Below are 72089 nucleotides of genomic sequence, written 5' to 3'. Positions count from 1 at the left end.
TTAACTCTCAACTGAGGCTGATAATTCTAAACATTTAGAACCTGGGACCTGATAGGTGGGCATCCTGCGAGGACGTGCAGAGTCCCTGGCTGTCTGGCAGCGAGGCCGGCATTGCCCAGCCCTGCCTGGCGGTCACTCATGCCACCACCATAGACACGTGCTGTCCCCGTCCGCAGCAAGGCCCCGAGTCCACACCGAGATCCTTCAGATACTTGGGCTGCAGCATCCGCTTCCACGTTCGATGGCCCCGTGTTAAATCCACCGCGTCGCCCTATCTGTGTCTCGGGGCTTTTCTACCCCACTTGTCGACAGCTGTCCCCGTCCGACCCGCGTCACAGTCGGTGTGCGGGACCCTGGGAGCTGCCGTTCCCGCTCACCGCCGCGTGGGCTGCGGGCCGGGAAGCCAGAGTCCTGCTTATCAGAACTGGGCCCAGAATAGGAGTCGGCGTATCTGGACGTGCACCTGAGGGCTCCCCTGGGAGAGCACCAGCGCCAGCGTGCAGGCCCTGCGGCATCTGTTTCTGCTCAGTCTCTTGGTGTTCGTTTCCTCTTTCTGGGGTGGTTGATATTATTAGAGAGGGGCCTCCAGGTGAGGGAGGCCGAGAAGGCTTCAGATGTTTAGTAAGAGAGGACACAATGCCAGGTCACAGCCAGCGCCACCAACACTGTCACAGGGAGCCGCAATATTTCTAAATCGCACAAATGCATTAACCCACAACACAGCGAAACCGATGGCCACCGTTTGTCACTTTCACTTGGAAGATGAGGCCATCACAAGCACTAGTTCCGATGCCACCGCATGAAGCACTTCCCTGAACCAGCCGCTAAGTACGTCCAGGGACGCGGGTCCCCAGAGCACCTGTCCCCTCCACGGCACAGCTCCAGGCTGCCCAGCGACCCCGGCTCCGTCGCCCCCGTCAGTCGGACCCTGGCTGTCCCCCAGCCCGGCCGCCCCTCCTCACCTGCCACCTCCCCAGGCAGGCAGCCCCCGCCCAGCCTCGCCGCACTGCCCCCGGGACCCCTTGCCCTGCGGCAGCCGCGGCCCCCAGTGCACAGACGCTAGTGAAGGGGACCTGTTACGCCTGGGTTTGCAGGATCCGCGCCGCTTCTTCTCTGCAAATGTTCCTACAGCTCTTTCCCAAGCGCTGGGCCAAGGTGACCTGCGGATCGGATTTAATGTCTGGGAAAGCCCACAGACTCTGGAGTCAGTAAAACTGGCCTCGGTTCCCCCTCTGGCCCAGCCCGGCGCTGTGACCTGGTCTCTAGCACTTCCCAGCGGGACCACCCCGCCTGAGACAGCGCGTGGGTCTCCGGGACGGCGAGGGGCAAGCGGCTGCCTCAACAGAAGCCAGCGTTTCCCCCCGGTCCTTGGCATGACCGCAGTCACCTCAGTAAACACGTGTCCAGCCCATGCCTGACTCAGTGATATGAACTTTCACAATATTCTTTCACCGTCAAAGCATAAAACAGTTATTAAGACAAGAGAAATACAGTATTTTCTAAATTCCAAGGCAAAACAAAAACTTACCACCGTAAGGACCTTTCAGTTCCACAGACGGGCAGCCCCAGAGTTTTCCTCTTAAATTTCAGGCTTCTCGAGTCTCAGATTTTCTCCTTACCGGGGTCCAGGGCTGTGGTGCTGGCTGAGGCACGGTCGGTGCTGCCACGACGTCCCCCACCGCGCCCGGCGCCCGTCCCCGGCAGCACTCGGTTCTTCCCCGCGCGGGCGGTGTGGGGGCCGCCTCACCACAGGGCTGCCCCCCCCCGACATGCTGTGATCACACAAAGGTAGCAAATAAGGTGGAGGAAGGAAGGTGGCTTATGTAACTAGGTCACTTGATAATTTCAATTTTAGATGCAAATGTTTTTTGTTTCAGAATTATTGGTCTGTGGAATATTTCTTGATTCTTCTTGGAAATTACAAGCGAATTAGAATGATTGCAAAGTTCTCTGAAAAGCTCCCCAGGTTTTTTTTAAAGAAGAGAAAACCTGAAAAGACGGTAGGACTTTTGCTGCAGGGCGTAGGCAACATGCAGGAGAGTCGGGGGCTCAGGCCCCGTCGCAGGGGACACGGAGGCAGCCGCGGGGGGGGGGCACAGCCCACGTGTGAGGGAGAAACACCACCCTCCACGCACTCACGCTGCTTTGTCAGCGGCTCTCCACAGCGGCGGCCATGTGTCACACTGGGCCTACTTGGGGACAGTGGGAACCTGCGCTCCCGTCTTCCCAGGGAACTGCCAGGGTCCAGTTTGGGAGGAGCCCTGTAGTTTAAGGGGAAACCGGCGTCACCTCCACCAGGGTCCACGACAAGCACTAGTCCCACTACAAGCCCCCAAGGAACATCCTGAACTGCCCCCCAGAGGGAATGTCGGTGACTCCGGCTAGGCACAAGGTGACACACCTCTGGACGGCCCAACCCGCTCCTTCCTGTCTCATATGACTATAAATAGTGCCATTGACACTAATTACTGCTTCCGTAACACTGTGTAGAAAGTTTATTTCATTTAATCCTGACAATCGATTTTGGTAAAATGGATATTATTACCCTTATGGACAAAAACAAACCAGCACATAAGGAGGTCCAGTGCTTTGCCCACGAGTGCGCCCACCAGGGCAGCAGATTCAGAACCCAGGGCCCGGCCGTCTGGGTCCTCACACTGCGACTCGGTTGCTCCCCCTCAAACTCCCCGAGCGCCGGCCCGTGCGGGGGCCGCTCCAGGCACGAGGGAGACGGCAGAGGACGAAGCCGGCGGAATCCCGGCTCATGGGTTTACCGTCCAGTCACGGGAGACGGACAACACACACAACGAGCAGGGAGTGTCCAGCGTGGCTGTGATGGCAAGTGCCACGGAGGAAAGCCGGGCGGGGACGAGTGTCGGATTGGTTGGGGCAGGTGGGGCTTTAGTTGGGGTGGACGGGACGGTTCCACTGAGAATGGAGCATGTGATAGAGCCTGGGACGAGGGACCAGCAGTGCCCGGGACGCGGCACCTGCTCAGGACGGGGCCAGGGAGGCGCGTGAGCGGGGAGGGTGGGAGACGACGTCAGGGTTCCGGGCCCGGTCCTGGCGCCTCGTGGCCCCCGGAAGGCATCGACTCTACCTTCTGCTCCCGGGGAGGGAGAGCGATGGGGAGGGTCGAGTGGCTTCACCTGACAGACATTTCAAGGAGACCGCCTGGTGGCAGTGTTGCAAGTGGACTCGCGGGAACCCAGGTGAGACACAGCGCGTGTATTTGGGAAATGAAGCCAGCAGGACTGACTGGCAGACTGGATAAGGTTTGAGAAAGAGCAGGGAGGCCGAGGCCGAGGCAGAAGAAACGCGCAGGCTTGTGGCGACTCGACACCTGGAAGTACCACGGGGTGCGTTTCCAGGGAACGCTTTTGTGGGCGTCTGGGGGACAGCGCGGTGGCCCCGTCTGCGTTCCGACCGCTGGGTGCCCTGGCGCTGCAGGGGACCCACCCACCGCAGACCACAGACCTCCCCGTCCACAAACGCCCCCGACGTCACAAAGCATGTGGAGCAGACGCTTCTGGTCCCACTGGATGAAACGCGGACGCAGCTGACGGCTCCTCTCTTTAGCTGAATGCTTTGCTGGTGGAATCGCAAAATCAGGATTGGTAAATTGTATTTTTGGTGTGAAAGGAATTGATCGATGAAAAGCCATGGGATCATGCTACTGATCTTGTGCGGGTCAGAACTATTTTAGATCAATGACTTGGAAGAAAAAGGAAAGATGCTTGTGAAACTTGGCTGCACAGTTAGATCTGCGATGGATAACTGATACTGCAGGTAATGCTCAGGATTCCACATGATTTTATGTGGCTGGGATTCTGAGCTGAAAGCAACAAGATGCAGAGATAAGAAAATTTCCCCCAGGTGCGGTGGCTCATGCCTGTAATCCCAGCACTCTGGGAGGCTAAAGCAGGAGGATCGCTAGAGCCCAGGAGTTGGAGACCACCCTGGAAAACATAGCAAGACTCCATCTCTATTAAAAAATATATCTAAAAGGAAGCTTGGGACGGTGCACACACCTGTAGTCCCAGCAGCTCAGGAGGCTGAGGTGGGAGGATCACTTGAGGCCAGGAGTTCGAGGCTGCTGTGAGCTGTGATCATACCACTGCACTTCACGTTGGACAACAGAGATCCTGTTTCTGATTAAATAAATAAATGAATAAATAAGGAAATTCCAAACATGTAGACTGGAAGGACCCTGCCTGGAATGGTGTTGTCCAGTAGAAATAGAACATGAGCCATGGATGTAATTTTAAATTTTCTAGTAGCCCCATTAAAAAGGTAAAAAGAAACTGAGGAAATTAATTTTCCAAATATTTTTATTTTAACTAAATATATCCAAAATATAATACTTTCAACACATGATCAGTATGGAAATTAGCCACTAGATATTTTACCTTTCTTTGTACTAAGCCTTCAAGACTGGGTGTGTGTTTTACGCTTAGAGCACATCTCCACTGAGGCTCAGCTCACTTTGCTCCATCACCACACGTGGCTGGAAACTGCCATATCCATGGCACAGGTCGAGGAACTGGGATAGTGACAATTACCAGATGAGTATCGTGGATGACAAATTTGACACAAGCCACTAAATAGATAATCCAGCCTTGGGCAGTGCTGGGAGTGTGGTGTGTCGATGACCTATTGCCCAAACAACACCGCGTGAGCCACAGCCCTAACACCTCCGTGGTGTGCAATACTGCCCTCCCTCCCCAGGTGAACGGGGGGGGGGGGTCCTACCAGCACCCGTGTTCTGGGGGCAGGTTGGCTAGTGCGGGCTGGTGCAGAACGCACGCAACTGTCCCAGGGGCTCTGTCTTCCTCACGCCGGCGGGCCCAACCCTGCATCACGATGGAGCCCGATGTCCAACAGAGACCTCCCGGCTAGGCTGGGGCCAGCACACCCTCACCTGTGCCACGTTCCACTGACCACAGCAAGTCCCAGGCCAAGGCGGCGCTTGGGGTGGGGAAGCAGCTCCGCCTCCCGATGGGAAGAGCTGGGAAATCCCCCCGAAGGGTGGGGACGCCAGGAGCCCAGTCACTGCAGCCTTTGGTGCCACCGGGGTCCGGGTCCGGGTATGGAAGGAAAGGTCCACAGATTCCCACGCTGATCAGAAAGATGATAAGTGGATTGTTTCTTCCAGGCCTGGGCACCTTGCACCTCTTGGACACAATGTAAACGACACTCAGGAATGCAGCCCCAACAGTCGTGCATTTGGGGCCATGTCCCTTTGCAAAGAATCGTGGGCACTGAGGGTGCTTAGTCCCCAAATGAGAAAATTAGGGAACAACATAAAAGCTGTCTTCAGACCGTGAAGAGCTACCATGTGGAAGAAAACAGCCCTCTCAGTTCCCCTAGTATTTCCTGCCAGGAACTATGCTGGGTGCAGAGACAAAAGTAGGAGGGAAGTTTCAGCAGATTTCAGCTCATCTGAAGGAGAACTTTCTAGCAAATGGAACAGTCGTCACCATGCAATGCTGCCTCGGGCACGGTCTGACGTGGAGAGTCCTGGGCGGGGCTGTGCTCTCAGACCCGCCAGCTCTCCGCGCTGTAAGCTGGCCCGGCAGTGCGAGGGTTTGATTTGTGGGGAGCCTGTCAGGCCTCACATTACAGATGCGTTAGACAAAGTATCTAATCAGATACAACCCTATCTTGCCATCAGCCCGGGTTGCTGGGTATTTCATAACCGTTTTGCTGCACTAAAGGGTAAGAAAGTACAGCATGGTTAAGTGACTTAACGGTCACGTGAGCTGGCGGCTGAACTGGGAGGAAGCAGAGCCTGCGGCTGCCCCGCTCTCAAAGTCCCCGAGTCTAACCACAGCCGGAGAGAAGGCTGCGTGCGCCCCCCGGCCCCGGGAGGGCTGGGCTGATTAAGTGTCCCCTTTACACAGACAAGTGACCTGCCCGTACCTGGGCTGCGAGGACATGAGCAAACCACTGACGGAGCCACAGTCAGAACTCGGGGCTTCTGGTGTCAGGCTTCTGTGCAAAGTGCAGCAGCATTGCACTGCACTGTCTGTTTCCCGCCAGGGTTAGGGTTAGGGTTGGGGTTGGGGTTAGATGTCCGTGAAACCTGAAGGCACTCGTGGCGGAGATGCTGGGGAGAGATGGGTGCACAGCGGGAGTGACAGGCAGCAAGAGGCCGCATCCCTGCCACAGGGAACGCTGTCTGGCTCAGGAGGAGCAGGAGAAGCCCCGGGACAGACCTGGGTTCTCGGAAGGCAGGCGAGTGTGGAACAAGTAGGCCACGGCAGAAAGTCGCCGCGGCTCAGCCAGGGCTGTGGTGTGCTGGACGCTGAGTTCGCAAGGCTCTGGGAAGAAGGTGGGTGAGCTCGCGTCAGAGCCTGGGGCACCTCTAGGAGGGAAGTACCTTTGCTTTGGAGGTTCAACTTTACTAAAACTTACCTGGCGATTGGGAGGGTCTCAACCGAAGTCCACTGGCCAAAGACCCTCGGGAGCCGCCAGGGGAGATGAGCCCCGAAGGCAGGACGACTCGGCAGGGACCAGGACTCCGGATCTCGGGTGAGCGAGGCTGGTCTCAGCACGGAGACGGGTCAGGAAGCCCCTCGCCCTTGCCAGGGCACGGGCCATCTGGGGAGGACGCTGTGCGGGGGCAGAGGGTGCCCTTGGCTCGCGGTGGTGTCAGTTTCCTTTGAAAAGCCCTTTGGTCTGCACAAGGTTCCAGACTGAGGCCCCACCACAGCACCTGCTCGCGCTGTGGCAGGGACAGTGACAGCACAGGGCATGCCACAGGCAGCCCAGCCAGGGATGCACCACGGCTTCGTCTCTGCACCCCTCGACGCCTCCGGAAACAGGACGAGCCCCTCTGGGCCAAGCTCCCAGGATTCCTGAGAAGTGTGGGAGAGTCGGGTGTGGGCAGGTAGGGACAGGGGCAGCGGCAGGTACTGGATAGATACAAGACATTGCGCTAATCCAGGCTGAAGGGTGATCGGAAAATTACTGCGAATGTTAAAAGATGCGACATGTTTATCCGCCGGCTCATGGGGACAGAAGCTCCCCGCTGGTGGTGCTGGCCAGTTTCCCTGGCGCAAATGCCCCACCCCGGCCAGCTTCAACAGCCGCCCTTGGGCCACTGAGCCAGGACTGCAACGAGAGGCCCGGCTGCACCTGGCGCAAGGCCGCGTGCAGCACGGGGGACTCTGGAGACAGCAGAGTGGAAGAAGCCAGGCACAAAGGAGAACCTTCCAGAGAGTTCCATTTACATTAAATCCCAGGGGAAACGGCATGAGTGACAGAAAAGAGACCAGTGGTGCCTGCAGTGGGGCGGGGAGGGCCGGGGCGGGGCTGGCAGAAGAGGAGCCCAGGGAACTTGGGGGGTGGAATGTGCTCGTATGAATTTGCCAAAACTCATTGAAATTACCCTGAAAATGGATGCACTTTGCTGTATGTAAATTATCTCAGTAAAGCTGATATTAAAAAATCTGTGACTCTTCTCCCAGCCAGGAAAGCCGTTACTAGGTTGATTTCAGTGCTGGGAACCCGGCAGCAGCGAGGTGTCATGCCGTGAGCTTCCGCAGGGAGGCTGTGGCAGGCGTAGGTCGCAGCACTTGGGAAACCAGCCGCTTGCCGGTTCCCGCTGCTGAGAATGTCCTCGGTGTGGCGCAGGGAACAACCGGTCAGGCCCCTCTGCTCAGCCCCCCTCGCCTCCCTCCCGAACCTCAGCCCGGCCCAGGCCTCGGCCAACCCCACCCCAAGGGCTGAGCCCTCTGCCAGTGTCCTTAACCAGGTACCACAGACCAGGTGGTTCCAAACAACAGAAATTCATTTTCTCAGCACGCAGGAGGCTGGGAGTCTGGAATCAAGGTGCCGGCTCCCTCTGGAGCCCCAAGGGGGACCCGCCTGTGCCTGTCCCAGCTCCGGCGGTGTCTGCAGCCCTCACATGCCTGGCCGTGTGGACGAGTCACTCCAGCCTCTGCCTCCACCTCCACCTAAGCTTCCTCCTGCCTCGGTGTCCCTCCCTGTGTTTACACGGCCCACCCTGCATCCAAGACGATGTCACCTTGAGACCTGTAACTCATCCCATCTGCGAAGATTGTTTCCCAGTGAGGCCACATGCTGAGGTTCCAGGTGACAGGAATGTAGGGGAGACACCATCCAACCTACTATACCCCCCAAATTGTATCTACCGTCTAGATCCTTCGCTGGAACTCCAGACACCAGTGTCCCTGCTCAGCACCCATTAGAATCTGAAATATCCGAAACCAAACTCGATTGTTCCCTCCCCAGACCTGCTCCTGCCCAAGTCATGTCGTCCCGGCAACGGACACCCCCAGCTCCTGCTCGAGGTCCTCCTGAACTCCTTTCTCCACACCAAGTGCTCCCAAAGTCCGCTTCGCTACCTCTCGCTTCAGGGTCTGGCGTCTCTGCTGGACCCCACGTGCAGTCACTTCGCGCCCTGGCCCTGCTCCCCACCGGGGTCCTGGCCGTCACCGGCCAAGTGCAGCCCTTTCCCGCCTGTCTGTTCTCCACGCAACAGAGACAGTGAGACTTCAATACTACTGTCTGCACCTGTCCCAAAGTCCCCAGAAGGACACCTGCATCCACACCACGACACACAGGCAACTGGACGCTGCGCCTCGCCTGCTCTCCCGCCTCCCGATGCTCTCCCGTCCTGCGGCCTGCACCAGTCGCCCTGGCAACGCGCCTTTGCTGGGACTTGCTCAGTCTCCTCCTGGTTCAGGGCCCCGGTCTCTGTTTCTCGGCCAAGAATGTCCTCCCCCGACAGCACACGACTGGCCCCTTCCCTGACCGCCCTACTTAGCGTTCCCAGCCGCGTCTCTACTGCTGGCTCTTGTCTTGCTCTATTTCCCTGGGCACTGTCCCTGCCTGGCACGTCTGTCCCTGTGCCGTTGCCAGGACGCACTGCCCGCCCTGCCCCCGCACCACCCCCTGCTGGCATCAGGGCCTCGCACATAGCAGGTGCTCGAGGGATAGTTTTTGAGTGAATGTGTGAATGAAGTAGTGATTGACATGAACACTCGAGAGTGTGGGCTTTTTACAAAGCTCTTCTCATCTCTCCCCTCAATCTTCAGACCCGACTTTGTGCCCGTGTTAGCTAATGCACGGCCGGGACGAGGCTGCAGCAATCTGGGGCAAGCCAATTGTGATTTGTCATCTCAAAAGGGGAAGAGGTTTTGACTTGAAAGAGAAGAAGCAGTAGATGGCCTTTATGTGGGACACTTACGTGAAGCTTGGCCCGTGGCCAGGCAACTTCCCCTCCAGCACCTCCCTGCCCTGGGCCGCGGCACGCCCTGGCTGCCCTGCCAGGACCCCGGGGACATCACAGGCAGCGAGTCACACACGGCTTTCGGTCTGGCGAGGTGCACGAAGATGCCTGCTGGCCGCTGGACAGCTGCACTTGAGGGAGATGAAGGGAAGCCCGCGCTAGACGACACGCCTTTCAAATTCCCTTCTGACGTTGAAATTTCCCGTCGCGGTTACATTGTTGACAGGTGCAAGCCTGCAAAGTGGAACTATATGCAAAATGGGACACAGAGGACATGAGGGTGTCGTGGATGGGTGTCCTGGGAGGGAGACATGAAACACAGGCTCCTTCCTGAAACTGGGGGTGCCATGGCTAGTTTAGAGCACAGACTTTGGAGTCCCATCACCATTTGGGAGCAGTCTTGACTGCTATGAACTGGATGATTTGTGTAAATTAATCTCTCGGGGCTCAGCATCCTCAGGTATGACATGAAGGGATGTGGCACCTCGAAGGTGGCCCGTCACACAGCGCGGGTGCTAAAGTGCGAGGCGCCGAGCCGAGGAGCCTGCAGGTCACACCTCCGCCGCGGCAGCCCGTCGGCACAGAGGTTTGGGACATGGATTTCGGACTGACCCCGCTAAGATGATGGCCGGGAGTCCACTGAGCAACGAAACCTCAGTTCCAGACTGTCCCTGCTGACTTGAGTGGGGGAGGGTGACACCTTTCGGGAACCGTCTCCTGGGGAACTCAGGGCTGAGGTCTGCAGGCACAGTTGCTGGCCGGTGAGCGCTTTGCGTGGAGGAAGTGGGCGGCTGAGGAGCGAGAAAAGGGGGAAAACGAAACAGCCACGAGAGGGTGGCGCCTCCTCTTCCTGCCACCTGGGGAGCCAGGGCTGGCGCAGGGGACGTCAGTTTCCATTAACGTTACGCTGGTCACTGGGCAGATCCTGAAAACCTCTTCTCTCGAGTGCGGGGAGGAGCAGTCTGTCTGCTGTTCCCCAGAGGGAGGGGGACGAAGCTGACCCCTGCTTCTCTCTGGGGGCACAGAGGAGGGCGCGGCCCACTCTGGTCCCCTGAGTGGAGCCGCCCTGCTCGTGCACAAGACCCCAGAGCCCCAGCCGGATCCCCGGCTTCCTGCTTTATCATTCCCTCCTTCCCTCCGTCTGCCCCAGCTTGTTCCTGTGGGTGGGATTTGGCCGAACACTGGTGACTTCTGCCGTAACAATCATCTTGGGACCCAGGCCGTGGCTGACTCAGGGGCACTCGGCAACCTTGTCTGCCCAACCCTGGTGCTGCGGAGCTGCCGCGCTCACGGCCCAGAGCCAGCTGGGACCCCATAAACGGTGCCTCTGATCCTCTGCAGGAAAGGGGGCAGGGGGCCCTGCGGGGACCCAAGAGGCCCCACTCTGAGCCGCAGAGAGGACTGTGCCAAGAGGCGGGCGTGGTCCGCCCCCTTGGCCCACGGTTCTCGTGGTCCCCGAGTTCCTGGAGCGGAAGGTCCTTAGCTCTACCAAGGACACGGGTGGAGAGCCCTCTACCAAGGGACTCCCGTTTCTTCACGCTGCCCAGCCCAGTAACACAGCTTCTCACTAACAGGAAGGGGATGGTCTCTCTCTGGCCAAGGCTGCAGCCGCCCCCCAGCTCTGGCTCGCCCCGACGGGCTCGGACGCTGACCAGTGGAACTGGCTTCTCCGGCTCAGGAGGGAGGACCCGCGTGAGACGCCACCTCTGTTTCACCCCTCAGGAAAGAAAGCACCGCAGCTGGGGGCAGCCTCCCCCCACCAGGAGCTCCCGGAGACCCGCGGAACCTGGGTCCTCAGGGTGGCTCCCGGAAAGGCCAGAGAGTTTAGCTTTGCAACAAGCTCTCCCAGGTGACCCTGACGTCAGCTATGCCGGGGAACCACTGAATTCAGTTTTTCCCTCAAAATTCGTTCCCTATTGACCCTTGAACTACTTATATTATTTAACGAATAAAAGAGCTTCAAATATTGATAATCTGTTGATGCTGGCAACTGATCTGAAATTACTACTTTAAGCCCCCAAATTTTAAAATTTCAAAACATTGTACCTTAGTAGTTTGCAATTATAACATTACACTTCCAACTCTCCCTCCAATCCTCTGTGCAACTGTGTTCATGTATTCTACTTCCACATATGTTATAAACCCCATTCACTATTTTTAATTTAATCAACAATCTTTTAAGGAATTAATTTAAGAAAAAATATTTTTAATATCTACTTTTAAAATTTCTGGTGCTCTTAATTTCTTTGTGCAACTCCAAATTTCTATCTGGCCCAATTCTGCTACAGCCTAGAGAACTACCTTCAACACTCTTGCAGTACGTGACTGTCAGCAATGAGTTATCTCAGTTTTCCTGGGTCTGAAAACATTTTATTTTCGCCTTTAATTTTGAAAAATATTTTTACTGGGTATAGAACTCTGGATTAATAGGGTTCTTTTTTGTTTGGTTGGTTGGTTTTTTTTTCCCAGTGCTTTAAAGATGTCAATCTATTGTCTTCCAGTTTGCATAATATCTGACAAGAAATCTATTGCAACTGTCTTTCTTCTTGAGTATATGTTGTTCCCCACTCTAGATGCAGTCTGTAATTTTTCATTATCTGGTTTTTAACAGTGATTGACTGTGTCTAGGTGGGATTTTGGGGTGAATATGGAGGGTTTTTTGTTTTTTGTTTGTTGTTTTTGTATTTATACTGTTGGGATTCTCTGAGCTGCTTGGATCTGGAGTTTCTTGTTTTGCATTATATTTGGAAATTGTCTCTTTAAATATTTTGTTGTTGTTGTTCTCTTCCTTGTCTCTTGTCCTGTGTCTCCAGTTGCACGTGTGTTAGATCACTTGGTATTGTCCCACAGCCCTGATATGCGGGGTTTTCCTGCTTTCATTTTCTTTCTGTATCACTTCAGATGATTGCTATCAACCTATCTTCAACTTTATCTGTATTTTTTTTTTTTTTGAGACAGAGTCTCACTCTGTTGCCATGGCATCAGCCTAGCTCACAGCAACCTCAAACTCCTGGGCTCAAGCAATCCTCCTGCCTCAGCCTCCCTAGTAGCTGGGACTACAGGCATGCGCCACCATGCCCAGCTAATCTTTTCTATATATTTTTAGTTGCCCAGCTAATTTCTTTCTATTTTTTTAGTAGAGACGGGGTCTTGCTCTTGCTCAGGTTGGTCTCGAACTCCTGACCTCGAGCGATCCTCCCGCCTCAGCCTCCCAGAGTGCTAGGATTACAGGCGTGAGCCACCGAGCCCGGCCCTTTGTCAGTTTTTTTCATCCAAGACTAGTCTACTGATAAACTTGCCAATGGAATTCTTTGTCTTATATCTGATTTTAGTTGTAGCATTTCCATTTCTCTCTTATAGTTTCTATCTCTCTGCTGTAACTTCCCACCTGCTCAGGCGTGCCGCACCTTTTTCTCCAGGTCTTCTAACTCACGCATCAGAGTTATGTTAACACCCCTGTCTCAGAGTTCCAGCCTCTGGGTCACCGCTCACTCCGGTTCTGTGGATTGCTTTATCTGCTGGCAATGATTTGTTTTTGGTTTTGTTTTGCTTTTTTAAGTGTCATTTTTTGATTGACTGCTGGAAATCATGTGTAAAATAATAGTAGATACTGAAGTACATATTTTTGATGTCCGTAAGAAACAGTTTTACTTGTGGCACAGGAAACAGTGTGGTTGTCATTCTAGCTAGGAGTGGAGCTGCGTCCAGTTTTCCCTTTTCTAGCCATGGCTTTCAGTGCACCATGGGCTTCACCGTCCGTGACGGGCTGCTGTAGCTCACAGTGGGGCGGCAGCATGGGAGGGTTTCCTCGGTATTCCCACTCCCTCCTCCATGTCCCCCCATTCCGAGTGCCCGTGCCAGGCAGAGGCTCTGTCCTCGATCTTGCTGCTGCACCAGAAGTGACCGCTATCGCTGTGTGTCACTCTGCGTCGAGCTCGTGGTGGTGGAAGGAGGGCTTTCCCGTTGTCGTGAGCACTGGGCAAACCCACGACCCTGAGCTTCGAGGTGGGTTTTAGGAGCACTTCCGGCCCTCCTTCCGTGGAACTCGGCCTTGTCTCTGTGGTGGGTCTTGGGTGGGAGAAATTTCCTGTCCCTCTTCTAACAGCAACGCATCTTGCGTTTGTCTGGGGCAGGAGAGGTTTGATGACCGTTCTTGCAGGAGCTTAAGGCTTTTGCTTACGGGCAGAAAACAACAATGAGAAAAGGACAAAGTCTGTGTCTGTTTCCCAGGGCCACTGATCACCACCTGCAACCCTGTGCCAGGGAGGGGGCTCCAATCTCTGGCTCCTGCCCTGCACCCAACTCTCGTGATCCTGGGAGGCCAGTGGGTGGGAGGCCGGTGGGGAGGCCGGTGTGGGAGGCCCCAGCATCTGCAGCTGATGTTTGGTTTGTAGGGATTCTTTAAAAATGTTAGCTGCTTTGCTCTTACCCCGGCATGGCAGCCACTTCTTTCTCCCTCGTTCTGCCAGCGTTGCCAGGATTCATCCTCTTTGGGATCCAGCTGGCTTAGCCGTCTTGCACCCTGAGCTCTCTGAAGGGCTCAGGAAAGTTGTGCGTTTTGTCACTTACCTGGCTTTTCTTGTTCTTAGGTGGGAGCCATGCTCTCTGTGGCTTCCTACATAGTAAGAGGAAGTGGAAACCTGAGTTTGTATTTAGTACCAAACATTTGTGTGACAAATATAAACTCATCTCCTTTACATAAGATGCTTCCGTTTTAAGCTGTGTCCCATCTCCCTCCTGGGATTTAGCTGACATCCGGAGGGGCCTGACCAGGCAGGCTGAGGTGACCCCGCAGGGCCCAAGCTCTGGGGCTGGGATGGCCTGGGGTTGCCTGGCAACGGTGACAGAGTCTGTGTCCCAGGAAGGGCAGGCAGGGGCTGGCCAGCAGATGCAGGGCCAAAACGTGAGAAAAAGCAATAAAAGTTGTAATTCAAGAAATATACAGGGTGAGTTGGCACACATCTATAGTGCCAGCTACTCGGGAGGCTGAGGCAGGAGGATCACTTGAGCCCAGGAGTTGGAGGTTGCTGTGAGCTATGATGACACCACTGTACTCTAGCCAGGGCGACAGAGGGAGAGACTCTGTCTACAAAAAAAGAAAGAAGAAAGAAAAGAAAGGGAAGAAATGGAAGAAGAAAGAAACACCCAGAGTGGACCTTTCAAATCAAAAGAAAGGCAGACCCTCGAGGTCGAGGAGCCGCCCCAGGGCAGCCTGGCACCGGACGCTCGCGCACGGGCTGGGTCAGTAGGGCACAGCCGTTCTCCTCGGCCGACTCTATCAGGCTGTGCCGGCGCGGCCGGAGCAGGAGAGGCCCACAGACCCGTCTAAGCACCTGGGACGGGCGGTGGGTCCTCAGGTCGCCTGCTAGGGCCGAGTGGTATGCCACTCTGCTCCAGAAGAAGTGCCAGTTGTGGCGGTGAGGAACCACGTGTGGAGGGAAAAGGAAGCCATTCCTCCTCCTCCCAGAGTTTAAAATCCAGGCATTGCAAAGCAACCTTCATCAATTAACTATGCAACTGCCCACTTTTTAACGAGAACCCCAGCAAAGTATCATTTCTAATTCCGAAAGGAACACCAAGGCGTCCTCTAGACTAGCGTTTCTTCCACTTTAATGTGTAGATGGACCACCTGAATGCAATCTTGTGAACTAGCGGGGTCTGAAACAACAGCCCTGGGCTGGGCCCACGAGGCTGTGATTCTAATGGGCTCCAGGTGATGGGACTGAAGCTGCTCTGGGCCCACAACTTGAGGGGCTGAGACCCAGACTCTTACAACGACCGCAGGGGGACAGCTGGGACTCCCAGGTTCCCAGGACAGACCTACAGCACAAGAGCAGGAGCACAGACGGCAGCTGCGCCTGGCACTGAGCCACGCGTGTTCAGGCGTGTCATCCTTCCAACGTGCATCGTTAACCTGCCTTTCAAACGAATGCACCACATACAAATGAACGCACGACCACAAGCCTGGAGGATATTGCAAGTTTGTCTTCGGTGCATATTTCTCATCCTCCCCTCAACCCTGGAACCTGCCGTGCCGGCAACAGGACCCTCCCTGGCATTGCTGTTATTCACAGCCCCGCCGACCCCCGTGGCTCTGCTGTGGGCGTTCCTCGTACTGAGTGACACTCCCACCAGTGGTCTGTCTGTGCCAGAGCACAAGGGACACCTGCTGTCGGGGGCCAGCGCTCCTGAAGTTACCAGTCCTTTGAGAATGTGCACGCTGAGCGTCCAGGCTACACTTAAAGGGAGATGGTAAGAGAGACCAGTTCCCCAAACCCAACACGGAACTCGTGCCAGCTTACCAGCAGGCCCGTCGGCAAGAAAGCGGTTCCTGCGGTTGCTTTCCTGGGAACGTGGTCCGTAGGAATCTGCCATCTTTTCCCTCCAAGGTTTCGTATCAGCACCTGGGCAGCAAGACTCACGTTTGAAATGCTTACTCGCTATCAGAAGCAATTACACGCAGGTTTCATTGCAGATAAGACATTGCCTCAGGCTCCAGCCTCCAGGTCCCAAGCCTGATCATTAGTTCCTAGAAAAACCTACTCCGCGCTCAGGACTCTTCCAGATCTTGCGCCTTGTACCTCTTTACCTGGGTGTTCATTTGCATACCTTATAATATAGTAGGTCAACTGTTTTCCCTGAGTTCTGTGAGCTGCTCTAACAAATCATTGAACTTGAGCAGAGGGTCATAAAGTACAGGAATCTGAAGTGGGTGATCTGCAGACTGAGCCCTTAGCGTGTGGGTTTGACGCCAGCCCTGGGGAGTTAATGTCAGAATCAAACTGAGTTGCTGGGCACGCGGTCAGCGCCCAGAGTTGGAGAACCGGCTGCTGGTACAGGATGAAGCAAACCAAGCACACCTGCAGTGTCGGAAGTGTTAGCAGTGAAAACAATCCGTAGTATCACGTCTACGCATGACGCACACACTGGAAACCCCAACAGATAATGTTGCAATTGCTGTTTTTAACCTTCAAATCATAATATTTTTTAAAACCTAAGAGAAACCTAGTCTATTACTTACATAATTAGCATTTCTGATGTTTAATATTTCCCTCTGGTATCACATCTCTTTTGTGTAAAAAACTTCCTTTAGCAATTCTTTTAGAGCAGGTCTCCTGGATTTGTTTGTTTGTTTGTTTGCTTTCCTATTGGGAATGTCTTTATTTCACCTTCATTCCTAAAGGACATTGTCATTGGATATGGAATTCTCGCTACAGTCCTTTCATTCCAGCACGTCCTCTGGCCTTCACGGTTTCTGAGGAGAAACCTGCATTCACCTGAATCTTTGCTCCCCTTGTAAGTGATACATTACTGCGGCCGTTCCCAAGACTTGTTGTCTAGTTTTCAGTGGTTTGATTATGATGTGTCTAGACACGGATTTCTTTGGACTTATCCTGTTTGGGGGTTGCTAAGTTTCTTGAATCTGTAGGTTTATGCATTTTTGCTAGATTTGGAAAGTTTTTAGTCATTATATCTTTAAACATATTTTTTTGTGCATACTCTTTTCTCATTTCCTTCTAGTATTTCAGTAACACAGATGTTAGGCCCTTTGGCAGTAGCCTGGAGTTCCCAGCTCTGTTCCTTTTCTTCATTCTCTTTTCTCTCTATGCTTCGAATCAGATCATTCTGTTGGTCTGTCTTGGCTGACTCATTCACCTGTCACCCTTGCTCCGGCATCCAGCCATCCAGCGGGTATTCTATTTCACTTGAACTTTTCAGTTCCAGTTTTCATTTAGTTCTTGACATCTTCACTTTCGGTGCTGAAAATCTCACTTTCGGCTCCTTCCTAGGAGTGTGCTACGGTAGGTCCTACATTCTTGTCTGCTGATTCTGAGTCACCCCAGCACATGCCCCCGTGGACTGTCTTTCCCTGAGCAGCTGAGAGGCTGTGGCGCTCTGTGTGCAGTGCATCGTGGATTGTACCCGGGACACTGGAATACTGTGAGCTCCTGGATCTTGCTCAACTTCCACGGAGCACGTTGGTGTCCTCTGTTTTAGCGGGAGGTCAGCCAGTGTCTTGGAACTCGCAGGTTGTGTTTGCAACGCCAGGTCGGTTTTCACAGCATTTGCAGAGCTACTCAGATCTGTCCTATGTATGTGCCACCCAGTGGCAGCCTTGGGACTGGGCAGTCCCGAGACCCACAGTTCAGTACGTTTCAGATTTTCTGGTTTTTCTTTCAAAAATATTTATTGAATGCCTATGACAGCCAAGCACTGGAGAATGCTGCAGACAAAAAATCAGCAAGATCCCTTGTCTCCTGCCACGGAGGAGATTATTACCTAGTGGGAAAAGGATAGAGAAACTCTAAGTTTTAAATGGTGGTGAGTGTTATAAAGAAAACAGGCAAGGTGGTAAAACAGGAAAAATCGGGTGGTTGAGTGGAAGAGATAATTTGTCAACATATTTTCTACCATATGAATTCAGTGTTTGTCAAGTTCCATTTCTTTTTTTTTTTTTTTTTTGAGACAGAGTCTCACTTTGCTGCCCAGGCTAGAGTGAGTGCCGTGGCGTCAGCCTAGCTCACAGCAACCTCAAACTCCTGGGCTTAAGCGATCCTACTGCCTTAGCCTCCAGAGTAGCTGGGACTATAGGCATGCGCCACCATGCCTGACTAATTTTTTCTATAGATATATTTTTAGTTGTCCAGATAATTTATTTCTATTTTTAGTAGAGACGGGATCTCACTCAGGCTGGTCTCGAACTCCTGACCTCAAGCGATCCACCCGCCTCAGCCTCCCAGAGGGCTAGGATTACAGGCGTGAGCCACTGCACCCAGCCCATTTCTTAAACTCTATGAGAATTGAAAGAGATTATGCTTAACTTATAGACTTGGAGAGAGTCGATGCATTTACATTGTTGAATCTTCTTATCCGAGTACATAGCACTTCTATTTATTGAGGTATTCCTGTGTTCCGCCCAGCACAGACGTGTACTTCTGTTTATGTTCTGTATAGAAGAGTGTTGCGAATCTATTAAGTCTAATCCTACACATTTTGCTTCTCTGTTGCAAATAGGATTCTATTGGTATTAATGGAAAGTTTCTACTGTTCTCACTGAGTAATATTTGCTGATGGGTCTCTTTGTCATGGATTTTGGAATTAAGGGCATATATTTTTTTAATGACAAAAGAAAAAGTTATGCTCAGATTCTTAGATGGCTGTCATTTTTTGGTGAGTAAAACCTATTCTCAATAACCCAGGAAGAGGAGGAGGAAAATACAATCTTCATGAGGGTTATTCCCCTGCCTTAGTGCACTCAGCCTTATTTGTATTATTTTCCTCGAGTGTTACTTTTACCTCTTTGAGTAATTCAGCAAAACTCATATTTTACTGAATACCACTAATGAGAAACATTCTAAAGGAATTTCTTCCTATTCATCTTCATTAGGAGTAAAGCAAATAACAAGAAAACAACATCACAGAAGGGATTTATCTTTTGTAAAATACCCGACACAGAGTAGACCCTTTGTAGTACCAAAAGCAGGAAGGATGGATGACAAAAGGGATTTTAAAAGAATGCCCCGTTACACATTCGGCCTGAGATTCTATGATTCTTATAAAATGAAAATTTTATGTTAGTTGGGGTATAAGTCAAAAATCTCAGTGGCTGAACACGCTAGAACTTTCTCACTCACATAAAAATCCGATCATCTCACCAGCTCCTGGGGGAGGGAATGTGCATCGCACAGTGACTTGGACCCAGGCTCCTTCCCTCCTGTGACTCCCCGGCTCTCCGTGGCCTCAGGGTGGCCCCAGAGGTCGCAAACCAGTAGCAGCTGGAAAGGGGCGGCCTGTGCACAGTTAATGGAGCGACTCCCTTCCCCAGCAACAACGGAGGCGTTACACAACCCTGGATGTTTAGGATGATGATCCGGACTTAATGAAAGGTCCTAAATCATTAAAGAAAGCTAAGTCATTAAAGGATAATTGTGAAGAACAATAGTTAACTGAACTGCATTTTAAATGTGTTTTCGAAAAGAAAATTCAGCCAATGGAGCACCTCGTCTCTGAGCCATCCCGCTGAGCAGGGTTTGCTCTGTACACGTGGCCGCACAGACTGGTGGCTCGGCTGTCCGCCTCACGGCCGCTGTCACATGACAGCACACGCAGCAGGCACAGTATTTCTAAAACCACGAAGCCAAACCACAGTGGAAAATTCAGCTGCTCTGGAGAGAATTAGCAAGATAATCTTTTGCAAGGCTTCCTATTACACATTCTAAGGTGGCCTATATTTCGAATGCTTCTTTAAGCCCACACGATTAAGGAAAAGTTATCTATGCAAAGGAGTATATATGTATAAAAATTATATGATGGTTAAAATACGGAAAACGTGGTCTCTTAAATAGCACTTGCAATACCAGGCTTCGTGGAGAAGAATCAGGAGCCCTGGCCTGAGGTGTCTGCAATGAGGGGGCCTCGCAGGCAGGCTTTCAGCACCAGTGAGGCACTTTAGACATCTCAGGGGACTTAAGATTTTGCTCCTTTTTCATAATACAAATAAACCTCTAAGAATTCTGAAAGTCTTCATCAACCCATTTTTTGAAAATTACTTAGGTTGGGGAGTAAACATCACTTATAAAAATAACCTGTTAAACCTTCACTGCTACATACACTATACATATACAGTCGGCCCTGCCTGCCCGCGGGTTCTGCATCCGTGCAGTCAACCAACCATGGACCAAAATATTTGAAAGAAATAACAATACAAAAATAAAAAATAACAAGTAAAGAAACAATACAGTGTAACAACTACTGACACAGCACTTACATCGTATTAGGTGTTACCAGTAATCTAGAGATGATTAAAGTACACGAGAGGACCTGCGTAGGTTTCGTGTGAAACTACACCATTTACACGAGGGACTTGAGTGTTGCCGGAGTTTGGTGGCCACAGGGGGCCTTGGACATTCCAATGCATCTAGCATTCCCAGAACAGGGCTGCGGAAAGTCTGCTGGATTCTATTCAGCCCTGAAGCAAGTACCTCACAAGAAGAGATCATTTTTTTCCCACACCACTGCAGCTGAGAATATTTCCTCCCAGGAGGGTTCTGTGACTGATAAATACAAAAAAGCCAATAACTGGGAGAAGTGATAAGACAGTTGCATATGGCGGCTCATTACGGACACATGGATGTCACGGCAGCAACAGCGATTGATAACCCCTCTGGTAAGAGCAGCCCAAACCCAGATCGTTCCAATGAGGCCAGGACTCGCTACCACGCCTTCTGCTTCCCCACGGTAGCCAGCAGGCTGCTCCCGGCCCTGGCCGTTCGGTTCACCTGCCCGTTCTCCTCTCGCACTTTCTCCTCTGCTGGTCCCTCCTCCCTCCCTCTCTCCATCCTGCCTTGACCACAGTGAGTCAACTGAGTCTTTCTTTATTCTTGCAAAGTGGGTCAGCCGAACCTCTAAAAATCTGTATTTTTTTCCTAAATTTTCTGAGCCCACGATTTTTTTTCTCAGTAGAAAAAAAAAATTAAAAGCTCTCCATTGTTTCCTAGGAGATACACTGCCAAATATTTTTATAAACCCATGGTAATGATGGTTTATTTTCTTTTTCAAAGAAGTGGAAACAGCTGCCGATGAACGAACCGCCCCCACAACGTGAGTGGGCTGACTTGAAAATGTGAACTGGGCAAATGACCTATTTTTACTTATCACTACTATTAGGTGTATTAGATAGATGATCTTATTTAAATGCATAAATATAAATGGAAAAACATAAAGCACTTTAAGCATTTTTGGAGGGGGTACTTTGCAGATTGTGAAATCATTTTAGTCATTACTTTCACTGACTTTGAGCTCAACTTCCCTAGCAACAGTCGCACACTCATCCTCTCCGGAGCCCTGAGCGGTCTGCCGTGAGCGTCAGGAACTGAAGCCGGCTTAGAACACATCTAGTTGGTGACTTAGAAGTCCCATTCGCCTTCTTTGGAAAGCTTTGCTTTCCTCGCGAGTATTTTCTCCCATTCTGTAGGTTGTCTGTTGGCTCTGTTCATGATTTCCTTAGCTGTGCAGAAGCTTTTTAATTTAATCAAGTCCCATTTATTTATTTTTGTTGTTGCTGTGATTCCCACTGGGGTCTTCTTCATAAATTCTTTGCCTAGGCTGATACCTAGAGGAGTTTTTCCAACATTTTCCTCTAGAATTCCTATGGTTTCATGCCTTACATTTACGTCTTTTATCCATCTTGAGTTAATTTTTGTGAGAGGTGAGAGATACGGACCCTGTTTCAGTCTCTGCATGTGGCTCTCCAGTTTTCCCAGCACCATTTATTCAATATGGATTCCTTTCCCCAGTGTAGATTGCTGTCTGCTTTGTCAAAGATCAGTTGGTTGTATGTGGGTGGTTTAATATCTGGGTTGTCAGTTCTGTTCCATTGGTCTATGTCTCTGTTTTTGTGCCAGTGCCATGCTGTTTTGGTTACTGCAGCCTTGTAGTATAGTTTGAAGTCTGGTGAGGTGATGCCTGCAGATTTGTGCTTTCCTTCCCCAGGGGATTACACTGTCCAGGCAGCCCACTCACTTACTGACCCCAGCCGAGGCCAGCAGCTGTGCGTGCTCGGTGGAAATGGACTGTCCTGAATGTCCTAGAAGGTTGGGGCTGAAGGCACTTAGTCCAGTAGCTTCCCCTAAACCAGCTGTTTAGGTAGAATTCTTTTCAAATCATGGAGAAAAAAAAAGTGCTGCTCCCTTTCTCTCTCCACAGGCCCCTGAGGCACCCTGAGATCCCTCGGCTCCAACAGCCCGGTGGAGACACGGAGGAAGAGTCCAGCTCCCCATCTCTCGGGAGAGAGGCACAAAAACACGGGAAGCAGGACTGGGCTATATAGAAGAAAAGTTTCTATATCTTACTGGGCATACGTTAGTATAAACTTAAGTAGATTCTGACAAATTGAGAAATACATTGTAAGCCCTAAAGCAACCACTAAGAAAATAACTTTGAAAATATAGTAAAAAAAAAAAAATTAAGGAATTAAATTATTAAGCTAGAAAATATTCACTTAATGCAAAAGAAAGTAGTAAAGAAGGAACAGAGAAACAAAAGACAGGAGACATAAAGAAAACAAAAGTTAAAATTGCAGATATAAATCCAACTATATCAATAATAAGACCAAAAGTAAATGGATTAAACAACTCCATTAAAAGAATTAAAAATTATCTAACGCTATGCTGTTTACAGGAGACAAACTTTATATTCAAAGATATAAATAGATTAAAAGGAAAAGCTATCTTGCTCTTACCATCATAAATGCAAGAATGGCTATACTAATATCAGACAAAATAGACTTTAAAACAAACAAACAAAAATACCAGAGACAAAACGGGATACTTTATAATGATTACAGGGTCAATCCATCAGGAAAATATAATAATTACAAACATATATGCACCTAGCAACAGAGTTCCAAAATACACGAAGCAAAAAAATGACAGAACTAAAGGAAGAAATAAATAATTCAACAATAGTTGAAGATTTCAATGCCCCATTCTTAATAATGAGTAGAGCAACCAGGAGTAAGATTGGAGAGGAAACAGAAGAATTGAACATCACCACAAACTCACAGACCTAAACGACATCTGTAGACAGTTCGCCTGACAGCAGCAGAGCATGTGTTTTCTTAAGTGCACATAAAACAGGTTCCAAATGCAAATCTAAACTACAAGGAGATACCACTTCACCTCCACCAGAACGTCTATATTTAAAGAGAGAGATAGTCACAAGTGTTGGCGAGGACGTGGAGAAATTGCAAGCTCCCTACGTTGCTGCTGAGACAGCTACTTTGGAAAGCAATTTGGCAATTCCTCAAAAACACTAAACACGGAGCTATCATGTGACCCAGAGACTCCACTGTTATGTATATCCCCAAGAGGAAAGAAAACATACGTCCACACGAAAAGTTGTATGTCAGTGTTCTTAGCAGCATTATTCACAATAGCAAAAAGTGGAAACAGCCCAAATATCCATCAACTGATAAATGGATAAATAATGTGGTATATATACAGATGATGAAGTGTTATTGAACAATAAAAAGTAACAAAGTACTGGTCAATGCTACAACATGGATGAATCTTGAAAACATTATGCCAAGTGAAAGCAGCTAGTCCCCAAAGACCACATGCTGTGTGATTTCACCGATGTGACATGTCCAGAAGAGACAACTCTACAGAGACAGGAATTGGTGGCCCGGAGGGGCTGGGAGGAACAGTGGAACATAGACAGTGACTGCTAATGCGTTTCTTTCTGGGGTGAGTGTTGCAAAATCGATTGTGGTAAGAGTGGCACAGCTCTGTGAATACACTAAAAACCACTGACTTATGCACTTTAAATGGGTGAATCATATGGTCGGCAAATTATATCGCAATAAGCTGTTAAGATAATTATCGGGGAGGGATGCCAGCTGCATCATGCCATATTCTAGCCTGTGATGTGCAACCTGGCACTTCCCTGGCCCTGGAATTTGCCTCGGCTATTCCAGATCACCGTTCGCCTGGCCTCTTCTTTCTCCCGGTCACCGGGCCTGGGACCGTGGGCTGTAGAGCGATTTGCGCTAGGACTGGGACAAATGGCAGGCCTGGGAAGTTGCTGACCGAACAGCACGAGATTGTTGCAAAGGGGTCCGAGAGCCGGGAGCCACGTGTGTTAGGGTGGTTCCTCCTGTAGACATTTAACTACATCCCAAAGGGCAAGAACCCTGGATCCGTCTCCTTTTTCTTCCTGAGAATTTCTGTTGGGAAGATTGAGCCTCTTTCCCTCTCTCAGCAGGGAAGGAGAACAACGTGTACATACGCCCCCAGATCCGTATTTGGGGTTCCTCACTGTTAGGGTGTGAAGTCCGCACGTGGAAAGATTTCTCAGACGACATTTAGGATAGAAAGAAGCAAGAGTTTATTTCCTCTCTCTGAAGAGGGCGGGCGCAGCACCACAAACGCGCTGGCCCGAGGCCGCTGAGTGGCTCCATCAGGCAGGCGAGGATGGCCGGGGACGCACGACTGCGGCCGAGACAGCGCGAGTTCACCCTTCTCTGTCTCTCACACAGCAGGATGACAACAGGAATTGGCTGCTTCTCTCTTCTTCTTCTTCTTTTTTTTTTTTTTTTTTTTGAGACAATTTGTCACCCTGGCTAGAGTGCCGTGGCGTCAGCCTAGCTCACAGCAACCTCAAACTCCTGGGCTCGAGCCATCCTCCCGCCTCAGCCTCCCGAGTAGCTGGGATTACAGGCATGCGCCACCATGCCCGGCTAATTTTTTCTGTATATTTTTAGTTGTCTGGCTAATTTCTTTCTATTTTTTAGTAGAGACAGGGTCTCACTCTTGCTCAGGCTGGTCTCGAACTCCTGACCTTGAGTGATCTTCCTGCCTCAGCCTCCCCGAGTGCTAGGATTACAGGCGTGAGCCACCGCGCCCGGCCTCTTCTCTCTTTTTGACAGTGGGAGGCACCTGGTGCGTCTCTCCTTGAGGAGGTGGGGACGTTCACAGTCCTGCTGTAGCTCAGGAACTTCTCAGGGCTGTTTAAACTAACTCAAAACATTTTTAGTCTATCAGACAGTCTACCCTTTCCTGCTCTGTCCCGGGACGCTTTCTCCCTTCAGAACGTGAATGAGGATGTTCACCTTCTTTCCTTTGCTCAGCTTAACTGCCAGGTAAGCGTCCGTGTAGGAGGGACAGACTTCACACCACCCTACGAAGCTGCCAGCTAGAAATTTATTTTTCTTTTTAGCCCGTCAGCAAAACCATTCTTTCACTCACCCACAGTACGACCCCAGAATGGGTAAAGTGACCTCTATTTGGCCCTGAAGAACTGGAGTGGAGGGAGCCAATACAGTTATCGCCACAAGGAAAATCTGCCCCTGCCCAGAAATCCTGTATGTACTTTCAGGACAATACAAATAAACAGAGATATTTAAAGCTTTTCAAGGCTGTGTCCATTTCTGACCTTGTTACCATCAGAACCAATTCTAGGCCACTAGACAGATTCCAACCAAAGCTTTTGTGGAAATTTCCACGAGCTGTGGTCCCTCCACAGGCCCTCCCAGCCTGCTGAGCTGTATCCCAGCTCTGCCAGCACCTGGTGGTCCTGGGTGCCCCGTGCTCTGTCCCCTTGCTAAAAAAAGCTAAGGTCCCAGCTCTGTAACTTTGTACAATCTTATCTGCAAAATTCGAATAAGAAGCGCCCCACTGAGTTGTTGACAGTTTTAAACAGAGTAACATTCACCACTGAAAGAGGAAGGAAGCCAGCAAGGACAAAACAATGTCCCTGGCTTCACAGAACTTACAGTCTCCAGAACACTCTATAACTTGCAGAGGTTCTAGTTGTAAGGTATTTCCCGTTATTTTGAATGGCGATTATTTCAGTAGCAGCTCCCAACGCCAGTCATGTTCTTTGAAAGTAGACAAGGCAACAACAAATGAGAACAGGTCTGTGGTTGCTTAAACTTCTCTGGTGTGTAGTGAACAGTCATAGGCAGAGACTTTTTGGAAGAGGTCTCCGTAAGTGTCAAACCTCACAGGCCGACTGACCTCTGACCCAGTGCGGGGGGAGGGGCAGTCTTTTCAACTGATGGTGCTGGAACAACCGCACAGCCACATGTAGAAAAATAAAGTCAGACAGCGACCTAACACATTTCACAAAAACTAACTCAAAATGGATCATGGACATAAATGTGAAACACAAAACTATAAAACTTGTAGAAAAAAGGGTAGGAGAAAATCCAGGTGACGCTTGGGTTTGGCAAGGACTTTTCTGGCATGACTCACTAAAGAAGAAAACCTCCTAAGTTGGACTTCATTAAAATTAAGTGTCTTCTCTGCAAAAGGCATTCACAGAACGAAAGACAAGTTATACATCGGGAGAAAGTATTTTCAAAACACTTATCTGCTAAAGGATTTGTCAAAACATGTCCAAGTTGGTCACCCGAGGACTGATTTTGTAAGGACTCAAGGTGACTCTTGCATTTGAAGCACCTACGGGGGCAAATCTGAAAGCTCTCGCAGGTGTTTCTGGCTGTTCCCCGCCCCCACACACAGTGTTTCCAGCCCTCCCTGCAGCTGGGCAGGGCCCGCGGACGGCCTTTGCCCAAGGGGCTGTGACCACAGTGACGAAAACCCTAGCGAGCAGGCGCGTGATGTCCAGGCTCCCGGCCTGCCCCTGCGTCCCTGAGATGGGGCCACCAGCCCGGAGGGTCGTGGATGGCTGAGCTGCCCAGCTCACCGCAGACGGAACATATGCAGAAATGCGCCTTCGTGTCCAGCCACGGGACGCTGCGGCACAGCCTGCTGCTCCTCTCGGTTTACTGTCTCGTTCAGCTATCGAAACCGTCTTAAAGAAAAGCAAACACTAAGCCCCGAATAAAGTTGGACCAGAAACAGCCAAGCACTGACCAGCTCACCGTCTCTAACAGCCAGGCCTTCAGCCCTTCCAGCTGCCCCCTGCCGGTAAGTGGCAGGCCCTGCCACCAGGCTGCCACGGGGCCAGCTCCCCGCGGTTGTTTCTATAACGTCTCTAACGTGGAGAAACCACCCGCCTCCACCGGGGACGTGCAGGTGGCGGATTCCCCTGGTCTGCCGGGGCGGCCGGCGTGATGACCCCTCCGGGGAACCAACTGGGCGCAGAGTGCGGCTTCCACACCCTGTGGTCTCAGCCCCCGCGCCCACCCGTCAGCAGCCCCAGCCCCTAATCCCTCAAAATTCCCTTAGAAGTCCCAGCCCTGTGCCCTCAGGGAGAGGCTCTGAGGTTCCCTCCCACCCCCTCGCCCGGCACCATCCCATCACTGAACTTTCGTGTGTTGGCCTGTCACCGCCTGTCACCGCGCAGCAGGCCTGGACCTGGTGAGCCTGTAGCTCCGCTGTGACAGCCCAACGGGAATCCACACACGGTGCTCGGCACCACCCAGGCACATGACAAGCGCTCAATAGAAAATGGTAACTACAACATCCCACCACGGGGGATCAAAGACATCCGCCGGCCACTGTTGACGGCAGTGGCCGCAGTGGTCACCTGCCACGGTTTCTTCCCCTGCGTCCATCTCATCAGGAGAGAGCACACACCCCAGTCGTGCTGGGAGGCGGCGCCCCCACCGAAGTCCCAGGGAACCAGGAGTTCCTCCCCCGCCTGGCTGGGCCAGGGCCGGGCACGGGGCTGGGCCGGGCACAGGCTGTGGGTTTTGCCTTCGGAACACCCGGGCCTGCTGGAGCAAGTCACACACCTGCTGCGGCAGCCCCGGAGGAGAAGCGCTGCCCTACTTGTCTGCTGTGAAACCGCCTCAGTTCCTGCCTGTTTTTCACCCCTGATTTTTCATCCTGTGTCTTTCCAGGAAATTCCATTTCTGTTTCAGTTAGGGCCAGACAGATTCTGTCGCTTGCAACTAAGAACCTGACCACGAATAAGCTGCGACGCGAGCAACTGACCGCACCGGGCTGTCGCCCTCACCTGTGGGACTGACCTCCCCGGGGTCGGATTTCGCAAACCCATGAGATAATCACAGGCTCGGCCCGGCATGTGTCTGCACAGCACACTCCCGGAGCGAAGGCCTGCAGGAGCCGGGGAGAGGGAGGGCGATGGAATTCGTTGACCCTCCAGTGAAAGGTTCTCAGGACCTGAGTTTCAGGAAAGAAATTTTCAGTATCTCTCAAAGTCGTTTGATGCACAGGGTCTGCTCAAATTTCATACCACTACGTATTTTCAGTAACCACTGCTGCTTGAGAATATAGATTTAAGCCGTTGTTTTCAGCTCCCCGGATTTCCTGTGCAGGGGAATCCCGGCCTACCGACTCGGACAGGCCTTGTTCCGCAGCACCTGCAGTTTGTCAAATATGGGATTGCCTTCTTTTAGAAAATCAATACAAAAGTTCACAAAATTAACTATGAGTGTAAAGACTTTGAATGAGGAAGAAAATAATCTCAACAAATTACAAATTTTAAAAATCTGACAAATGCCAGAAACATCATAAAATCTAGGAAAATGACAAACTGCGCTGACTGCCTGACATAGTTTCTTAATACATCTTTCCTGTTACCTTCGAGGTACACTTTTTGACAACACCTCTTCACATAACAGTCATTTTTAGTTATATTGGTATGGAGATCAAAGAAAAATAATTTAACTCTATCTTAGTCAAAACTTTTTTTTAACTATTGAGAAATTTTAAGAATTTCATCAATCTTTATAATTCATTTTTGGAAATGTCATGTAAGTGTTAAAATTGTCAAATTTTGGAAAACCTTTTCAAGTTCTTCTTGAACATATGAGTTTAGGATTTAGGGCATTTCATATTTTCTTTCAGTGATTAGTATTTTAGTAGAATACATCTTGATATTCATTAACCAATTTTTCATTAATGTCATAATCATAATGGCATATTATAGTTTTGTTATTTCCATCAATATGTTATGTCAAATCAGCAATGAATTTAAATATCTTTACAATGTGTTCATACAATACACTCCTTTTATTAACTGGATTATCAAATAATAGAAGAGCCTACTCATTCTATTATCATCTCTATTCAGAATTTAACTTATGAATGACTATGTTTGGAATAACCTGAAAAGTACTTTGTTATGATTAGTTTTTAATGTCAGGATAATTTCTAGCGTCTTATCACTCATCTGTACCACCTAGGTATCGGAGAACAGGACTGAACCAGGATGTTCACTGTGAACGTTCAAGCTGGTGTCCGATTCCTGGACAACACAGTCTGCAGGGTACTGAGAATTATTTTTCTAATCCTGTAATTCTTTTATGAATGAAATTGCGATGCAATTTTTGGTGTTGAGATCCTTTCCAGCGTGGACTCCTGCTGCCTGCCACGGTGTCTGTGACTGTCTTGGCGTTTCTCATTTTGCTAACATGCAGCTCGGCCCCGAGCGGTGGTGGCGTCAAGACCAGAAATCCAAGTTTTCTGATTCTGAGTCTCATGTTCTTACCACAGACCACGAACAGGGATATGAGAAAGACACCAGATCACAAAAATACATCGTGCTCAAGGGAGGTCAGGGGACGAAGGCTCCGAGAAGGAAGTGACATCCGAATTAGGCCTTGAAAGAGGAACTGATGTTCGTCAGACACGGAGCAGTCATGCAGCAAGTGTGTGCTCTTCCCCTTGTGCTCAACTTAGCCAAGACACTAAGACCCATGAATCTTCCTCATCAAAACAGTATTTCCTGAGTGCTCACTGTCTGCCAAACGCAGTGCCCAGCCCCGAACAGGCATTGTCTAATGTGACACCGCGGCAGCCTAGGAGGGAAAGGGGTGAGTCCCCTTCGCACAGATGAGGACACGGAGGGTATCGACGCTGATGACTTGCCCAGCACCACTCAGCCGGCACGTTACGCCTCCAGGGTGCTCCTCTCCGTCATCGAGTTTCGCGTTTACACTCACCACCCACGTCCCGGCATCGCTCTGCTGACCCCACAACACCTCTTGCTCGCAGCGACACCTGCCCTTCTGAGAGTGGGCTGCGCCCGTTGCACACGGCTCTGCGAGGGCTGCCGATCACAGGCACACCCCACGCGCCCATCAGTTTTCCAGCGTCCCGTGCTCGAAGATTGTCTCCGACGTCATCTTTCGGGGAGAGGCTTGTTCTACTCTTCCCATCCCCATGTGGAGCCCACATGCATTCTCCTCCCCGCCAGGTCTCGCCCAGACACGGCAGGCAGCGCCCGCCGACTCCAGCCTCAGCACACGCCAGAGAGTCATGTGTTCCCTCAGACTCGGGGTCAAAGACTGGGCTCCCCAGGAAGCTGACTCCTGGAGACTAAAGTTTCCTGCCAGGGAGTTTATCCAAAGTGCCCGAGGGATCAGCAGCTGGCGGAGCGGGAGCAGGCGGGAGCCAGTCGCCAGGCAAGCGGCCACAGCTGCCAGAGCTCCCAGGGAGCCTGAAGCCCAAACGGCCTCCGGACTGAGGCTGAGAGGGCCAGGCCTGAATACCCCGACACGGACCCGCCACTGGGCGCAGGCTACCTGGGAGGGCCTGGCCTTGGGTGGCATGGGTCTTTGCAGCTGAGGCCATCCCTGGAGTGGGTGACAAAGTGCTTCACTGAAAGGGGACATGAGGGCACATCACAGGAGGGGCCACTTCTTCATCTGCATTTGTGGGGCTCAGCGGACAGGAAGTAATTAGCATATGCTTGTTGAAATGTACAAAGTATTAATTTGCATAAGCGATTCTAAATTTAGGAATTATGCTAAGAAATTCCATTCCCACATCTGCTGTTTAACTCTAGGAACACATTTTCTGCAAGAACTTACTACAAAGAGGTTTTAGGTTTCCAGGAACACACAGTTCTTCCTTCTTCCTCCCTCCCTCCGTTCCTCACTTCCTGTGACGGACTTTTTTTTGAAATATGTGTTCAGTAAATTGGGGTAGTTCAGATAAACGTGCCCCATAATAAGCCATGATAAATGGAGGTGCTGGGGGAATGCCAGTCACACTCAGCTATGCTCTCCCGTATGCGCCTAATCTCTGTAAACCAAATTTATATATTTACACATACTGATATGCATTCAAATGTAAAGAGAAAATTAGAGAAAACGAAGGGCCGCTTACCTGCAGGAAGAGTAGGCCGGCGTGGCGCAGCCGCTGGGAAAGGTGGCGCTGGGGCAGGAGCGGGTGGGGAGGGAGGGGACGACCACAGAGGGAACAAAGTTGGGGGGTGGGAGTGGGCCAGGAACCCGAGATGAGCGACCAGCGCTGGCTGGAGACAGGAGGAGACACCCAGCACAACGGTACGGTGCGGCTTCCCTGAGCCGCTGTCAGTTTTGCTTTTGCTATGGGGGAAAAGAGCCCCCAGTGTTTAGTGCAACTGCTTCCTATCCCACCAGAAGAGCGAGTCCAGAGAGAAGCACTCTACCTTTATGCCATACCCTAAATCCGCAACTGTCCCCAAGGTGGCTGGGTGTGGTCCTGGAAGCCAGCCACTTCTGCAACGTCCCTCACTTCTCTCACCCCGACGCCTCCCGCCACTTCCCCACTGACAGCCACGCAGGGCACAACCGCCATGTGGCGACCCCCGTGTAGCTGATGCCGAGCCGGCTAGTTCCCTTACTCGCCTGAGTGAGTCTTTTCCCAGATCAGCTGAACATCCTTTGGGAACAGCCTGCCGGTGAGCAGCGGCCAGGGCCTCCGCCGTGTCCTGGTGCGTCCTCGCTGGCCCGGCTCGGTGCGCTCAGCACCCGCCACTGCGAGCGGGACCGGCGACTCCCTGCGCCCCCTGCACCCGGCAGCACCGTGCACGCTGCACCCTGAGCTCTTCTGAGGTCTCGGTGCTACTTCTCCGGCGGCAGCACCGTGCAGGGAGCAGAGGAGATGGATGAGGAGTACGTGGCACACTCAGAGAATCAGAAAATGGGCTTTTTCTAAGCTGGATCCTGAGATGGGAGAAAAAGACTCGCGTGCGAGGCGGCCGGAGGGGCGGAGGGGCCGAGCGAGCAGGTGCGTGTCCGGCGCCCGCGCTACCTGCAGCCCCCGGCACGCCCTCTCCACCGCCAGCAGTCAGGGTGGCTGGGGACGGATTGTTCTCCGCGCCAAAATTCAAAACTCCTGTCAGAGAAAAGATCGAGAAACACAGTCACATGGAGCGAGGGAGATGGGGAATGATAAATGCTTTAAATGAAAAGGGAATTTATTCATCAAAAAATCTTCATTTCAGAAAGTTACCAGTTTTGGAAACCATACATGGATTAAAGCAATTCACTAAGTATGATTAGGATCTATATCCAACAGTCTGGCAACTTATAAAACACGTCTAAGTTGGCTTTTTTAGAATCCACAAGTGTGGTTGAAATTAAACAATTACGGAAAAAATTTCACCATCAAATCTGAAGGTTCTATAAATTTCCAAAAACAAGCCTCCAGCTAAACTATCAGGACGCTCCTCTGTATAAGAGCAGCCCTAAAAGCAGGCTCGTCAAGCCCCTAACAAGTAGTTCACGGCAGACCCGTCCCAGCACCCAGGCACGGTGGCACATTACCATGAGTAACAGGAGAGGAGCGCAGCAGGTCACCTGAGTGGTCGGGAGCGACCCCCGCTGAGCTGCCCCTTTCAGGCCCCGCCCGGCGGAGGCGGAGTGGAGGGACCCTGTGAAGCGCCTCTGACAGTCGCACCCGTGACAACTGTCGGCAGTAAACCCTGGGCACCAAGCCAGCATAAAGAGGTGTCCCTGCAAGAAGAGGACCCGATCCCCCGGTGGGGGACTGGGGGGGCAGCCTTCAGCCCATCTTAAGTATTTCTTTAAGAAGGAAAAATGAAAATGTTAATATTTTTGCCTAAAGAAAAATCAGGCGGGTGGGTATCCCGGGAGCCAGCGTTCGCGCCCCCTCCCCCCGCCGCCGGCCCGCCCGATTCTCCTGATCCCGGGGACCAGGGCCACCGAGCAAGGCGACCCACCCCCCGCCAGATTCCGGGGACCAGGCTGCCCTGCAGGGGTGACCCACCCGTCCCCCGCCCCGATTCCGGGGACCAGGGCCCTGGGCAGGGCTGACTCACCCGCCAGGCCGGGCCGCAGGCAAGGCCGGCCGCGCTCGGGTCGGTCCCTCCTCTCCGCCAGCTGCCCGCGGGGCCTCAACCCGAGGTCGCACCGCGCCAGCTGCTGCCTCGCGGGGGATTCCTGTTCCCGCGGCAGCCGGGGTCTTTCACCAAGCGCGAACCCCACGTAGGACGACGACTTCCCGCCACCGGTGGCCGGCGCTCCCTGGCCTCGAGGCCTCAGCACGTGGTGGCGAAACCTCCACTCCCAGGGTGGGGACAGCTTGTCTTCTTCAGTGTCATTGGAGGCGCAGCCGCCGCAAGTGGCCACCGGAGGGCGCCGGAGGCGGGAGGCCAGACCTGCGCACGGACAGAGCCCCGCGGACCGAGCAGACGTCCGTCACTGTCAACTCACTAACCCGTCGTCACAAGGCTACCTCCCTTCCCCCGTGGGAGGGCCGCCGTTTCCTGCACCTGCCACGTGTGGGAGCCGCGAGCACCACCACGCCGCGTCTGCGGTCCGCACCTCCGCGCTGTCCCCGCCCCCTTCGCTCGGGACAAGGTGCCTTCAGAGCACAAGACCCCTCCTCCCTTCTTCGCCGAAGGATCAAAACCTGAACGCCCTCCCACCGCACTCTTTCCTCGTGGCGGTAAGAAGTAGGGGAAGGACATTTTTCCCGTAACAGCTGGACCCCCTCGCGTTAACTTTTGTCGTCGCTGCAGAGCTCTGGCCGAGTCCCTTGCTGCTCTTGTCGCATCCCGGTCTTTTTCTGTATGGAGAGTTCTTCGAACTTACCTTTGACGGGACCCATGTTTGTGAGTCGTCCCATCACTCAGCCTTACTACTGAATGCCTGAGCCCAATAATTTTTAATTAAAAATGATTTTGATTGTCTCTCTTTGTTAGCAACCTGTTTTAGGTACAAGTTATCTCAAATCTCCGAGTAGCATCATTAGGTCTGTCTTAATCAGTTCGGGCTGCTGAAATGCCTTAGACTGGGTAGTTTACAAACACAAATGTGTTGCTGTGTCTGCAGGCTGGAAGCCCAGGATCAAGGCGCCGCAGATTTGGTGCCTGGCGAAGGTGGCTTCCTCATAGATGGTGGCTTCCCGTGTGCCCCACCCACGCACAAGGGTGGATGAGCCCCCCGGCGCCTCTTTTACAAGGGCACTAATCCCACCACGGAGGCTCCACTCTCGTGACCTCGTCACCTCCCATCACCATCACAGGGGGTTGGGTTTCAGCATATGAATTTTGGAGGAACCTTAGCAGGTTTTTCAATTACCTTGTTCTTTGTTTTCTCCAAGTTCTCTTCATCTCAACCTTTTGTGACATGCAATTCACTTTCCTTAAATGTTAGGTATCCTTCTAGGAGAATTCCTACATAAATGCAGCTGCCCTAGGTTTCCTCTGCACTTTTGTCTCCCCTAAAATGCCTCTTCCTAGAATGGGGAGATGGCAGTGAGGACTGTTAGGACAGGGGCGGGATGAGTGTACACGGCAGAGAACCGATGGGGGACCCCTCCCCACCCAGTCCCACACAGGAGGCTTCCCTTGGGCTGCGTGTACTTTTCTCCGGAGCAGGTGACTCCCCGCTTGTGTCCTTGCAGGCCCAGCAGGGCAGTCCAGTGGCTTTGAGGGCTGCTTCGCTCTTCCTTCCTGCCGACATCCACAGCAGAGCCATGAGCAGAGGGCACGGCCTTCAGAGAGCCTGGGTGGTGGGGAAATTCATCAGATGACCTTCTACTGAAGCAGAGCCCCCTCCTGCCACCACGTGTGCAGACTTGAACCAAGGGGCCTCCCCAGGTTTGGGATAAGGACAGCTGTCCCCCCAGAACTGTGCAGCACTGTGCCAGGGAGGCAGCTGCCCAGGCAGAACCCACATGCTCCAGGCCTCTTTGCCAGTGTTCAAAGGCCTGTTTACAACCCCACAGATATTTCACCAAGGACATACCAGGGGCCAAATGCTGTTCTAGGTATATGGTAGTCTAAAAAAATCCCTGCTCTCATGGAGCATGTAGACAATAGAAAAGAACTATGTAATATAAATAAGCCAGACCAGTTCAGTGATGAAAGATGAATAAAACGCAAGAGGTAAACACAACAGTGGTGGGGTCGCGGGGAGACGGACATCTCCTTCAGGTCTTGAAGTTCCTCTGACAATGAGACAGAAACAAACCAGCCTCTTGTGCAGTGCTGGGGGAAGGACATTCCAGACAAGGGAAGGCAAAAACAAATGTCTTCAGACAGGAGTGAATTCAGCAGACTCAAGGCTCGGAGAGGCCGCGCAGCTCAGCGCAGACAGCAAGGCAGAGAGGGTGTGAGCAACATGTGCCGGCCGGAGCCAGGAGCAGGGTCTGAACAACGGATGCAGGTTACTGTTCCAACCTACACAGCAGAAAAGGCATGAGAGAATGTAAACAAAGTAAGAATAAAAGCTCTTTATTCATTTGTAGCTATCAGTAAAATGAAAGGCCTAGCATTTTTAAAAGTCCACTGTAAAATACAGGTTACCATAAAAATGTTTATTTTTTAACAAAAAGAAAACACTATCACATGCAAAATCTGTCACTTCACATCTTAAGTTTAACAGGTTGATAAGATGTAATCAAGTACGTGTGGAAATAAAACTTTTTCATAGCTAAATTTTAAGTCATTCAAAATTATTCAGTATGTTGTATGTAGTGTTGACAGCAAAGAAAGTTCGCATTTTTCTCCCTACCCTCCCAAATATTATCGTAAGTTCTGATTCTTTGGGTAATATTCATAGGAAAGTGACAAATTTCAGAGGCTACTGTTCAAAAGTTCTCCACAAATTTACAAAGCCCCATCTTTCTTTCCATGCCTTCAAATCATTTCACTGACACCCAGCTCCTGCCAAGTATTAAAGCACACGTTTCACCCAGATTCCAGAGGGCCAGGACAGAACCACAGTGCGTTTAGAAAGTGGCTCTTTACAGGGATGACAACGAAGAAACGCAGGTTATAACAAGCACGTTGGGGGACTTTCAGCATCGAGATTACATCTTCACACAGAGCACTGTGTTTCACACACCAAGGACATGAAAGCCCCGGTGAGACTGAGATCGCCACCCACAAACCGACGGCAACACGGCCCTCAGGCTGCGCTGGCCCATTTCGTGTCCTACTTCCTTTTGATGTTTATGGCTCAGTTTCACTTACGCTTTAAAAAACTAGATACTGTTACATAATCCTACTCCTTACATTTTCATTTCCTCTACATTTTAGAGCTCCCCAATTTTTTTGTAATATTTAGGCTAATATGCAATGGAAAAACTGGCATTATGCAAACCAGGGAGTCTGCTCACTTACTGCGATCAACAAATTATGTCTAATTTGCTCCTTTTATTAATAAAGGTAAATTTTCATAAAAAGCCATATTCAATTGAAATTAAAATATACAGAAACTCAACATAATCATAGCTTTACTTATATTTATATGAACATGCATGCATTACTCCAAGGTTTTTTCCCCTATTTGCACATCTTTAAACACTTCAGAATTATAAATGTCAATGACCTACATAATAGCAGCACAATGCTTAACAGTATAAATAAGACAGCTGGAAATTCCATTATTGGCTCTATTTTTAAGGAGTTACAATGAAATTATGTACCATATACAAAGCCTGTCAAACTGAACATGGTCTTAGGCCATTACTACAATTTCATTCCAATTTGGATTTTAATATAATTAACTTACAGATCTGAAATAAAAGCACTGCTTAATGGTTTCAGATGCATTTTGGTATTTAGTATGTTTCAAGGAATCTTTACAAACAATAAATTTTAACTCTAACGAAGAGAACCTGTGACTAAAGCTGCACAGACAACAGGGGAAGCAGCGACTGCACATGTTATCTGTTCCTGACAATTCTATGAACTAAAAGTCTTAACTACCTCTACATTTCTTTAAAACAAGCAAAACTAAATAGCACACACAAGATTACTTTAATATAACCGTAGTGGTCTAACAAACCTTCCAAATGGAAGGAAATAGAAAATAAAGTTGACACAACAAATTTAACTTATATTAACAGTATTATAAATTTATCAGGTCATTTTGCCAACCATATGCAGAACCACCTAATATCACCATACTCTACGTAAGCTCTGACTCCAGAGGGCTAAAGCCAAGGTCTCCAAAGGTCCTGTGCATCAGCAGCCGCACACAGCGCTGTGTAAACCTACGGCTTTACTGACACTTTTCATCACGCTGTTAACACGGATGCTTTCGGGAGTTTCCTCCCTATAATGAACTTGAGCATAATCAATTTCCATAAAGAAATGTATACCTAAACCAAATTAAGAATATTAAATCTTCTACACACGGGCTCAAATAGGAAGTATTTTGTTTAATAAAATGAAAAGTTCATTTTTAAAAATTTCTGCAGTCTTTTGAAATGCAAGGCACCAATAGGGAGCAGACATTCCAGCAAAGAGTGATTGTCTGGGGACAAAAATGGAACTGATCAGTCCTTTGTCATCTGTTAATCAGAATACTTCCTTCTTCACGTCTACGCAACATCTTCCAGATAATCTGCGATATCGCTGAGCTGGGACACGGTGAGGTCTTGTGTGAGGTCATCAAGCTTTGTTGTTCAAAAGAGAGAGAAGAATTAGTGTCAGAATGCAAGCAGAGTCTTAAGTAATTCATATTGCCATACTTAAACTGTTATTTTATACTATACAAACTGCTTCATATTTAAACTTCATAAAATAGGGGGAAAAATCTGAACTGCTGAGAAGTGATTTGCCTAAAATCATGTATCTAATAAATGAGTGCAGTCTTTTACACTGATTATACCCTCAAATATTTCAAGTGAAAACTAAAAATAAAACATCCTAGACATTATTCCAATTTAATCAAGAAACTGAAATTGGTGGAAGATTTTATAAAACTTCCTTAATTGGGCATAGTCCCAATGTGTGATTCTGTTCATAGTAACGATCACTCCATGGATTGCCAACTCTCTAAAATGGTAATTTATCCCATTAAATTTTATTGAAATTCATTAAAATGTATAACAGTCTCATCTGAAAACTATTATTTCCTATATTTTTATATGATAGTATATAATGTTAAGTTTATAACACCACACTTAAAATACAGCATGACACCTTTCAATCCTGTGTCAGCTGAAGCCAGAGTGAGTCACCCTTTAGAGGCTGACAAAAAGCAAATGGGCAGACTCGACGGCCCATGGGGTCTCGAGATGCCCGGCCTCGGTTCCCAAGTACAGAAATCAGTAATTGCTATTTTTGTTACATTAGAAAGTAAACTAGAAAGTGAGCCTCATTAGCGGAAATACACACATTTATTTATGTAAACTTAAGACAGAGAAAGGAAATAGGTATTTAAGCATAATGAGGGCTGAGAACACATTGTATCTACAGTAAGGAAAACCCACAGGTCAGGAGATAGGCTCCGGGATTATCAACAGCACAGTGGGAGGTCCCACCAGTTGCTGAGGAAGGACAGAGCCTGACCTTCCCAGCCTCAGCCAGACTCATCTCCATCCAGATAAACCAGCTGAGCAGGAGCACAGCCACACCCCCTCACTTATGTATCAGAATGGATATTTTCTCCAAGTCACAGCCAAGGGAAGTAGCTACAGCCGGCAAAGCCTGAAATGTTTACCACCTGGCCTTAGAGAAAGCTTGCCAGCACAAGAATGAGAACACCTTGCAGAAATGATACGGTCTCATCTTGAGAGCCTGTGAGATGCTCTTATCTATCTGTTCATCTGCCCCCTTCGTATCTTCTCATTTTGTTATTCTTTCGATATAGAGAAATGTAAGTTAGAAGTAAAATCCTTTCAGATAAATAAGCCCTCTCCCTCCCTCCTGGTCCCAAAGTAGCCTTGGTGTAAAACTGTTACAAAGAAAAGTATCAGGAATCTTAATTAAAGTTCTTATATATTCAATCCAAATCCAGTTTACACAAAAACTGAAAATGTCAGAAAAGCCTGCAGACTGTGAAACTGATTCCGATACCGTGGAACTACATTTTGTCCTTCCATCATTATTAAAGAATGCAATCAGTAACGTATTCTTTTTTATTTGCAAAATAATCAAGTACTATTATTAATACTGATGATGAACTATAGATGAGATTGAACTGAGGAAAAATTATAGGTAGAAAAAGATCTTTCTTAATCTAGATAATGCAGTTATCTGAGGTTTTTCAATTTAGTTTTGATTTAAGGCAAAGAAAATCCACAGTAACAACCAAAACCTTCCAAAGAACAGCCTAACTTAACAGGTGTTTACCACCAAGTAAAGTGTATGAACAAGTTACCTAGAAATACATGGCTATTTAATGCTTCGTGCTTCATTAGCTTTGTAATTAGAACTCAAAGCAGCTATTTTAGTTCAAAACTATAAAAACAGATTTTTCACATCACAAAACAAAAATATCTAAAAGATACATTTTGATCCCTGGAAAGGAAATTAAGGATCTCCGTGGTAGCAAACTTAATACAACTCAACAGTGAAGAATATTTCACAAGATTTTGAAAAGCTTTTTAAAGTGCAAATGTGCACACGTTTGCTGTGCAGTCACAGAAGCCCGGCGTGCACACTCTCAGCCACTTCCTCTTGACATCTGCTTACGCCACTGCTCGTGCGGCTCCTGTACAGACCACCCTCCCCTGGGCCTCTGCTGCCCAGTGATCTGCTGTCACTTCTGCTCCAAAGTCACGTTCCAACAACCTGCTCCGCACAACACTCTGTCTCTACACATGGTGCCTCCAGGGGAGCCCTGGAAGCAGAGCTGCATGGACATGTCCCACGATCTCTCACACTACCCCTCTGTTCACGTGGCCCTCCCCAGCTAATGCAGAACCAATCAGAGTCAACCTTTCAAAATCCAGGTCAAATATTAGCTCCTGCTCCCGAGTTTTCATAGCCCATGAATGACAAACATTTTAATAGCACTTGTCACTTTCTTTGATTTTCATTTGTGTGTATGACTTTTCTCTCCCTGATGCTATACACTTGAGGGGAGCAGTCTATATTATCTGATTTATGACTACAACAGAAATAGTAGCATCAACGAACATTTACTGAACGCCTTCTCTGCTAAGCACTGAGCTGCATGTCTTTCACACTTACCTTTAATTTCTACAACCTCCATGACCCTTGCAAAACAGATATGAGAAAGCCAAGGCCCAATAAGTTAAATAACTTGGCCAAATTTGCAAGTGCTAAGTTGCAGCCCCATGACTCAAACCCAGATCTGATGAACTCACAAAACTTGGCCAATCCACCGTGCTCTCTCCTCTCACATCCCACATTCCTAGCACTGTGCTTTCTAAATAGTAAGTGATTAATACATACTGGTTTTGGTCACCTTGGCTAAAAGGTGACCAAACTCTTTGCTGTGAGAATACAGCAAAGAATATAAATACTTTTGTATCCTCCAGGTGCCTAGTATCCGTTCTCTGCACAACGGTCATTAAAAAACGTTGGCTGATGAAATACGATGACCATCAAAGTCCACTGTATGTAAAAGGCTGCTCATAAGCAGCATGATTACATAAAGTTAAGCTTTTAAGTGAAAACTCCTAGAGCGCGTATGTCGTGCCAAACCCAGTGAAAGCAGAACCCAATGAGCAGCAGCCCTAAGAAAGTCCAGTCTCCCAGACAGGTGTACTCCAGAAAGTTGTCCAAGGCCCCCAACAGCAGATCGATGCTTACACCTCCACTTCAACCCACTCAATTCCACAAATCGTAGCTCAAGAGTCACCTGTTCAAGTCCTCTACCTCACATTCTTAACCCTACTTTGAAATGTGTGTTAATACCAAGAGGCTGAGCTAACAGATGAACTCAGCAGTAACTCTATCAAGAAAACTGACTTTAAATGATCCTTCTTTGTTTGGCGTAACTTTAAAGCAACAATTTTAGGACTCTTAAGGATGAAATAGGTGAATTTGTAAGAGAAAGACATATTACTACTGTAAGTCCATAATATGTCGTGGATTGGAGACCATACTTTACATATTATCACTTAACCTTCCAAACATCCTACTAGTAAGTATTGATACTTCCATTTTCGAGTAAGGAATCTGAGGACTGAAGGGTAAAGCTTGCTTATGAAAAGACAATACATAAAAGAGTAAGAAAGCAAACCAGATTTTGCTGGCTCCGACTGCGTTGTCTCACTGTGAGTTGCTGCCTCTCTCCAAGGCCTTCTCCCTGTGTGATGAGCACAGCACTCGGAAACTCCCGCCTCCTTCTGGAAAGCAACAGCCACCTCCCGGCTACAGCAACCCACAGCACGCAAGGCAGACGCGCCTGCGCTGCACACAACCGCGCCACGTGGACAGATACACGACTCTGAGGTGCTACAGCTTGTCATCTAAGTACATTGTGTCCTCTGCCTACATAGAAAGATCAAATTTGGATCTCAAGTATAGACTCCTAATTTTATACTCCGAGAGGCTCTGCTGCCCTGTCTCCATGGGTTTCCAGCCCAGCCTGGCTCTCCCGCTCGGATGCTGCCACTGGCCCTGAGACGGCCACACACCCTGCACTCTAGTCCCAGCTGCATCGTGTCCACAGCCCTCCATCCCGACTCTGACCCACACCAGTGCTCGGTGTGACCAGCCCCGATGCATCGTGGGCCCCGTAACTCACAGCCAGCCCAGTGCCCCGAGGACAGCCCTCGGACATTCCAGAAGCACTCAGATACCAAACAGAGGAACAGTTGGAAACAATCTTATATATCAATACTTATTAAAGACATTCTTCATAAACTTGGACCAGGTAACTCTGTCATGACATTTCATGATTTTCAACCATTTTTCCACAAAGTAGTATAAATTTTTGAAGCTTTATAATAAATCGACAAATAGAAAAAAAGCGCATTGTATGGGAAATGCAGAACATCATACTTTGTCACTGGTATTGATGTCATCTATTTCCACAGAAAGGTCTTCAATCTCTTCACCAATACTTATTTCACTTTTTTCTGAGCGATGGCTAGTACTAATTTCAGGAAAGAAAAAAAATAAGAACTCTAAAAAAAACATTCAAAGAAAATAACTACCATTCTTCAAACCTTCAGATATTTATTTTAATACTTTAAGTAAAATTAACTATTATTAACTTCATACTCATTATCTCACTTGACCCTTAAATAACTTAGCAAGGGCAGCAGCAAGTTAATTTAACAGATCAGCTAGGTTCATAATGGTGACTTTGGTCAGATTTTTAAAATTTTTCTGCTACATCATTTTCTCTTTCAAAAAAACCTGTATAATCAATTACTCTGTTAAAAAAAAATAAAGATAAATTTCCAACTGAAAAACACCTGTCAATTAAATACAATTCTCAGGCATCTAATTTAAAATTTCTATCATATTCACAAATATTATTTCTGCATTATTAGCCAAATCATAGATTATATCACCTTTATATATACAAGAAAGTTAACTGAAACAAAGTATTAAGAAATGTCATCTAAGTTGAAAAATAACTTAAGAGGACAACTGTTTTACGCTGAATGTGGACAATTCCCACCGCAAAGAGATGGTGAAGGGAGAAGAGCACGGACAACATGGGACTGAACTGCTCCTAAGTGATCCAAATCAGCCGCCAGTGTTGTTTCTCTTATTCTTACCGGGTTTCCTGAATGTAGCATAGAGCCCATATTCTAATGTAAAAACCAAAAGCACGTTCCAAAGTCAAACACATGATTTTGAATTAGCTACCTTCAAGCAGAATGAATAAGAGAATCAAATATACTAAAATCAGCACCAATATAATTTTGTCTTATCTGTGTTGAGAAACTGTATACATACATACATATATATTTGCCCAACTATTTCTTACCTATTAAAATCATCAACATAGTCATCATCTTCTCCAGTCCCTGATAAGTTTAAGAAAAAATATACGTTATATTTACACATACACATGTCACTATGTACCTACAATTAAATATACATACTTCTTTAAATAGAAAAAAAAAACTACAGATGACTTATACTGCATCATTAAAAAAGAAGTCCCAAAGACCAGAAATATTTTTAACATATATAATATAAAGGCAAACAACAAAGTGAACTACCTATGAAATAATAAACCATTGTAAGTGATTATACCACATCCTAAAACGTGGTTAGTGCCTCATCTCCACTCCAGGCACTCGCAAGCGAGAATCGCGGGGCATGCTCCCCATTACTGACGCCCTTTGACCTGATGGGTACAGCAACAGCAAGTCATCAACCAACGCCCTCCAGGTACCTTTTTTTGAACTACTGAGACTTTTCAACTCAATAATTATTACAGAATAAACAATAATCATGAGGTGTGACAAGGAAACCAAGCACAGCAAACAAGAACACCCACAGTCAGAACTGGGCTCACACCTCAGCACCCCCCAGCAGCTCTATAACCTCGGGGAAGTCGGGTGCCCTTTCTGGGCTGTGTCCTCGGCCATGCCAATCACAAGGTTAGCAGGAGAATCTGTGCACATGATGTGCTCCACAGAGACCCGGTCCCCAGCAAGCCCCTAATAAAAGGGAACCTCTGCAGGGGAGACGCCGACTGACAAGGCAGCGTTGCGGGTTTCTCACACCGCCCCGCGAGGGCAGACGGAGGGAGCACCTTGCAGACGGATTTAAGGCTATACGGGACAAATTTACCAGTCCGCTGCCATTCCCTCCATGCTTTCTGCGGGCTAGCTGAGGAAACAGCATTGTCAACCGCAAGGCAGAGATTTGGAGGCACGTGACAGCCGAGTTAAAATGTGAATGCAGAGCACAGGGAACACACACGGGAACTCAGCATGGCCACAAACAGAAGACAGAGATCACACAGAGAAATTCTGGCTCGGCAGCGAGCAGTTCAAAGAGGCCGTGGGCCCTGTCCTTGCTCCTCCACAGCATGAGACCAGACTGTCTCCACACTGGTCATAGTCGAGGGATTCAGGTTTTGGACAGGCAGTTTGACAAGATAATTCTCCTAAATTAAATCCCACGATTAATTTATTTATCTATCAAATATGTGACTGACTCCTTGTCCCCTGGGCTATGGCAATGGCTGAGACGTATCTCTGGTCTCCAGGCGCTAACACCCCAGTGGGAAGAAAGAGGCAACATGGTGGAACAAACTGCAAACTGTGAGGGCGACTGGGGGAACTCTCTGAGGCAGCAGCTGAGCTGACACCTAAGATGGCACCAGGGGTACCAATTATTAGGGACAATATGTTTCAAGAGGAGGAAACACGTGAAAGGCCCTGAGGTGGGGCAGGGTGTGGTGGTCTGCAAAGCCACCAGTGAGGAGCTACTATAACCAGACAACACTGACTGTGGAGCAGAGCTGGGGGGTACGACAGGGATGGGGACCAGATGGGCTGGCAGAAGCCAGCTCCACCAGGGCCTGGCAGGTGCTAGTCGGGATTTTAGCCCAAATGCAAAGGGAAGCTCGTCTGGGGGTCAGGGAGACAGGAGGGAAAGAGAACAGGGAGGCACGATCTGATTTCTGTTTTCCCACAGATACCACCGACCACTGCAAAAGGAATGCGTTTAAGGGAGGCAAGAATGAAAGTAAAGAAAACACAAGATGTCACAGAAGCCCAAGCCAGAGGTGACTGGGGCAGGTGTCCTACAGATAGGACGGATAGATGGTATGGGGTGGGAAGAAATGAATATAAGAAAATGAAGAAAACAAGAATCAATGTTACTACCACCTGTAAAGCATGGCCAGCAACGACCAGGAATCCCTGATCATAAGGAGCTGGGGGTCAGGAGCCAAGTTTGTTTCCGGGTTGCTATCCTCTCTAGAATAAAGAGCCTGTCTCCATCGCTAGCCTCAAAGATTAAGGGGATGCAAGTGCTTGTGAGAAAGCAGGCCCTGTCAGGCAGGGCAGAGGAAGAGCAGGAGGGGTGGAAATCTCCTGATTATACACACCCACAGTTTCCAAGTGCCAAGAAAAACTGGCAGGGGCAGCTACTAAAACCTGAGAGCTCCAAAGACAAAGAGTGGAATGCCGCCAGTGCAGACAGCTGAGTGGACACTGAGCTAAGGTGTGGGGACAAGTGGGGTGCAGTCTGGACTTAGAGGATGCTAACTGGTTTCCCTCCTTCCAGCATTTGTAGCCAACCCAAAACGTAAGATATTTACTGCATAATGCACAACAACACATTAGATTGTGACTTCCTGGGTATGCATTACACAGCATTACTGTACCTTAACAAGTCAGTGTCAAAATGAGTGGGCTTAACAGAATATATACAGGCTAAGCATCCCAAATTTGAAAATCTGAAATCCAAAATTCTCTAAAATCTGAAAATTTATGAATGCTGACATGACACACAAAGGAAATGCTCACTGGAGCATCTGGGATTTCCAGATGTCAGACGCTCCACTGACAAGTATAATGCAAATATTCCACAACCTAAACTCCAAAAAGCCTCTGGTCCCAAATCTTTTGGAAAAGAGCTATGCAGCCTGTACTACATTACTTGAAACTAGTGGTTGACAAACTGGCCCAGAGGCCAAAGATTCCCATTTTCTTTGTTTTCTAACATTCTTTCCTCCCCACCCAAGACCATCCATCTGTCCTACTCCAGGATCCTTCACCCAAGCCCTTGCCATCTCTGGCCTGGTCTCCGTGACAGCCTGTTTTCCTTCCTTCATTCGTCACTCTGGCCAACAACCTGCTTTTGTCAGGTCTATGAGTCAACAATGGTTTTTACATTTTTAAAGGATTATTTAAAAAACAAAAAAAAACAACAAAAAAACACAAATATGTGACAAAGACCACCTGTCCCACAAACCCCAAAAGATCTACTATCTGGCCCTGTACAGAAAAAGTTTAGCAACTCTCGCTTTAAACCTGCAAAATGCCTGTCTATAAACGTTCCATCTGGGCAACTTTGATTAATATTCGCCTGCCTGCCAAACTAAAACAGGTTGTGCTCTAAAGTTTTATTTGTAAATTATTTCTTTGGGATGCAGAATTTATTTTCCCATTAAAATGATATTTAAATAATGTCTAAATAATCTGTAGGCAGTAAAACACAGTGGTTAGGGCTCTTTGGTGACGTATCAGGATTCTAAAAGCAGTATGATCTTAGACAAGTTATTTAATGTAGGTCCTTCATCTGTAAAAACGGAGATAATAAGAAAACCTGCCTCATAGGATAAGAATTGAGTAAGTCCTTGGTACAGTGCCAGGCACATATCACTAACATCATTACCCTAGGCTAGTCCACTAATGTCTACACGTTACTTAAAACACCTATAGTACTGTATGTATATTTACAATGGAAAAAAACCCCAAGCAGAAGACAACACTGTTGCAATATCATTAAACAAAACTAAATAAAACTGTTTACTGAATCCTAATGCCTGGCTCAGCTAGTAAACTGGTCTGTCCTACCTGTATAACTACCCAAATTCCTAGCCAAGGTATGTCAAGGTCCCAACAGAGAGCGAGATGAAGCCATACGCCACCTTTCCACCCTACGGGGCAGCTCCAGGGCAGCCACCTTGCCCCCAGGATGAGAACTCCCAGCAGCTCCTCCTCAGAAGCAGGGTGGGAAGCCCCTGCTTTGACGAGAAAGCAGAGTAGTCAGAGAGGGAAGCCAAAAGGTTTGGCAACAGAGTGAAACACAGAAGTGAAACACAAACACCAGAACAGGAAGGGGACAGGGCAGCTGTCCAGGTGCAGAGGTCAGGAGTAGAGCTTCCAGGTGGTGGAGATCCAGGCAGGTGGGTGGAAAAGAACACGCCCCACTGCAGACACACGGCACCTACCAGGCAAGAACAGAGCAAGGCAGGGGAGCAGGCCCACCAGGCTGGCCAGCCCGCAGCCCAGAGGCACAAGGAGCAGAGGGCAGTTACAGAACTGCAGGGAGTGGAGTGGAACGAGAATCCGGGCAGCTCAGGGAACAGCTATTCTTCTGCAAATGGGGGAACAAAGGAACATAAAAAGGAAACTAACATTTACTGGGCACCTGGCATGCCAGGCACTGTACTTTTATTTATGTATGTACACATATTTAAATCCTGTTTGGTCTTCAAAACAAGGTAGATGTTATTAGTTCCAGTTAACAGATGAGGAAATAGAAGCTCAATTTAGCTACCTACCCTACCCACCAAACAGTGCCACATCCAGGATTTTCACTTACATCTATCCAACTTCAAACCCAAGTTCTTTGCACTATCAGAAATGTTTCTCCAGAAGTGGGCAGGACACTCTCTGAGCTGCCGCCTCAGACATGCCTGAGGTTGTAATGGCAAAGTGCATACAGGTGACTCGTCCTTCTTTCACACCAACCTGCCTATGAAGCTATGTTTCGAAGCTCCCAGGACAGGACGTGGTCAAGGAGAACTCAGGCTGCTCCATTTACTCAGGTCAGCAACTAAGTTCCCCTAAGGTATGCCTACCATATCTGCTGCAGTCCTGCACAGAACAGAAAACTGGATGAGAACCATGTTCTGGATACGGCCAAGGGCTCAGTAATGTTCACTAGGAGACTCTCACTTCCGTAGGAACGAATTTACTTATGTGGCAGGCCTACCAACTTCTGCTCCATGTCATAGAACTGAACACATCTCACAGTATCTCTTGACAAGTCTGTGTCCCCAGTAGACTGAATTCCCTCAGGCCTGGACCACGTACTCCCAGCACCTAGAGGATGACTCTGCCTCCGCACAATTTTCAGTCCAACTGAAATCTCTCCCCTTCTCCCTGTGCATGTCCTCACCACGCAGTCTTGGCACAGAAGCCAGCTCCTGTAAGAGGCCTGCCTGAATGCCTAGCCCAGGTGAGAGTAACCCACTACCCATTTCCACACCCACATATACTGACTCTCTTAACGCTCAAGATATCTGCAGGTGCCTGTTTAACATGTCTTTCCTACTCGAATTGAAACTCCAGGAGGACAGAGGTGTGTCTTGGCTGTTGCTATAGCCATCTCTGGCTTAGGGTGTAATCCTGGACACAAGAAAACTATCCAAATACCTGCTGAATGAACAGCTCAGTGTAGGTTGACTGAGTCGCTCCATTTAAAATCTTACACTAAAAATAATCGCTTTAAAGCAATCAACACTAAAATTGGAAATCTGGTTACCTAATCCAAGTGATCCAATTTTATCATTGACCAATTTCAGATCTTTCAAAACTGTGTTTGCTCTTTTACCTGTGAACAGGAAAAAATATTAGCATTAAAGTGACTTTTAGAATACAATATTCGCTCAACCACATCAATTTTTTCCCCCCATATGGGGCTTCTTTATGACAGGAGCATAATAACTTCAAACTAAGAAAAAATTACAAACTGTGATTAATGGATGCTTATTCATTACATTTCTTTTTTAACCATGAACAATACTACTCCTTATTGGAACACAGCCACTGAAGACAATTTTTGGTCCAGCTACAAGACATCACCTTCCATAAGTAGCACCATTAAGTATGAAATTTGTTGACTATAGTTAATTGTTTTCACCAATTTTATGTTTCCTTTGAACTTCTAAATTTTGCTTCAATTCAACTGCTATTTTTCATTAACCCAAGTGATCTCCTCACTGGTTTCTTTAGTCCTTGGCTCTCCCAACATCCTCTAAATGAACATTCCCCACTCAGCGTCACAGCGCCATGACCACATCCAGATTCCTTCCCTGAAGGTGGCAATGACCATGGGAGAGGAGGTGAGAAGGGGTGTGGGCCACATGAATGGACACATGGCTGCTTAACCAGATGTCTGAGAGAAGCAACAAACTAGCTCTTTTATGTGTTCTAGGAGGCCCCACAGTTGTATTACATAAGACAAAAAGGTTAGGAAGAACTGCAAAATTAGGCAAAACTCGTAATACGAATTCCTAGTGAATGTACTTTAGGAAACTTTCTCAAAAAAGGAATACTTACACTCTGAACACTCTGCCAATTAAAACTTAGATTTCCTATGACATAGCATACACAGTTTATCTGTATATGTATGTGGTTAGGGCTACGATTTTATATTCCTTGGTACCACCGTGGTGTGCGGAGGGGTGGGAAGGTGATTGGCCATTCTGCATCTAGCTAGCAATCTTCACCTCTGCTGCATGTAAAAAGATGTGTCAGATTCAAATCCCTGAAGGTCAATATGTTTTATTTAACATTTCTATCATAGTTACTGTGATATCACAGAATAAATTTTTAAAAATTAATCGAACTTACATCCAACTCAAGGCACCCTAAATGTCCAAGAAGAGATGATTTAAAAATTGTGTCTACAGAAAATGTAATCGTATCTGTAGATATAAAAATTATATCTATAGATAATATAAATCAGCTAAAAAGTCAACTTCCTAAAAGTATTTGATGGCACAGTAAGAGGCAGAATACAAAACAATATAAAGGATACGACCACATTAAAGAGAAATTTAAAAAATAATAAAATACGAACAGGAAATATTCCTGAGTGATAAAATTTTGGGCTATTTTTATAATTTTCCTAAAAAAATAATCAATTATCATATACTACTTAATTAAAGAAACAATACCCTGAGCGTTCACGCCTGTGGCCCTGGGCACTTACCCTCAGAGTCTTTCAGTGAGGGGGCTCCTGCCAGGGAGCTGAGTCCGCCCTTTGAGGGGGGCGCATCTGAGAGCGAGGCCAGGCTTCCCACTTGCTTCCGAGGTTCACTTCTCCTGGCAGGAAGCAAGTGACAGTTAAATGGTAATCGTGTATCCTGCCACTAAAGCAAAAGCAACTTAAAGATATTTTATGTACCTACAGGGGCTAGAAATAAAGAACATACAGTATTTTACAGATTCAAAATCAAAGTGTATCTACAAGGCAGTGCAGACTATAGATCATTCACAAACCCTTGCAGCAAGCTTTTCAGTAAGAAATCAGTTCACCTCTCTTTAGAATCCTGCTTGATATCTTACAAACTGAACTGACCTTCAACATCTTCACTGTCTGGGAATTTTTTAGAAGCTCTTTTATCACCAAGAAATGCAGCCACGGGACAGTACAGGAGCCTACTAGCAAACAAGTACTATCACTCAGATGTACGTATTCTTCAGAGAAGCCACAAACAGCCACACTAATGGTCTCCTCTTGAAATCACGACCACTAACCTCAAGGGGACCTTAATACTGCCCAGCAACCCTATCCATTCCCACAGTCCCTTCCCCTCCTTGCTTTCCTATAGAACCCACACTTCTCCACTCTCCCCAAATCTCCAACCCTCCTCCCTGCAGCCTCACTCAACTACAGACTCAGATGAGAACCAGTGCCGGCAGTGGGGTCCACACACTCTCCACTCTGCCAGCAAAGACAACCCCGGCACGGATTCCGTCACCAGGCAGCCCTCCAGGAATTCTCCTCTCATTCCCTTCCATCTTTAATTCTTCTGTCTTTAAAACCGGATCATTCCCATCAGCACACATACGTGCTATTACTTCTCCCACTTAAATATGCACTTCAGACCCTCCAGCCACCACCCTGTGACAACAACACAAAATCAGATTTATGGATTCAGTAATTATAGAACCATGAGTAGTTCATCATATAAAATATTAATAAAAGCATCTAGAAACTATATTTTTAAATCTCTAGTCTGATAATCCAAACAGTTTACTCACCAACCGTAAGTTTTTTCTGGTTTGGGAATGGGATCGTCAAAGAAAGAATCTCCGCCCGTATCATCTTCACCCGGACAAAGGTCAGCTTTATCTTTGACATCTGAAGTTTTGTTGCTTAGGAAAGATCCAATTTTTGTTTCATGGGCCAATAAGTGAAGATTACTTTTGCTCTTTGGTTCTGATGAAGAGACACTAGTATCACTTTGACTGACCTCACAGTTGGCCTTCTAGAAAAAGAGAGAGAGGGAGAAAAGGTCTCTTCAGTGAAATAAAACTTTAAGATATTTTAAATAAGTCATGTGAACATAGGTAAACCTGCGTGCGTGCGTGCGTGTGCGCGCGTGTGTGTCCTCCTAACAGCATGAACTGCGGAATAATCCCAGGAGATGTATCCCTTTAGCCCCAGGCTTCCTAACATGGCTAACTCTCAAAGCGGAAATGTTAAAGAATCCGTTGACACCATTCCTTTCCTCTCACCCTAAATGGAAATATCTTATCTATACCTATCTCATTCATAAACAAACTTTCCCATTTATAAACAATTTTCCTGTTTCCCCTTCCATATGTGTCATGGCTTCATAGGTTAATACATTTTCACCTCGCAAATAGAAGAGGGCATTAAAGGAGAAAAGGCGGATGATTCCACATAAATGAGCAAAGCATTAAAGTGTTCATCAGCAAAAACGGCAGTTTTCCACCCAGCGCCAAACATGGCAGGCATCAAGGAGAAAGGCGCTGCCTTCGACCACTCGCACGCCACCTGAGTTCAGGCTTTCAGAGTGACTCCCACACTCCCTGAAATGTCCACGCACAGGTACGCATACTTCCGTGAGTCTTAAACCAATGTTGAAAAAACTCTGAAGCATTCTCAACCACACCCTACTGATATATAGTGACAGTGGCACAAAATTATTTTCTTGTTATTTTTTTGTTTTCAGTTATTTATTCCATCCTTGGTCAGATTTGGTTTTGCCCATAGACATGTCTATGTCAATAATAACAATGAAAGCAAAAAATAATGCTAGTAAGAATATAATAAAAGTAGCTAACATTTATGGAGAGTATTCAAGTGCTTCAAATGTCATTTCATTTAATGTTCAAAATAATCCTATGGTATGGGGATAGGTTTTCTTGTCTCTGTAGTTATGAAAAAGGAAACAGAGACATTTATGTCACCTGCCAAGGTCCCCAGGTAGTTTAGGGATAGGGTCACTATCACAGTCAAAGCCTGATTCCAGAGGTTAACTCTTAACAATTATGTTATGCTATTAGGTTGAATTATATAAAATTGTGGTTTTTGTGGGTTAAAAAGGGCAATTTCCTAAAATTCAGCCGTATATACCAAAGAGCAGTACCGTGCAAGATACCCGTGGCGTGCGAGAAAAAGCACTCACTTGAAACACGGAATCTGGTACGTAGTCCACACTCAGCTGTTAACTGCATAATCTTAAGTAAATTAATTTTCCTACGCATGAGTTTCCTCAAAAATTGAACTAGATTAGTATTTTCCAAATCAAATTATAACTAGGAATAAGAAAGAAAGGATGAGTGGCTGAGAAAAAAGAGTCAAACAGGGTAGCGAACATGTGGGTTAGACATTACTGAACAAGCTGCTCTCCAGGGCTTGTCCCCCTCTAGCATGTGCACAGGCAGAATGCACTGTGCGTGTCTGACGACATGCCTTTGCATTTTCACACCAATCAGAGGCCTTAACTAGTTGACAGCTGGTAAGATATATGCCATATAAATTTTAGGGCCCTGAATAGAGCTATACATTCCATGTTATTAATATAGATAAATTAATGATTATATAAAGAGATATCTAGAAAAATAGATATCATCCTTTTAGACATCATAGGATGTTTTCAAAGAAGCAGAAATTTTTTAAATGTCCTAACAACTTTTTTGAAGTTTTCCCGATATTATCAAATATAGGTATCACATACTTTTATTTTTCTTAATTATGTTCAAACTAGTTGTCATTTCTGATTTATAAATGTTTTCCTAACTGATATCTTTTTAAAGGCATACGCATTTGGAAATAAATACCCTGAAGTCTTGTGTTATTTAAACAGATTTACAGTTAGAGATTTTCCCCTTGAAAACATTACTGAGAAAGTTCTAAAAGATAACTAGCATGAAACAAACTGAAAAGGAAATGTAAAGCAACACTACAATAATTTTTCCAATAAAGTCATTCTTCCCCATGAATTCATATTACCAACATAATTTAAGTCTACATAATGAATTAATATAAGTTTAGTAACTAATATGTATCCATGATTATTTTTTGACTAGTTTTGGCAATATTCCTGCATGGATGGAAGGACCAGTTTTAGGAAGACAAGTCTGATGGAAAAGGACATTATTATGTTATACAACACATATTCTTAAACATAACAGAATTACTTTAAAAATAATCTACTTTGAAATCATTCTCAAAAATCAATTTCTTTCTTCTCTCACCTCTCTTTCTTTCTTTTTTAATTAAACAGAGTCTTGCTCTGCTGCCTAGGCTAGAGTGCAGTGGCATGATCGTAGCTCCCAGCAACCTCAAACTCCTGGGCTTAAGTGATCCTCCTGTCTCAGCCTCCTGAGTAGCTGGGACTACAGGCGTGCATCACATGCCAGCTAATTTTTTTCTATTTTTAGTAGAGACAGGGTCTTGCTCTCCCTCAGGCTGGTCTTGAACTCCTGACCTCAAGCAATTCTCCCACCTCAGCCTCTCAGAGTACTAGGATTACAGGCGTGAGCCACTGCTCCCACCTCAAAATCAATGTCTAAACCACATGAGAACATGTCATTTCTTTGTAACTATGTGGTTCATTTTTTTACCAAAAGACCATTACCCAACTAAGTGATTAATAAATTCACTAAACTTAATTCCAAATAACTTTTACTATTTAAAAAATCCACACTAAGAGGACAAAGATCTGTCATTAACACATTCTGCAAAGATTAAAAGTACGGAAAAACTTCAGGGCAATTTCAGTGGAGGAAGTCCGGATGCACGTGCACATACAGATGCCCTCCAAAAACGGGGTTATGTCCTGATAAGCCCATCATAAATTGAAAATATTTTAAAAGTGAGCATTCTGTAGACAAGACGGGATGCAAAAACACAGTATCCAAAACGTGCTGGCAACACAGCACACTGCAGAGCACCAGCTGCTCGTACACCAGTGACCGCGCAGCTGACTGGGAGCTGCAGTTCGGTGCCGCTGCCCGGCATCGAGAGAGTTTCAGACCACGCATCGTAGGCCTGGGAAAAGGGCAAAATCTAAAATTTTACTACTGATTTTGTATCATTTTTGCCCCATTGTAAAGCTGAAAACAACATTAAGTCGACCATCTTAAGTTGGGGACCATCTGTACACGTACGTATACCCTGGACTCTCTATTTAAAAAACCTTTATCATGGCTGAAGACATACCTTTATGTTACATGCATAAACTTCAACTACTTGGGTTTTCTATCACCTGGATTTGGCTAAATTGAAGTTAAGATTCAGAATGAAGCTAAATAGCTATGGTTAATTATTATTTAAAATCAAGAAGAGCAACTTAAAAAAAAAATCTCACAGCCATGTCTTAGAATTCATTTCCTGAACAAGCTTAGAAGTTGTTATGGGTTGAACTGTGTCCCATGAGAGAGACACACTAAGTCCTAACTGTGACCTTACTTGGGAACAGTGTCACTGCAGATGCATTCAGTCAAGATGAGGCCATACAGTTAGTAGGGTGGGCCTTGGCTCTACCCCAACATGACTGGTGTCCTAGTAAGGAGGCAAGAGACACAGGGACCACACAGGGAACACCATGCAGAGATGGAGGCAGAGACTGGAGTGATCTGTCTACAAACCAAAGGACACCAAGGACTGCCAGCAACCACCAGAAGCCAGGAGAGAAACCTGCTGACATCTGGATTTCCACCTTCTAAGCCTCCAGAGCTGCGAGACAATCCATTTCTGTTTTAAGCCACTCAATTTGTGGTATTTCATTACAGCAGCCTAGGAAACAGAGTTATTTATTATAAATAACTAAAACTTAAGTTCTATCTTTTCATAAAGGTGAGGGACCCATCGCAAAGCACTACATTTATTAAATTCCCTTGGATGGAGCTCAAGCCTAATAATAAGCTTTATGGTAAATTACAGTAAAGTTTTAAGAAAGTTCTAGAATATATTTAATTTTCCAATAGTACACTTACACAATCCAGAGTTCAATCAGTTCAGATAAATGGGAAATTAGAATTAGAGAGACATTTCACAGTGAAAAATGCTGCTAATTGTTCTGTAGTCAAAAACTGAATTATCACTAGAATGTCTTAAGAACCTGGAAAGAAGAATTCTGTTTTTCCAAACTGAAGGCTTAATCTATACTGTTCATAGCAGGAGAAACAAAATCAAAAAAATACTCCAGTACTTGCAAAAGTATTCAAAAGACTCATGCAACCCACTGTCCCTCACAACCCAGGACCTTCACCAGCAAAACCCAGGGATGCCCACGGCCTTGAGATAAAATGGTGCCGTATCTGCACATAATCTGCACACCCCCTGTGTACTTCAAATCATTTTACTCATAAAACCTAATACAATCAAATGCTATGTAAATAGTTGTTATACAGTATTGTTTTCCAATCTGTATTATTTTTTATATTTTATATTGTTAATATTTTTGACCTGTCTGCAGTTGGCCGCATCTGTGGATGTGGGAGCTACAGAAAAGGTGCTGACTGTAGCCGATTCTTGCCCCCATGCCCTTCCCCTGCTACCTCCCGCCCCCACCCTGTGGGGTGATTATGACTTACTAATGATGTACTTAGAGAAGTAATTTTACTACACTTGTAACAGACACATACATTTAAAGTTTAATTTGCTAACCTAGAAACGTAAATACTGTAGACTTCTACAACCACAAAACAAAGCTTTAAACCTTTCTTTCTAAAAACTCAGTGTTTTCAGAGAAACTATCCCTACTATCTGCAATCTGTAATTCCTACACATGCACAACAGAAGCATCATCTTCCAGCTTTGCCATAAGACTCTGACACAACCCTGTGCACAGCTGTGCCACCCTCAACATCCTCAGCCCCCCTCCCGCCCCCCAGCAGCTGCCAGGGCTCAGCTAACACATGGGGCCAAGACATCAAGACTGGAACCTCAAATGGCCAGGGTCAGAGAGCTGGCTGGGCAGCACCAGAAGGGCTAATGCTGGGAATGTTCACCCATCAGCACACCCATTCGCTCGGGGCAGGGCGGAGGTGTGGGTGTGTTAAGAGAATAATAATCTTGGTTTATCTGGAAAATCCTGAGGTGACTGCAAATGACACAGAAACGATACTCTGAAATATACACAAAATGTGAGTACCCTCACTGCCCGAAATCAACTCAAAGCTGGGCTTACCCTAGAATTTTGAAAACAAGAAATAATGAATTAAGAATGTCATATTTTTAAGAATCTGAAGCAAAAAGTACCCCAATACAGGTTAGTTTCAAAACACCCGAAAACTGATTACTAAAATGGATAACCTTTCATATTACATTTACTATATGATAAGAAAAAACACCTAACTCTAAATATTAAAACAAAAAAATCTAACATCTTTCTCAATTTTTCCAACTACATGGTAAAAATCAAAGTTAATAGAGCTTACCAGAAGTCTATTATAATTTTTGACATGCATTTTTTTTTTCAGACAGCTAGGACAATGTTTGGTACCACAAAGTGGCACACAATGAAACAAATTATCACAGATGACACTTTGGAAGTAAGCATTAACACACATTTCAAAATTTTCAGCTCATTAAAAAAATGCCCTCCAACTTAATATGTATCCTACTTGTATTCCAAATCTTTTACCTTTGTATTTATTTCATTTTATCTTTATTGTCTCTCAATAATAACAAAAACTTTTAGTTTTACCCCAGTTAAATTAGTTCTAAAACCTTACAAACCAGTTATGTGTGTGCATATATATGTATGAATAATTTTTAAAAGTTTATTTCTAATATGAATGTAGCTTCCCTGAAGAAACTACCCAGAGTCTCTGAACGAGCCTTAATACTTGTCCCCCCCCCCGCGCATTCGCAGGGAACAGTAAGACACATCCGGCACCCTGGGCCCTGCCTGGCAGGCCCGGTTCACATCTGCAAGGCAGACAGGGGACTCTCACAATTTGGAAAATGCCACCCACCCACCACCTGAATGGCTCCCCCTGGAGTCTGGCTGTGTGCAACCTCGACTGCTACATGCAACGTGGTATTTGGATTAACATGTTAAAAACGTTAAGGAAGCTGGGAACCTACTGCAAGCACAAGGCAAAGCAGAAAGGCAGAGGATGAAGAGCTAAGGGCTTCTCCACATGAGGTGGACACAGGCAACGCAAACCTCTTACAAAGGCAATTCAGAAGCAAGATCAGGGAAGTAGAGGGAAAAAAGGTTTTCAAGTGACTGAAGAAGTACCCAGGGCTCAGGAACACAATAATGAAATGGGTGGAAAGGGCCCAACTTGCAGACTGGACCCCGGGAAGAAGCCCGTCCAGGTTCTTCGGTCCCTCCTCAGGTCAGGGGGCACAGAAGGCCCTGCCCCAAGCACGGGAAGGCTGAAGTCTGGGCCCACCACAGTGTGCCGCAGGACACAAAGTGGAAACATGTCTCTCAGCATGGTTGGGTTCTATGTGCACATTTCCTCAAAATGTTTCAACTTCTTTAAAACCCACGCCACCAATAAGCTATAAAAACTTAACAGTATGAAATATGCTTTTAACTTTTTTAAAAAAGTCCAAGAAACTAGTTAAAAGAATCTATAAAAAAATACTTTTATATTAATTATCTTTTTTAAGGTATGTCTCACCTCTGCAATTAGATTGTAAACTCCTTAAGTGAGGACTGTGTTAAACATGGCTTGCTCACAGCATTTAACATGCAATGCCTTTCACTATGTAAATGTTCAAAAAATACCTATTATTTTAAAACATAATTTAATAATGTATAAAGAACAATGTGAACAAAAAGGGAATACAATAATAGGAATCTACTTCTGGAACCACTAGAACTAAAGTCAGCTAACATAACAAACAGAATTTTTTTTAAAAACCTTCAATTTTGAAGGTTTTCAGCTTAGTGAAAAAAATCTATACATAAACCAAGGTTCAACACAGAACTAATCAATCTTATAGAACTGAAAATTAAATCATTCTGTCTTATTCTAAACAGATGCAAAAAGACTGTACTGATAATGTTTCTAAGACCTCTAATATTTAAATTTCATAAGCAGCTAATGTGCTGGCAGGTCCACCCCGTGACTGTCAAGGGAGGAAGGAACAGCAGCCAGAGCTCGGCCGACCGCAGCACCGGCCCCCGCAGGCCACGTGAGTAGGGCCAGGAATAAGGTTAATAAACGTGCAAGAGTCTAAAAAGCGGCAGAATCCAAAACTGTCTTGAAGGAAATAAGCTTAACTTTTAATTTATCAATTGGAACTTATCCAAAAAGTAGTCTGATGTTCTATTTTCCTCAGATAAAAATCATAATGTTAATAACGCGTATATCATCATCCATTTGAAAGGAAAATAAATATTTTCAATTCTATTATTGCCAACAAAACACGGAATAAAACTGAGAGCACAGTTTTAAAATACAACAGTATGATTTTCACCTAGATAAAAACTGACAGTCAAACTACTTTTTGTTTTATGCCACCATTACTTTCTCATGTTCTGATTATGGATAAACGCAAGTGACATTTCAAAAGAACACTCAGAACCCTGCCGACAGGACTGTGAGGCCACGGAGGCCCCGTGGTCCAAGGGCTGCTGCCTTCTCCTTTGCCCTCATGCATGTTACCTTGTCACCAGACTTCTGCTCGCTTGTCTTCTTCTTACCTTGTCCTTTATACCTTGGTATCTGAGCATGAGAATAAAATGACATTTTACCACAATATATAAATCTTTAAAAATAAACTAATTCATTACCAAATATTCGTATTATAAAATTTCTTAAAAATGAAAAAATCTAACCATGTTCCTCTCTGAAGCCTGCTCTTTTTGTCCTTTCTTAACTCTATTCCTAAAGTGTTCAATTCATGTTTAACTATACTGTTTCCAACAGTTTTGGTCAACTACAGATACTGTAGCCTTCACATATTCAGCTTCTATGGGGTGGAGAACCACTTCCTTCATGCTACATTTAGCAACATTCTAAACAAGCCTTGCTTGAATTCCTAAGCAGCCTCCTTTGACGACTTGCCCTATCTTCCTCAGGAGCACACAAACCTGGTTCCTAAAGGCAGGGCTGGACCCTGTCCCTGGGGAGTCCCCAGCACTCTCCATGGGCTGTCAAGACTGACCAGGTACCACTGGGAGGCAGCTGGCAAGAAAAGGGTGGGGAGAGTACTGGATCCCAAATCTGGGTCCTTTAGGATTGCAGGGGAATTGCACTCTAGATGCCCCAATACGGATTTATCTTAAAACAGATCCCACCCCAACCCCAGCAGAGTGTCTGAGGGCATTTCTGGAGTGGTCACCCCGGATATGGGGCCAGCTGAAAAATGGAGACTACAGTGAAAATAACCGGAGGGTGGCAGGAGAAGTGGGGCCGGCCACCCACAGGACAGACACTGTTCTCTAAACCAGCCTCAGAAATGGTCACCACCTCTCTGTAAGGATTCAGAGCAGCATTTCCTAACTGACTTAAAACAGTTAAGATTCTCCTCCTAATTCTTAGATCTTAGGAAAAATTTAAATAGAATAAGAGTATACAGAACAGACTTTAATAGTTTATCCTAAAGACATACTTTATGTAGAAAGTTGGTATTGCTGATTTGCTTTAAAAAGTAAGAATTTGCTAAAAAGAGAGCTTCAAAATAGCTAAATGCTATATATAGATACTGATAAGTATTTTGGAATAATTATTAATTTTAATCTTTCCAAAGCCAGATACTTTCACGGAAAATAAAGCTTTCTCACACAGGCTTTCATCTGCAATTCACTGAGGGAAATTTTTAAATTTACTCATGACCTTGTTCTCTCTGTCATCAGGGTTATAGCATCCCATGAGCATTAAGGAAAAAATTCTTTAAAAAGGACCTTTTTATTAGAAATTCTCAGAAGGAAGGAACAACTATAAACAATATAATGGTCTCTTTCTATTGTTAGAAAGAGTATAAAATTCCTTTAGATTTCTAAACTCAAAAAATAAAAAGGAGGAACAACATCAAAGAACAAGCAGTAAGTAACAGTAATCTTTCAGCAATGTTCTGGGCCTACACATTTAGAAAAGAAAGAAATCTAGCAGTATATTTACTACCCTCTAGAAGTTTATCTAATTTAAAAAGATGTAACGTTTTTGTAAGGTCAATATACCACTATGGACCACGTAAAAGCCTAATCTTTCGGAATGTATCCACAGCATACCTCTTTTCCTGCAGAATGGAAATCAAAGGAACAAACACAAAAGTGATCTGTAATAGACTATATGTGTGTGTCCTGTCCCCACCAAATTCATACATTGAAATCCCACCCCAATGTGATGGTATTAAGAGGCAGGGCCTTTGAGAAGCACTTAGGTCATGAGGACAGAGCCCTCGTGAATGGCATTAGGTGCCCTCCTAAAAAGGACCCCAGAGAGCTCTCCTGTCCTCTTTCCACCATGTGCAGACACACTGAGAAGGCAGCACTCTGCGACCCAGAAGAGGGCTCTCACCAGAAACCCACCATGCTGGTTCCCTGATCTTGGACTTCCAGCCTCCAGGACTGTGACAAATAAATTTCTGTTGTTTATAAACCACTGAGTCTACGTTATTTTGTTACGACAGCCTGAATGGACTAAGACAGGATCCAAACCTACCCTCTGATAAGACTGGCAGGTACACCAACTCACGCCAACCACCTGAGACAACACATTTCCTGACAATCATCTTTCTATCCATTATTATTTCTATATTCATCATTATCTTTATCTTTGATCTTAAATTCAGGTGCCCAGTTCATTTTTTTCTTCCATCATGCCAAATCCCTAAAATCAGGTCCTACCTTTACCATCTCATAAACACATGCACACATACACACATGCATGCTCACATACAGACACACACGAATGTAGCCAGAGTACATATATCTTCTTATAAACCTCATCAGAACAGCTCATTTTTATAAAAAACCGTCATGATTTACAATTCCAAATTTGATCACCCATCTAGAACTCTACAATAGGCAATGCAACAATTTTATATTCTGGAACCTAATATCCTCAAGCTAGAAACCTACAAATGAAAAGAAAGTAAATCGTGTTAATGAAGAAAATAATGTTCAAAGTACCAAATGAATCCAAATATTCTACAATTCTGTTATTTAACAGCATATTCCCTTCCATGATACAATGTGAAACTACTACAAAGCAAAAGAAAATTTTCTTAAATATATACTTAATCAAAGGGAAAAAAGTACTTTCAAGAAACTAAAGAGCAATTGTGTTACAAAACAACAACAAAACTTGTAACAAATTAAGACCAGAGAGAGGAAAAGAGAGCCCTCTGGAGTTTTAGTCACTGCCATACCTGGCAGCCAACTCACCTTACTTGGTGGTGTGTGCACACTTGCTTTTCCTTCTGGTGACTTTGGTGGAGGATGTACGTCAGATAGATCCAGTGCACCCTGAAACATTTCAGTTTAAAATGAAAACATATTTAAGAATAGAGCATGAATATACTAATTATACTTCAATGGAATTTTAGCATTTAAAAACACTACACAATGTTGGTATTTTTATTTTTTCCTCAATATAAATACTTTTTAGATTTTCCTCTAATTTTATACACACAAACACCCCCCTAGACTCTAATTATCTGCAGAGTAGTTCACTCAGCCTGAACAGGCTGCCCAGCCACCCCTCATATCTCCTCACCCCCTTCCCCCTCCAGGCCAGCACCATCCTGTGAGCCTCAAGACCTACTTTCCACCCTTCTTGCCTTTGTTTCCCCACTTCATCTTCACTCACAAAAAATACCAAATAGCAACTCTCTCATAAAAAACTTCTCCCCCTTCAAATGGCAGTACTCTCTTCCTCTTTTATACTCCCATAAATTTTTTTCCTTTCATTTTTAAAGCTCTCGTTCTAGCCCAGTGTCACAGGTCATCTGTGTGTCTGTCCTGGAGCCCTGTCACCACAGGTTATGAGCACCGTGGTAAACGCTAAGCAGGAGTCTGTAAAAATGTTTCTTGAATCAAACTCACTTCCTAAAATTCATCCACCATTATTATCACAACCTCTACAACACTGTGTACATAGTCACTATTGGCTAACTTTGCTACAAAAATCCTTTACAGCGTTTTAAACATGAGAATGTGCTGCTCTAACTTTGTTCCCCCAAGCCCACTCTTTCGGATGACAGCATCAGCTTCTCCCAGGCTAAAATCTTTAATGTCGCCTCTGAGAGCTCTTCTTCTCCCCATATTGCCTTCTATGCCCCGGTCCTATGCCAAAACATTAATTTACTAAGCCTTGTTGACTCTTCCTCTAAAAGGTCGTCTTTACCTGTGCATTTATTTCTACTCTTACTGCTATCACTCTTACCTAGATTTGCCTTTTTATGGGTCTCATTTTTTTCTAGTCTTCTAACTTGTCCATATTTCACCCATCTGACCTTCAAAAATCTGTCTTCCAAATGACACTTCTGTACGAAAGTCTTCAAAGCCATCCCATTGACTATGAACAAATATGTGTCAAAAGTCACTGTGTCTTATACCCTGCAAGGATACGAAGATAAAGCCCTTGTCCTCATGAAATGTATGACCTAGCAACAGGGCAGAGCATGTGCAGATCACTATTACGACCTGGCAGAATGAGGCTAAATTAGGTACAGCTGCCAGGAGGGAGCGGGCAGAACAAGAGGAAACTCCTCAGCCACAGCTGAGGAGAAACCATAATGATAAAAGTCCACAGCTAGGGCAGGGGAAAGATGCGTAATTTCAGATGGAGAATAAGATAAGAAAATAAGAGAAGGAAAAAAATCACAAGCCACTTTCAAAGCATAAGTTCAATTTGGCTTAAGTATAAGGTTCCACACTTCAAAAAAAAAAGGGCATTAAGGCCAAAATGATGGGCTAGACCATTATCACGCAGAATCTTTAATTATGGTTGAAGAATCTGGAAACCCTGCAGTTGCCGTTACACAGCCATTGCGCTTTTTAAAGAGGGAAGTAACCGATGAAGAGCTGAATTTTAAAAATAATTCGACAGCGAATAGCAGAGACTGAAAAGATGAGCATCCTTAGGAGAAAGCGACTAGAACGCTTGGGAGGAAATGTTCACAGGTGAGGGCCTGGATGGTACTGTGGTAAAGGAGATGAAAATGATTCACTGAGGAGCATAAAAAACAAAATGTGCCTGTTTTTAACTAATTACAGCTGAAACTACAGCTGAACATTCAATAAAATCAACCAAAAGTCCCATTAAAGGTACGTGGGGCACAGCAACTTTATTCTTTAGGTGGTTTTTAAAATGCAATTTTGGTAAAAAGCATCAGTAATTGAGTCCAATGGGCTTAATACACAGCTAGTTTTCTATAATCAAAAGGCAAAGGTCAATAAAACCTCTAATCTTTTATCTTATTATATATGACTGGTCTCTGAAATAGAATAAAACACTAGTAAAATGATGGAAGAGCCAAAACAGACATCTTTGAGACCCCTAATTTAAATATTTGTTTATACATGTATACATATATACACAAGCTACTAAAATGGAATACCCAGATGTTAAGAAGGGAAAACCAGCAGAAAGTGGAGATCAAATGTCCAACTTAATGGTTTTGCAATTCAGAGGAGTAAAACAATTCTGTTTTGAAGATACAGAATTCCTCCTACTCTGGGCCTATGTGCCAGAATCACCGTTATGAAACAGGGCGAACTGACGGGAGGGTTCAGGTCCACCAGGCAGAATGCAGTGCCGAAGAATACAGTGACCAGTTCTGATTTTCAAATCACGCCAACCGCACAGGAAGGCTTTCACAGGGTCTGTATGGGGCAGACATGCTGTCCAGCACAGGAGAGAAAGCTTTCCAGCAAGTACTCCTCCCTCCAGGCCTGCGCCAGAGCTGGTGGCTGTGGGTGGGAGTGAATCCTTCCCGACAGGACGACTGAATCAAGCACACACGTGAAGAGGCCCTTGGCTGGAACCCAGGAGTCACAGGAACAGAATACAAATGGAAGTGAGCAAGAGCTGGAAGGGGGGTTTCTTTGAGGGGAGGAGTGGACATATCCTTACTGTTTTTGCCTTTTTAGAAGTGAAGAGAATAAAGTCAATTTTTTCCCATAGGATTTAAACGTGCCAGCGGGGGATGGAAGTGCAGAGCTGCGGACTCTGGTCAGGAGCGAGGGGAAAGCACTGAGCTGCACTAAGGAGCCCAAGCCGGACCTAGGGAGCCATCCACACAGTAACGCTAACAAGATGAGAAATAACAGTAACAATGATGATAATGCTACAAGTCTTCCTTGGTATTTGTAGGGGACTGGTTCCAGGACCCTCCTTCAGATACCAAAACCAGCAGATGCTCAAGGCCCGTATGTGAAACGCTGCTGTATTTACATACAACCTGTGCCATCCTCCCATACACCTAACACAATGTAAATGCTATGTAAATGGTTGTTAGGCTGTATTTCTTTTATTTGTATTGTTTTTTATTGTTATTTTTCCCACATATTTTCAATTCATGGTCTGCTGACTCGCTGATGTGGGACTCACAGATACGGACGGCCAATTGTAAGGATACACGGAGTCTATGTGCCAAGCACCATTCTAAAAACTTCACACACACTGCCTCCTGTAGTGCCCACAACCCCATGAGTGACACTTCTATGATCTCCATCCTGCAGACAAGGAACCTACACAACAGGGAGACTGAGTGACTAGGATGTGGCACAGTGGAGGTTTCGCCCCAGGAGCCCGGCTACAGAGCCCATGCTGTAAGGAAGAGGGAGCTCAGACCAGAGAGAAAAGCGTGCGTAACCACCTCGTAATGAGGTGAGCCAAAGAGTAACCAAAAAAGAAAATGAAAGCGCAGGCAAAAAGAGAGATGAGTCTGGGCCAGCCAGACACCAACAGAGGGTGAGCAAGACAGATGTCACTGCCACCTACAGACTGGTGGTCCAGGAGATTATCTGGGGTCCTTTGTTTTATTACTCCCTACTATAATATCTAACACAATGTCCATCAAATAAGCACACTAAAAAACTTATTAAATAATCGATGAGTGAAGGAATGAAATGAAAATGCACAAGCTGAGGTGACAACCTGTGCTCTTGGCAAGCTGACTCACTCCTGAGCCCGGACCTGGCCACGCTCTCCTGCCCCCACCCTACTGGCACTGTTCCGCCCTCTCAGAGCACCCTCCCCATCCTCACCCCACAGCTCACACCCTACCCTCACTTTAAGATTCAGTGTAACAACATTTTAGCATAAAACAATCAAACAATCACTTTTCTCTTTAAACTAAAACGATTATTGGCCGGGCGCGGTGGCTCACGCCTATAATCCTAGCACTCTGGGAGGCCGAGGCGGGTGGATCGCTCAAGGTGAGGAGTTCGAGACCAGCCTGAGAAAGAGCAAGACCCCCGTCTCTACTAAAAAAATAGAAAGAAATTGTCTGGCCAACTAAAATATATATATAGCAAAAATTAGCCAGGCATGGTGGCACATGTCTGTAGTCCCAGCTACCTGGGAGGCTGAGGCAGTAGGATTGCTGAAGCCCAGGAGTTTGAGGTTGCTGTGAGCTAGGCGACGCCACAGCACTCACTCTAGCCCGGGCAATAAAGCAAGACTGTCTCAAAAAAAAAAAAAAAAAAAGTAAAACAATTATTATTCATAAAACATCTGGGAATAATCATGTATTATACGGTATTTGCTCCATAATCTTAAACCATTATTTAAATGTTAATTTCCTTATGTAAGCACATCTTATCTTGAATAGCTTTGAGCTCTTCAAGAACACAGAACTTTCATATATTACTCACACAATAACCATGTCTTACATGTAATGAGTACTCAGGCAACTTTACTACTTTTCAAAGACTCTAACAGAATATATACTCTTAGATTCTCCAAATAAAAAGGCCCATAACCCTCCACATTCCCACTTATAAGTTTGTATGTCTAAAAGCACACATTTAACCAGGTATCTGGAACAGTTACAGATGTTGTATACGTCTGTGAAACAAAATACCTTTATGTAATGCGAAAGTATGTCAATAGAAATTAGATCATCAATCTCATTAACAGGATTTCCAAAAAGAAAGGTCAAGAGTAAGAAAAGTAACTATTAATCAAAAAAGTAGTAGTCTGAAATTGTTTCTAAACAGTTCAAAGTAAAATCAACAGCTTAGTTTTAAGCCTAGTTTAAAAAAGGTTTTAAGTCAAGTAATTATCAACTAGTCTCTAAACCAGCCCTTTCATATTTAACTAAAATGACAGTAAGTTAGCTGAGTGTGTTCTCTGCCGAGCGCCATTCTGAGTACTTGACGTGTGTTAGCTCACACGTGGGAGCCTCACACCACCCACAGGCGGTGGGTGCCAGTACCCCTGCTTCACACAGGAGGGGATGGGGGGGTCGCAACTAGTCAGTGAGAAGCTGGGATTTGCACCAGTCTGGCTTATAAACCCAATACTCTGAGGATTAATAACCAGCACAGGTACACAACAGTGTCAGACACTGCACATTTCTGATTTTCATTAAAATTTGCATTTGTACAATCTGAGTATATTTCAAGGAATATCCTCTCTTCATGTAAATCTTGATTTACTGTGACTACACTAATCTCCATGACTGACCTAAGTAGGTAATAATTAAAATAGAAAAAGGCAACATAGGAGTATACTTACTTCCCCACTGGCTGGGCCTTTTTCTTTCTGTTGACAGCGCCTGATCACTTCCAATAATAAGGGTCCACCCACAGTCCCTTCTGCTTCAATAATACCTAAATCTCGAGCTAAATTCTCTCGACCTTCAAGACCTTGAGACTAGGAAAAAATAAGATACAGATGCACAAAATTATACCAAAAGAATTTTCAGAGAATAAAGAAAATATTTCCAGAGCTTAAAAACATCTCTAAACTCAGAGACTGTTTTTCTAATTAATGAAATGTCCATTTTGAAAAATTATACCTATTTCTTTTATAGAGCCTCATCTTCAAAGTCTCCATCAACAGGTGCAATCTAACATCGTACTAAAATTAACTCTACAGTCACGCTCCTTCATTAGCAAGCTTTCAAGTTATAGGAAGCAGTGACGCTGGAGCCAGCCAGCTACCTGACAGCTCAGATGGTCTTTAAGAAAAACAGATAATCAACTAAAAAAAAATAATCTGTATGCCAGAAACTATAAGTTATCAAATTTTATTAACTTTCAGCTTAGTATTAACTCATCTGTATCAAAGGTTTAATAGAATAGATGTAAAAATCATTATTCTTACTGTGCTAGTTTCAGGTTGAAAAACAGCCAAGGTAAAGTCAAGGTTAAAAAACTGAAGAAATTCTGCAACAAGACTAGCCACTAAACGACCTACAAAGATCAAGAAAAAGATGGGTAAGTAAACCTTTAGGAACTCTGAAGATCTTTTATTAACATTGTGAAATAAGACACACTAAATTAACGGGAGAGAGGAGGTTTCTAAATTTTTTAAATTACAAATTTCTTCTCTGAATAACGTGATTAAGTATTGAAAATCCCCGTCTCCCAGTTGTTTCTCTAGGATCATCAGTATGAACTAATTGTAAGACAACGTAACACTTCATGAACAAACTCTAGTGTTCTACTTTTTAGAGTAAAATTGTCTTTAGTCAACAATTTCCCATGATCAAAAATATTTAATAGCAATGTGATAGTTGTACAATGAAATATTGTTTTAAAATGAGGACCTATAAAAATTGTAGACTTAAAAACAACCTGAAATTCCTGATTTCTCCCGAACGGCGTAAAGATTCAAAGAGACAGATAAAGTAAACAAGAACAAGTTGAACATCTTACCATCTTTTGTATTTAAAAACTTTTTCAGGCTCTCATTGACTAAAGGAGTTTTGTTCTGTTAAAAAAAATGAAATATTTTAAGTGTCATGTGATTATCCTACAAAGTACAAAATGTACATTAAAGTGTAATTTGTTGGCAAAAATATAAATAATATGTACATGGTAATCCATAAAATTATGGTTTTATTAAATCTATTCCACAACTGTTTATTATTTTGTGCTATTTAATTTCTCAAAGTTAATAAAACAAAACCATAAACATTTGTACTTATTTTTAATGTTTTATAAATTGCTTACTAAACTGCTTTTGAAGCTAGATTATCTTCAAAAACTCATGTTAAATAAAATTAACTTATGTAAACAACCATTTATTATTTCAAATATGTGATGTTTGATATTTGATCATCTTAGGTATCTACCATTTCCAGAACACTGACGATGAACAGGAGTCCAGTTATCAGTTTATCTGTGGTATATGCAATGATTTTATGTAGCCCATAGGCCAACTCTGTTTTGTAATTATATGTTTATTTGAATATAAATACAAAAAATACTTCTAGTACATCAAACTTTGACTATTGCTCAGAATAAGGCTAATGCAGGCAGCATATGGTAACTTCTTCAAGCAGCCCACAAGAATTACTGGTGTAGTGGCAGCACCATACACTGCTGAGGGGACTGCAAGATGGCACAACCAGTTTGGAAAGCAGTTTGGTAATTTTTTAGAAAAGTTAAAAAATATCCCTATCATGTGATCCAGTCATTCCACCCCTACATATTTTCTCAAGAAAAATCACAGATACAAGCAAAGACTTGTGCATGAATGTTCACAGCAGTCTCACAACACTCCAAAACTGGAAACAGCCCAAATGTCTATCAGCAGGTGAATGGCTAAACAAACTGTCATATCCATATAATCAATTGGTTAATGAAATGATCTATTACTCTTGAAATCATCAAATGGAATGAACTATCACTATACACTACAATATGAATGAATTTCAAACCCATTATCCTGAATGAAAAAAGCTAGACCAAAAAAGGTGCATACTGTATGATTCCATCCATATAGGTCTTAAAAATGTTTGGGAAGGGTTTACAAAGCGGCTCAAGGAAACTTTTGAGGGTCACAGATATGTTCACTATCTTGACAGTAGTGATCACTTCACAGCTGCATAACTGTTAAAACTTACCAAATTGTACATTTAAATATGTTCCATTTACTGTAGGTCAATTATACTTCAACAAAATAATTAAAAGATAAGGAGGGGAAAGATTATAAATGTCCTTGGTAGGCTGGACCAGGGAATTTTAAGACATTGGGTCAACTGAAACATTTAAAGAAAATGGAGGGACAAGATCAGATGTGTACTATAAATAGCCAATCCAGGAGCAATGTGGAAAAAGGACTTCAGGGGGGATGGTGAGGGACACCAGCAAAGGGTAGACTGGAGAGCAGGAAGCAGGTAAAGCAATCTGGAAAAGAAATAAACACAGGCAAAGTGGGCAACAAAACCCTCCCTTTAGAGACACTTCAGATACAGACCTCACAAACACAGAGCCAGCTGACAACTGAGCAGGCAGAAAGCAGAGCAGGCCTGGGAAACGCTCAGATTCCTGTTTAGCTGAAGGTCACCAATAAGAGAATACAGAATGAGAGGTACAGGATAGTGTATCAACAGTCTAAGTAAGGTCAAACTAAAGAAACCAAGGAGTGGTCAAAAGGAAAAGAAGAAAGAAGAGAAAAAGGTCCCAAAAGTCAAGAGAGATTTTCAAGAAGGAACAGGAATTAAGAATGTCAAATGCCACAATGATCAACTAAGATAAGAAAGAACTAAAGTATATTCCATTAGAAAATTCTTTTTGACTATAGCAAAAGAAATTGCTTAGGAGTAATAGCAGTGGATTTAAGATTTTACGGATTAAGGGGAGCCAGAAATATAAGAAAGAGAATAAACATGCACATTGTTTCAAAATGTGGCTGGGAGGGAAAAAATAGAGTGGTAGTAAAAGCAGAATAAGAGAAAAGGGAAACCGTTTTCTTCTTAAGAGTGATTTAAACACATTTTCATGCTCTAGAGAGGAGCCAACAGAAAGGCAGAGGTCAAAGATGCAGTAGATAACTAAGGAGATGGGGGTGTGTGGAAGGCAAACCTAGACAAAGTGATTATTCCTTGACAAGACAGAGCCCCTTCCACTAAAGCAGAAAGGAAAGAGGTACAGATAAACGCTGACACAGGTAAGCCTCTTCTGAGGTGAGCGAAAGATTGGTGGCTGGGGAAGGAAAATATAATGTTAGAACCTTATGGCTTCCATTTTCCCTGAGGCAGGGACAGACCAACTGTCCAGGAAGGAGAGGGGGCGGGTAACAGAAGGCCAACTTGCAGCTGTGGTGGGAGGTGCTGAATGAAGAGCAGAGCTGCAGACCTGCTCAGGACCTAGCAAGGTTGGTATGCACCAATTTGTAACATCAGCAATCCACGTGGTTGGGTAACTTTTCTCTAGAGATGCACGTGCACAAACAGGAAAGAGCATTAATTTGTTGCATTAAATGACCATTAAGATTTCTTCCAGACCAAGAATGACTGAAAGGCAAGGCAGTTAGGGTTTCTGAAGTATGAACTATAGGGTCCAGAACAAAAAGCAGCCAAGAGAAGATTGATGCCTGGACAAACACAGGAAGAGCAAAGAACTGAAGGGTTTGATGGAATTAAAGAGCAAGTATAATATACAGGTCTAAAGAAATAGAGTAAGAGTTTAAGACCTTGATTACAGATTCTTGTTGACAAGTTCCAGGATAGTTGGTGGAATTTGGAGCAGAGAGAAAAAGCTAAATTATGCACTTAAATGCAAAGAAGTGGTTGGACTTTGGGCAACAAGAAAGATCGTGATATTTTTAAATAATTGAGCAGTCAGACAATTTGAGGGAAAATAGCATATACCCCCCTACCTCACAGGGATTCGCAATGTATGTTAATTAAAGGTTCTGAGCAAACCTGCAGTTTGTTAACTCATTGACAATGAAACCATTTTTTCAAGGAACTTTTTTGTTTTAGTTTAGTATTGGTCCCAAAGTTACTCTGGTACCTAAATTTGAAGATTACCAAGAATTCAAAAGAGACACTAAAAGAGAATAATTTTGGTTCTCTCCAAATAGTAACATAACCCTTAATAGTTAAAATTATCCCTAACCATACACTACCATAAATTGCATTGTTAAAATAGCGTTTAATTAGAAATTCAGCATTAATGAATAAGGTCATATTAAAATCTGGAGATTTCATACCTCTACTTTTTCTTGCTCCTCTAGTGCTAAAAACACGGCTGCTCGGAGTTCAGCCTTTAAAAAAAAAGGTAAAGAAACAGAAATTACTATTTCGAGGCAATTTTCAAGACAAGAAGTGCACACGAGGGAAGTTCTGTAGACACCATCCACACGGTCTAAAAGCCAGCGACAGAACGAGCAGGACGAGGAGCGGAGTGGCAGGTGCAGCGGTCGGAGAGGCTCCCGCAGCCCCGATCCCCGCAGGCCGTTACAGGCCCCGCTTTCCCGCCGCGAACGTCCGAGGAACGACCGCTCAGACCCACCTCCCGGCACCGAGGCCAGGGCGCTGCGTGCGACCGACCCCGCGACCCGGCCAGCCTGCCCGCCGCTCTCGGCGGTGGGGACAGGGCCCTGGGGCAACCCTGAGCCCGCGCGCCCGGCTCCTCACGCGCCGCCCGGGCCACCGCGGCCCTCGCCTCGGCGGGGCCTCCCCAACGCGCCCCGCTGTGACGCCCGCCGTCCGCACAGCCCTGCGCCCCGCAGGCCGCCGGCCTCTGCGCCACCTTGATGCGGTTCAGGACCCCGCTGTTCTCCAGCGTGTGCACCAGCAGGTCCCGCAGCTCCGTGTCCTCCTCCGCCACCACCGCGGCCGCCGTCGCCGCCATCTTGCTTCTCCAAGACAACCGCCCAAGCCGCGCCAACGGCCGGCGGCCGGCGCGTTTCCGCTCGGCGCTGGGGCGGCGCGCCGAGACCCCGCCCCTCACGCCGGAGGGCGGGGCGTCGAGACGCTGGCGGACGCAGGGGCGGGGCCTCGGGCGCGTAGGACGCAGCCGGCCGCGGAGGCGCGCTCCGGGGGCGGGGCGATGCGGGGAGGACGCGCTCCGGGGGCGGGGCGATGCGGGGAGGACGCGCTCCGGGGGCGGGGCAATGTGGAGGCGCGCTCCGGGGACGGGGCGGACGCGCGCTGGGGGCGGGGCGACGCAGAGGCGCGCTCCGGGGCGGGGCGATGCGGTGGGGTGCACTGCCCCGGCCGACCGCGGCGGGGCGCTGCGGGACCGCACGTAGAGCGCAGGTTTGGGCCGCGTCCGCGGCAGGAAGGAGCCCGTGGCGGCGTCGGAACCCCTGAGAGGCCAGGTGGGGCGTGGAAGATTGTGGAGGTGGACGATGTAGGATTTTAGAACCTTCCAGGTGCGCACTGCAGGGGGTGAGGGGAACGCGGTTTAGGAGGGCGTGCTGCGTGGCCGGCTTCCACACGTGTGTGCATGTGCACGTGTGTGCGTGTATATACACTTGTGTATATGTGTGTACATGTACACATGTTCGAGTGTGTGAGCGTACGTATGTTTACGTGTACGGTGTACGCACATGTGTGCATCTGTACGTGTGTGTGCGCGTGTATATGCACGTGTGTACACATGCGTTGTGTGCGTGCATGTGTATTGTGCATGTATACATATGTTCGGGTG

General features: G+C 46.3%; 1 protein-coding gene across 3 annotated transcripts; it reads right to left on the bottom strand.

Moving 5' to 3' along the window:
• Window positions 1-37078: 37078 nt before the first annotated feature.
• CEP43 (centrosomal protein 43) lies at window positions 37079-71374 on the bottom strand. 3 transcript variants are annotated; one of them, XM_045544727.1, is made up of 13 exons: window positions 71187-71370; window positions 70645-70698; window positions 67359-67413; window positions 66805-66893; window positions 66214-66351; window positions 60912-60992; window positions 58186-58245; window positions 50341-50567; window positions 49286-49398; window positions 47834-47902; window positions 42582-42621; window positions 41642-41735; window positions 37079-37335 (listed from the first exon to the last, which is right to left on the bottom strand). In XM_045544727.1, exons 1-13 carry the CDS (start codon window positions 71286-71288, stop codon window positions 37261-37263), a joined length of 1197 nt encoding a protein of 398 aa, XP_045400683.1. In that variant the 5' UTR covers window positions 71289-71370; the 3' UTR covers window positions 37079-37260. The 3 variants fall into 3 exon arrangements, 2 of the variants coding, with proteins under 2 accessions (XP_045400683.1, XP_045400684.1); XR_006733599.1 differs by lacking the exon at window positions 37079-37335 and adding an exon at window positions 47038-47163 and having other exon boundaries at window positions 41698-41735; window positions 71187-71374; XM_045544728.1 differs by lacking the exon at window positions 58186-58245 and having other exon boundaries at window positions 71187-71369.
• Between the last annotated feature and the right edge of the window lie 715 nt (window positions 71375-72089).

This window comes from Lemur catta, chromosome 2, assembly GCF_020740605.2.
Source record: "Lemur catta isolate mLemCat1 chromosome 2, mLemCat1.pri, whole genome shotgun sequence".
NCBI lineage: Eukaryota > Metazoa > Chordata > Mammalia > Primates > Lemuridae > Lemur > Lemur catta.
The sequence above is the reverse complement of the archived record's forward strand: the minus strand, read 5'-3'. Positions and strand labels throughout refer to the sequence as shown.

What these genes read in the sequence shown, in the direction of transcription:
- CEP43 (XM_045544727.1), bottom strand. Translation starts at nt 71,288, where the DNA reads ATGGCGGCGACGGCGGCCGCGGTGGTGGCGGAGGAGGACACGGAGCTG. An exon ending in TTCAACCTGAAACTAGCACA is followed by an intron (nt 66,352 to 66,804) that starts GTAAGAATAATG and finishes ATTTTTTCCTAG; the next exon opens with TCTCAAGGTCTTGAAGGTCG. An exon ending in CCAGAAAAAACTTACGGTTG is followed by an intron (nt 49,399 to 50,340) that starts GTGAGTAAACTG and finishes GCTTCCTGCCAG; the next exon opens with GAGAAGTGAACCTCGGAAGC.